Here is a 72,089-nt window from a genome sequence, read left to right on the forward strand (position 1 = left end):
AATAAATAAAAATAATATAAATCTATAAAAATTACGATTGCAAAATAAATATAAAATATAAAAAAAGAGCATAAAAAAAAATAGTAAAACATTTTGATGTTAATTATTATCATTTTTTTTCATTTATAACCTTTATAAACTATGAAAACTTTAAAATATGATAAGTTATTCACACTCTTAAATAATTAAATTAATTTTCAATGAAATTTGAAAAATAAATTAAATATACACATTATTTAAATTTTTATTATATATATATATATATATATATATGTATGTGGTTTTAAAATTTAAATAATAAAAATAATTGTGTAAATAATTAATAATTAAAAATATTAATAATTATTAAAATAAAATATATTATAAATTTTGGTTTTTATTGTATAAATAATATAAAAAAGAATATTTTTTAAAGGTTTAGTTTAACTTATAGATGAAACGACCTTTTTCATGACTCATAAGAAGAGTATTTTTTAAAGGCGTAATCTAACTTATAGGCGAGATGACCTTTTTCATGACCATTTTTTAAGGCGCAATCTAACTTATAGGCGAGATGACCTTTTTCACGACCATTTTTTAAGGCGTAATCTAACTTATAGGCGAGATGACCTTTTTCACGACCATTTTTCTGGTTAATTTTAATCAAAATCATATTTTTAAAAACTTGAGTTGAAATTGTTTAATCTACATAATTTGAGTGACCTAGGGGTTTTTCAGGGTGTTGAATCCATTTATATATTCAAAAATGTATTTTAAACAATAAAAAAATCTTGAAATTGTATTGTCAGATTTTAGTGAATTTAGGTGAAAAATGTACTTTTATATATATAAAATCAAAAAATAACTTAAAATAACTTTATTTTATTCTATATCAAATATAAAAATTAATTACATCAAATTATATTGTGATAGTTTAAATAATATACCATTAATACCATGAACATATTAAATTAATTAGTATTTTAATATTCAAAATTTTATGTGAATTGTCAAGTCTCACTAGCACAACCACTTGAGGATGGTCCTCCTTAGTAAGGTGACTCATGATCAAACCTCATGGAGGTTGTTGTGCCCTGTTGGCATTATGATGCATGTGTTGTACTTGATGGCAACCAACTCGTAGAAGATCAACTCACTTATATATATCTAGATGAATCTACGGAAGAGATATCAGATGTGACAGAATTCATAGGATGCAGGACAACTCAAAGAAATCAGATGACAGTTCTCAGGTTAGCTTTGCCATCAAGTCCAAAGGGGGAGATTGTTGGCATTATGAGACAAGTGTTGTCCTTGATGGAAAATCACACAGATGATAAATTATAGTGCAACAAAGTTATTTTCAAGTTCACGCACTTTCATGCAGAGAAAAGTTTCTTTCATATGGTGAAAAGTTCACGCACTTTCATGCAGAGAAAAGTTTCTTTCATGTAGAGAAAAGTTCACGCACTTTCATGCAGAGAAAATTTTCTTTCATATAGAGAAAAGTTCGCACACTTTCATGCAGAGAAAAGTTTCTTTCATGTAGAGAAAAGATCACGCACTTTCATGATTGGTTCATGGTATTAGTCCGACAGTTTTTGATCCTATGGTTTTGGTCCGTGGTATTGCATCCAAAAGTGTTGATCCCAAGTATTGGGTCCATGGTATTGAATTGTTATGGTTTTTGGTCCGTGGTATTGTGAAAGGCCTAAGGCTATAAAAAGGAAAGGAGATCATTTGGCTGCACACTTATACTTGTGATCGGTTGGTGAGTGATAGCTAGATCTGAATGGGTCGAGATCTCCATGGCGCATGATCAGATCTGTAGATCTGATAGTCTGGGGTATGCTTGAAGACTGAAAAACTATCTATACCCGCAGGACCGCAGGTGCGACGAAGTGCAGGTGCGGATACCCGTAGAGCAGAAGAGTGTTCAGGTGCGGATCTAGCTGCAGGAACGCAGGAGCGACACGGTGCAAGTGTGGATATCTACAGAGCAGAAGAGTGCGAAGGTGCGGATGTAGCCACAGGACCGCAGGTGCGACACGGTGCAGGTGCAGATACCCACAGAGCAGAAGAGTGCGCAGGTGTGGATACCCGCAGATAGGAAGATTGTGTAGGTGTGGATACACGCATATCAGAAAGCAGCACAGGCGCGGATGTTCGCAGATGTCTATTGGTGAAGTTGCGGACCCTGCTTGAAATTTGTTTTAACTGCCTTTGACTATTCTGCAGGGTTCTGGGTGCATAATTGATGTCTGGTTACTGGTATTGAGTTCTGATAACAACATGATTATGTTTAGCTTCAGTATTGATGGTTGAATGGATCAAGTTCTTAATGACTTATCTTTATGTGATCTGATGGACTAGATCTGGTTGCTAACTCACATATTATCCTTGTATATGTATTGATCTGGTGTTTGGGTGATTCAGAAGATTGATTGATTATGTGCTTCAATGATATTAATGGGTCCAGTATGAAAATTGGATGAAACGTGGCCTTTCAGATTATGTGTTGTGCTTCAAGAGTATCCAGTATGAAAATGTATGAAATGTGGTACCCGGAGGAGAGAAGATTGTAGGTTGGTGCCTACGTACTAGTATCCTAGCTAGTACAAGAGCTAAGGGGGTGGTAGCTCCCTTCCAGTAGCAGTTGAAAACTTTGGAGCATTGTAGCAGGTAGCAGCCTGCGTACTAGTAAATGGATTGGCTAGTACAAGAACTATGGGGGTTGTAGCTCCCCTCCAGGAGAGACTGGAAAACAAGAGAGGGTTGTAGCTCTCTGCAGGTAGAAGCCTGCGTACTGGTATAAGACTGCACCAGTACAGAAATATTGTAAAAGGATTTTCTTATTAAGAAGAAGATTGAGATGACTTGCATCAGGTGGTTTTCTCCCACATTGGGTTTCCACCTTATATCATGGTGTTCATGTGTGTGGCTTATGTGTGATGATCTGTTCTATTTTACCGCACCTGTTTACTGTTAATATGTTTGATAATGTTCTAATGCACTCATTGAAGATCAATTAACTAAATCATAAGTTCACGCACTTTCATGCAGAGAAAAGTTTCTTTCATATAGAGAAAAGTTCATGCACTTTCATGCAGAGAAAAGTTTCTTTCATGTAGAGAAAATATCACGCACTTTCATGATTGGTTCATGGTATTAGTCCGACAGTTTTTGATCCTATGGTTTTGGTTCGTGGTATTGCATCCAAAAGTGTTGATCCCAAGTATTGGGTCCATGGTATTGAATTGTTATGGTTTTTGGTCCGTGGTATTGTGAAAGGCCTAAGGCTATAAAAAGGAAAGGAGATCATTTGGCTGCACACTTATGGGTTGAATATCTTAAGGTGAGCTAGGTCTGAAATACTTGTGATTGGTTGGTGAGTGATAGCTAGATCTGAGTGATAGCTAGATCTGAATGGGTCGAGATCTCCATGGCGCATGATCAGATATGTAGATCTGATAGTCTGGGGTATGCTTGAAGACTGAAAAACTATCTATACCCGCAGGACCGCAGGTGCGATGAAGTGCAGGTGCGGATACCCGCAGAGCAGAAGAGTGTTTAGGTCCGGATCTAGCCGCAGGAACGCAGGAGCGACATGGTGCAGGTGCGGATACCGGCAAAGCAGAAGAGTGCACATGTGCGGATGTAGCCGTAGGACCGCAGGTGAGACACGGTGCAGGTGCGGATACTCGTAGAGCAGAAGATGCACAGGTGCGGATACCCGCAGATAAGAAGACTGTGCAAGTGCAGATACTCGCATATCAGAAAGCAGCACAGGCACGGATGTTCGCAGATGTCTATTGGTGAAGTTGCGGGCCCTGCTTGAAATTTGTTTTAACTGCCTTTGACTATTCTGCAGGGTTTTGAGTGCATAATTGATGTCTGGTTACTGGTATTGAGTTCTGATAACAGCATGATTATGTTTAGCTTCAGTATTGATGGTTGAATGGATCAAGTTCTTAATGACTTATCATTATGTTATCTGATGGACTAGATCGGGTTGCTAACTCACATATTATCCTTGTATATGTATTGATCTGGTGTTTGGGTGATTCAGAAGATTAAATGATTATGTGCTTCAATGATATTAATGGGTCCAATATGAAAATTGGATGAAACGTGGCCTTTCAGATTATGTGTTGTGCTTCAGGAGTATCTAGTATGAAAATGTATGAAATGTGGTACCCGGAGGAGAGAAGATTGTAGGCCGGCACCTACGTACTAGTATCCTAGCTAGTACAAGAGCTAAGGGGGTGGTAGCTCCCTTCCAGTAGCAGTTGAAAACTTTGGAGCATTGTAGCAGGTAGCAACCTGCGTACTAGTAAATAGATTGGCTAGTACAAGAACTATGGGGGTTGTAGCTCCCCTCCAGGAGAGACTGGAAAACGAGAGAGGGTTGTAGCTCTCTACAGGTAGAAGCGTGCGTACTGGTATAAGACTGCACCAGTACAGAAATATTGTAAAAGGATTTTCTTATTAAGAAGAAGATTGAGATGACTTGCAACAGGTGGTTTTCTCCCACATTGGGTTTCCACCTTATATCATGGTGTTCATGTGTGTGGCTTATGTGTGATGATCTGTTCTATTTTACCGCACCTGTTTACTGTTAATATGTTTGATAATGTTCTAATGCACTCATTGAAGATCAATTAAATAAATCATAAGTTTAACTGAAGCAGCATATATGACTCAGATTATGGAAATGAAAAAGTTATATTGATTTGATAATACTGATTCACCCCCCGCCCTCTCAGTATTATTTCCAACAATTGGTATCAGAGCAGGTCCTTTTTTAGAAGCTTGATCGCTTGAAGGAGATCCGTGGAACAATGGGAAATAAGCTTAAGAATAAAGCGCCTAAGCAGAAGAAGACATCTCAGAAGAACTATGACAGTGGGAGAATCGATTGGGGATTATGCAGAAGCACTTCAAATTCAGAATCAGATTCAGAATTTTTTCAGAATGAAGATGAACTATCAGGTATGAATTTGTTATCCTCTGATATTCCAACTATCTATCCATTTGAAGGTGATGTAAGTGATAATGAAACAACTGAATGTTCTCTTATGGGTGAGCAAGAAGGCTATCAAATAGAGGCAGAATTTAAGAGGCTGACGGACAAAATTAGAGATCAAGAAGATCTATTGAACATAAAGGATGGTGCCTTCAAAGAAGTAGCTACCAGACTAAAGGCTCAACAAGAGGAAGGAAGCAAGGTAAGGAAGTTATTCAAGGACAAATATCAAAAGTTGCAGGATGAAGTAACATCTCTAAGAAATGAAGTCAATGAAAAGAGCACAACAATCAAGAAACTCAGAGATAGATCTAGTTATTATGAAAGGCTTGAAGCTACGATCCTCTCACTAAAAGAAGATCTTGAAGAATCAAAGAAGCAGAATAAATATCTACTCCAAGCTATTGAAAAATAGGAAAACGAAGTTATCAGCTTAAAATCTCAGCTGGAATGTGCCTTCAGAATTCGTCAAATGCGGTAGGATCTGAATGAAGAACAAGAAAAGGAGATTCTCAAACTAAGGAAACAAATGGAAGAAAGAAGAAAGCCTGAAGAAATTTTGAAGAAGCAATGCTGGAAAAGGAAGAACAACTTCAGATTGAGGTAAATATCTTAAAAGAAGAAAAGGATAAACGGTTACGATTTCAAGATAGTACTGAAGTCTTGGATGATATTCTTAGTAGTCAAAGGTCTCCTGCTATCAAAACTAGTCTTGGTTTTCATGAATCTGTTGAAGGTGAATCTAGTTCACAAGGTGAGGCAAGGAACTCTAAAGAGAAATCTAAAATGATCAACAAGGAGAGGAGAGGTCAACCCCATCAACAATCAAGGAAAGAGATTCTTCAAAGAAAATCTTTTACTCCTAACTATGGAAGTAATAGTCGGCCATTTACTCAGATGAATAATATTGAATGTTATGAATGTCATAATCTTGGACATGTTGCAGCTAGATGTAGAAGAAGAATGGTTCAAGATCATCACATTCCAGGTATTTTAATGGATATTGTTTTTCTTGCAATATGTTCGGTCACAAAGCTGTTGATTGCTACAGAAGGAATATGAAACATGTAAGATGTTATGCATGCAACAAGCTTGGACATATAGCCAAGGAATGCAGGAACAAGGTACGGGCACCACACCAAAAGGAGAAAATATCATCACACTTGAAGATATGGAAGAAAAAGGAAGTACATTTAGAAAAATGTCGCACAGCACAATGTACAGGCACAACAGACTCAGAAGGAGCTGAAAGTGTGAAACTTCAGTATCCTGAATTTCATACGCAAGTTTCATAAAGGAAAGTTGCGTATATACGCGAGTTGGTCACTACATAGTCGCGTATATGATTGTTTGAGGAAAAGCAGTAGGGACAGGCTCAGGAAAGAGGGTCTGATATGATTCAGTCCATTATTTAACATGTTTGATAATGGTTACAATCTGTTAATGATGTGTGGAAATGTCTTGATCCTAACTTGATGATGATGATGTCTTGATACTTCTTGTTGATATATGCGTGATCAGATTTGACAGTAAACAGATGGCACAGGTTCACGGGGAGTAGATACTTTTAATAATGCATTGTTGGCATTATGGTTAGTGGTCCTTGGTGATGATGCTTAGGATACATCTTGCTATGATATGATTATGAGTTGTCCATGACAAAATCTCATATGATGTTTGGGGTTACATAGTTGATGATCAGATCAGATTTGTGGTTGATTCCCTGATATAGGGCTTACATGGTGATCTTTATAAGGATAAGGAAAAGTACAAAGCTTGTATACACATCTTCATTACTTGATGATGAGTCTATCATATGTTGTTGTCGTCATATGCATAAAGATCATATAATATAGTTGATGCAAGTCTCCTATAGTTCTTGCCTCTCATGTGGATGAGGATTGATGCGGCTGATGATCTTGAGCTAAAGATACATAGTACTATATACAATATGCTGGATACATGAATGATTACTCAAAATTGCATTGTTGGAGTCATGATGATGATAAACTGACAGATTGATACTTACATATGTTGATTGATATAGATGTCCCCGATTGATGATACATGGATGATATATAAGATCATGCAGATCTTGATGTTGATGAGATGGCTATGATGTCTTTCAAGAGGATGAGTTGATATCTATAGGCAGACATACCTTGCTATAAGACATTTACAGGTTGTTGATCTGAATAGTGATTAACAGATGCTGCTGATATTAGTTATTGATAACTTTCATAGTCTTGCTCTAGATATTTCGTCTCTATGTCATATATGTCTTTTGTTATCAAGGTCATGTAACGGCCTTTTTTGGTTTCCCCACTATGCCTGGGATGAATGATGTAATGTACTTGTTTATCATGAGTAAACTTCTGGTGTAAGCCCACTTGGATGGGTGGATGAGTCAATATTTGTATATCCTCACTTGGTTGAGAGATGTATGTATGTATGAGTCTTTGGTGATAGGAAGGTCATTTAAGATAGAGTCATGTTCTTCTTGTAGAACATCTTTTTGCAGATCTTGCCTACAGTCAGGGGGAGCATGAACAACACACTTCAGCAGTGCAGAGACTCAGCATGTACTCAAGGGGAGCATGGAAAAATTGGTACACCTTGGCATATACAAAGGGGGAGCTCATTCAGAAATTTCAGCAGGCACTCAGGGGGAGTATGGACAACAAAGGAAGAGAATATCTTGGTCCGCCCTTTGCCCTTGATGTCAAAGGGGGAGAGTGATTTGGTATTGTTTCCATCAAGTCCAAAGGGGGAGATTGTTGGCATTATGATGCATGTGTTGTACTTGATGGCAACTAGCTCGTAGAAGATTAACTCACTTATATATATCTAGATGAATCTACGGAAGAGATATCAGATGTGACAGAATTCATAGGATGCAGGACAACTCAAAGGAATCAGATGACAGTTCTAAGGTTAGCTTTGCCATCAAGTCCAAAGGGGGAGATTGTTGGCATTATGAGACAAGTGTTGTCCTTGATGGCAAATCACACAGATGATAAATTATAGTGCAGCAAAGTTATTTTCAAGTTCACACACTTTCATGCAGAGAAAATTTTCTTTCATATGGTGAAAAGTTCACGCACTTTCATGCAGAGAAAAGTTTCTTTCATGTAGAGAAAAGTTCACGCACTTTCATGCAGAGAAAAGTTTCTTTCATGTAGAGAAAAGTTCACGCACTTTCATGCAGAGAAAAGTTTCTTTCATATAGAGAAAAGTTCACGCACTTTCATGCAGAGAAAAGTTTCTTTCATGTAGAGAAAAGATCACGCACTTTCATGATTGGTTCATGGTATTAGTCCGACAGTTTTTTATCCTATGGTTTTGGTCTGTGGTATTGCATCCAAAAGTGTTGATCCCAAGTATTGGGTCCATGGTATTGAATTGTTATGGTTTTTGGTCCGTGGTATTGTGAAAGGCCTAAGGCTATAAAAAGGAAAGGAGATCATTTGGCTGCACACTTATGGGTTGAATATCTTAAGGTGAGCTAGATCTGAAATACTTGTGATCAGTTGGTGAGTGATAGCTAGATCTAAGTGATAGCTAGATCTGAATGGGTCGAGATCTCCATGGCGCATGATCAGATCTGTAGATCTGATAGTCTGGGGTATGCTTGAAGACTGAAAAACTATCTATACCCACAGGACCGCAGGTGCGACGAAGTGCAGGTGCAGATACCCGCAGAGCAGAAGAGTGTTCAGGTGCAGATCTAGCCGCAGGAACGCAGGAGCGACATGGTGCAGGTGCGGATACCCGCAGAGTAGAAGAGTGCACAGGTGCGGATGTAGCCGCAGGATCGCAGGTGCGACACGGTGCAGGTGCGGATACCCGCAGAGCAGAAGAGTGCGCAGGTGCGGATACCCGCAGATAAGAAGACTGTGCAGGTGCGGATACCCACATATCAAAAAGCAGCACAGGCGCGGATGTTCGCAGATGTCTATTGGTGAAGTTGCGGACCCTGCTTGAAATTTGTTTTAACTGCCTTTGACTATTCTGCAGGGTTCTGGGTGCATAATTGATGTCTGGTTACTGGTATTAAGTTCTGATAACAACATGATTATGTTTAGCTTCAGTATTGATGGTTGAATGGATCAAGTTCTTAATGACTTATCTTTATGTGATCTGATGGACTAGATCGGGTTGCTAACTCACATATTATCCTTGTATATGTATTGATCTGGTGTTTGGGTGATTCAGAAGATTGATTGATTATGTGCTTCAATGATATTAATGGGTCCAATATGAAAATTGGATGAAACGTGGCCTTTCAGATTATGTGTTGTGCTTCAGGAGTATCCAGTATGAAAATGTATGAAACGTGGTACCCGGAGGAGAGAAGATTGTAGGCTGACGCCTACGTACTAGTATCCTAGCTAGTACAAGAGCTAAGGGGGTGGTAGCTCCCTTCCAGTAGCAGTTGAAAACTTTGGAGCATTGTAGTAGGTAGCAGCTTGCGTACTAGTAAATGGATTGACTACTACAAGAACTATGGGGGTTGTAGCTCCCCTCCAAGAGAGACTGGAAAACGAGAGAGGGTTGTAGCTCTCTGCAAGTAGAAGCCTGCATACTGGTATAAGACTGCACTAGTACAGAAATATTGTAAAAGGATTTTCTTATTAAGAATAAGATTGAGATGACTTGCAGCAGGTGGTTTTCTCCCACATTGGGTTTCCACCTTATATCATGGTGTTCATGTGTGTGGCTTATGTGTGATGATCTGTTCTATTTTATCGCACATGTTTACTGTTAATATGGTTGTTAATGTTCTAATGCACTCATTGAAGATCAATTAACTAAATCATAAGTTTAACTAAAGCAACATATATGACTCAGATTATGGAAATGAAAAAGTTATATTGATTTGATAATACTGATTCACCCCCCCCTCTCAGTATTATTTCCAACATGCCCATGCTAGGGGGAGGAGGCACGCTAAAATCCAGTCAGCTTAGGGCTAGTGTGGCCCACGCCGGGTGCTATCCTCAGGTGATTTCAACAGGTTAGATGTGTCGGTGCTAAGGGGAGGAGACACGCTAAAATCCAGTTAGTTTAGGGCTATTGTGGTCCATGCTGGGTGCGATTCTCGAGTGATTTTGATGTATTAGATACGCCTGTGCTAAGGGGAGGAGATACATTAAAATCTAGTGAGCTTAGAGCTGGTGTGCCCAGATCGGTGCGATCCCTAGATGATTTTGAGGGCTTAAATTACCTCCTAAATCACGATTTCTCAAGCCACAAATCAAGTTTCGATAAATACAAATCACTTCAAAACATTTACATATTTTTTATAATTTTTATATGAATTAGAATTTAATTATTTATTTTATAATAGAAACATAAACTAAATCAATTTTGAAAAATATATAAAATCTATTAAAAACAAATACTTAAACATTAACCGACACAACTTTTAAAAACTATATTAACCATGTTAAATGCAAATTTAAAAATACCTTTTAAATTGCGATGTGGAATCATTTCTCATATTTAATGTCTTATCCGAAAATGCGACAATGGTGAATAAAAAGCTTTGAAAAACAGATTGATTCTATCATTTCTTATCATATGCATTTTGAAAATCGTATTCAATTTTTCCTATATTTTATAAATAAGAATAAATAGGGTAAATTTTTAACTGCATATGAAAATCGTATTCAATTTTTCCTATATTTTATAAATAAGAATAAATAGGGTAAATTTTAAAATAATTAAAAATTTAACTGATAAGAGATTATAGGTATTTATTTTCTAATAAATAATTTTATTATTTTTAATTTAAAAAAAATATAAGTACAAATATAAATAATTATAAAACAATGAAATTTAAATGGAAATAAGTGATCAAACCCCATATATATATATATATATATATATATATATATATTTTTTTTTTTTTCCGTAATTTTTTTTAACTGATAAGAGATTATAGGTATCTATTTTCTAATAAATAATTTTATTATTTTTAATTTAAAAATATATATATATATATATAAATACAAATATAAATAATTATAAAACAATGAAATTTAAATGGAAATAAATGATCAAACCATATTTATTTTCTTTTTTTATTTTTTTTTTTTTTTTTTCTTTTTTTTTTTTTTATATCGTGTTGTGCTCAAATTCTCAAACAGGGAAAAATTTGCAGAATTGACGGGGTGACTGTACATTTTGGGCCAGTGGCAGGTTGCCACTTGGTCTCTCTAGATTGGTCCAAAATTTATTAATTTGATTGATTAAGTGTTTTTTTAAATATTTGTGGGTTTGAATTTTTTAATTAATATGTAGCGCTGACTGTGTATTTGAAGGGCCAATGTGGGAGGCCACGTGGACCAATTGGAGGTTGCCACATGGCCTCCAAGGACAAGTGTAAAATTTTGTGTGAGGGGCCAAGCAACAAAAACCATCCACCAACACGCCATCACACATGAGTCTTAACCATGGTGTTTGTGGCCTTTACTTAAGGGTGAAGTGGCGCACATATGGGGACAGTCCTGACACCACACATATAACCACAAAAAAGTGACCGTGTCAAAGTTGGAATGGGGGGCAGCCCCTAGTGGACTAGCCTGAGGCCAAATGCGACCCCAAGTGACCACCGACAGAGGAGCAGAGGGGGCCAACCCAAGCCACATGGCGCACTATATGACCAAGTCTGTCCGAGAATGAGCGCGCCAGGGATTAAAGCCCTTAGCCTAGAATTTAAGCACCAAAACCTGGGTTTTGTGGTGCGCATATACCCAAGCACCAGGTGTTGGGGGCCCGATCGACAGGGGCGGGCGGTTAGACCCAGCCCATGGACACGTGGCTCCCATACGACTGCATTTTTAAAAAAATTGGCGTTAGTGGACAAGTTAATTGTCTAACAATTTTGCCTGTTGGGCAGGATTGTAGGCCAAGTTTGCGCGCTGGTTCCAGGTTTGGGGCGCTCAAGCTAGGTTTGGGCCGAATTGGAGAATGGTTAGCTACGTAAATTGGGAAAAATTGGTAACAGGCATAACTTTCTCAGTTTTTGGCCAAATGAGGTGCATAAAGAAGATAAATGGGGGTTTAAGACAGTTCTGGATCCATTGGAGACATTTGTTTTTCATTTTGAGCATTGTAAAGCCATGAAAAAACAAATTTGAGCACTTAAAGAAAGAGGCCCTACATTAGAAGTTGGACCAAGAGATGTAGCCCAGAAGGGGTGAACTCCTTTATCTTGTTTGCTGTTATGTGTTCCTGATATGGTATTTTGTCTTTGTTTTGGTTGTTAACTAAGTTTAATTATCATTTGTTTGTGTGTTTTGTAACTTGATCCATTACCCAAAATACATAAAATTTTACTTTTAATTTGTATATCACCTTCAAGTTTCATAAACAGATCACTAATGGTGGTTTAGATCACTGCCCTATCAACCTACATATTTATACTAAAGCTTGCTCTAAGGATTGTGACCCTTATCAACTTGAAAAGTGTTGGTTTATGCACCCACTATTCGAGGAGAAAATAAAAGAGTAGTGGCATGAAATAGATGTTCTTGAAGGATTTTCTATGTACTGCCTTCAATAAAAACTCAAACATATCAAAGGTCAGCTAAAAATTGAAATAAATAATATTTTGGGAACATTCACCAAGAAAAGAAAGAGTTGGTAAACAAAATGATAGCAGTACAACTTGAAGCTATCCAGTAAGGTCATTCTTAAGACCCTCATTCAAGAAGAATCCCAACTTATAACTCAAGTGGAAGAACAAAGGAAATAGGAAGAGATACTATGGCTAATAAAATAAAAATTAGATGGTTGAAAGAAGGAGAAAAAATAAACGTTCTTCTTCCATAATTCAATGCTCCAACATCAACATCACAATTGAATAACATCTATCAAGAACCAAGAGGAGATCAAATTGTATGACCAAAATGATATGGAAGAGAAACTTATCCACTTATATAATAACCCATTGACATACCCAAAGCCACATAGGGAGGAAGAGATCGAATGGATAAAGCAACACATCCCCCCCCCCAAGCTTCAAAGAATAAAATTGAGGCATTACCAAGACAAATTTCCATGGAAGAAGTGGAAGCAATGGTCAAATATATGCCCAAAAACAAAGCCACTGGTACAGATGGATTCATGACAGACTTCTTCCAAGATTGTTGGTCCACTATAGGCTAGGAAATTTTGGAGATAATTGAGGAATATAGAAGCTCTCTCTCCATTCTTTCCACTTTCAAAACCACCTTCCTTACCCTAACCCTAAAAATGATAAAGTGTATGATCCCAATGGATTCTTACCCTTTTCCATTTGCAACTTAGTTTATAAAGAGATCACTAAATTCATTGCAAATTTCCTCAGACTGATTCTTCCTCATTCTATGCCCCCAAAACAGGTAAGTTATTTACAAGGATGTTAGATTCTAGATGGTATCATGGTAACTCATGATGTGACCCACTCCCTAAAAGTAAAATAGGTATGTTACTCAAGATTGATCTATCCAAAGCCTTTGAAAATCTCAATTGGTTCTACCTTTCCCATATTCTCACAACATTTCGCTTCACCAAGGACTAGATAGATTGGATTAAATCCCTTCTCTCTTCCTCCTTCTACTTTATTCTCCTCAATGGTTCCCCATCTAAACCTTTTTCTCCCTCTCAAGATATGCATTAAGGTGGCCATATTTCCCTCTTACTCTTCATTTTAGATACAAAAGAGCCTAAAAGAACAATTAAGGTTGTGGTATCCCAACATTTAGTTAAAGGTATCAAGCTCTTAGGTGAATACCTTCCTATTTCCAATTAGTAGTTCATGGATGACATAATGGGTATGGGAGTAGTTAGTTTTTGGGGAGCTAGGGATTTCCTAAGTATCCTTGACAACTTCTCCATGGCGTAAAGTATGGAAATTAATAAATTGAAGTATTGACATAGAGGAATGTGTATCCAGTTTTGAGAAATTGAAGCAGTTGTTGAAAAAAACTCCAGTTCTTAATATTGTAGATCTAAATAAAGAGTTCGTGATGTATATAGATGCCTGCAAGAGAGGACTTGGTGGAGTCTTGATGTAGGAGGGATAGGTGGTGTGCTACGAGTCTAGGAAACTGAGTGAGCACGAGCAGACCTATGTGACTCATGATCTTGAGTTGACAAATATTATTAATGCCTTGAAGATGTGGAGGCATTATCTTCTTCGAAGGAAGTTTGTATTAATGAGCGATCACAGTGGGCTGAGGTACCTATTTGACCAACCAAATCTAAATTCCAGGCAGGATAGGTGGTTGGCCACATTCAACAAATTTGACGTTGAGATCAGATACATTAAGGGTAAAGAGAACAGGGTTGTAGATGCTCTCAGCAGGAGAGTGCAGATGAACAATGTTGCAATGGTGAGCTCATATGGGACAAATTTATAGGATTTTATCTTACAGGAAGGATAACAGGATGACTTGTATAGGGATCTTAAGCATAGGTTACGACAACAAGGTACAGGTGACCAAGATGTGAACTATCATCTCATGGAAGATGTCTTGGTGAGATTCAGGGACAGGATCTATGTGCCGGATTATAATGGGCTCAAAAAGATTATCTTGAGGGAGTTTCATGTCAATCCATATTCAGGTCACCCAGGGTATCAGAAGACATTGACAAGAGTGAATAATTTCTACTATTGGATGAATTTGAAGAAGGAAGTGGTAGAGGTTGTGGCTAGATGTTCAGAATGTTGGCAGGTGGAAGCAAAGTATAAGAATCAAGGTGGATTTATTCAGCTTATTCCGATTCCAAAATGGAAATGGGAGGTTATTTCCATGGATTTCATTATAAATCTTTCGAGGATATCAAGGAAACATGATTCTATCATGGTTGTGGTCGAATATTGAGCAAGGTAGCTCACTTCATTCCAATGAAGGCTACTTATTCAACTAGTGAGGTGGCACAGGTTTTCATCAGGGAGATAGTGAGGTTACATGGTGTTCTGAAGAAGATTGTGTTGGACAGGGATGCTAAGTTCACTTCCAAGTTTTGGAAGGATTTGTTTTCATGTTTGCAGACAGAGTTGGACTTTAGTACAACTTATCATTCGCAGAAAGATGGAAAGAAAAAGAGGGTCAACAAGATTCTGGAGGATATGCTTATGATGTACGTCGTGCATTAGCAGAGGAGATGGGAGGATTACCTTCCATTGGTTGAGTTTGCTTACAACAATAGTTATCAGGAGTCACCGAGGACGAGTTTGTATGAGGCACTGTATGTGCAGAGTAGTAATACTCCCATTAGCTTGAGTGATCCTATGAACATGGTATTGATTGGACCAGACATTTACACTATATGCAATTTGGTTGTTAATCTCTTTCAAAACATAAGAAAAGAAAATGGGAGAGTGGTAAAAAAATCTATTTTGTAATACACAAGAATAAACTAAACTCTTTTTCTCATGAAGAAAACATAATTGACTTTATTTATATGTATATTATTTTAAAATAATAATTTTTCATTTTTATTTTATTTATTATTTAAATAGATTTAAATGAAATTTTTATAGTAAAAAAATTATGCATATAACAAGTACATTTTACTAAATAATTTTTATAATATTGTATTTTTAAATAAGTAAATAAGTGAGGTCTGTTTGGATAGTTCAATTGACAATAATCCTAGCAATGAAGTCTCCCCAAACCAGAAGTCTTGGGTTCAAATCTTGTGCTATTCTCCAATGAAGATAAATTGGACATGATGAAGAAGATGTAGTTCTACCAAACTTATAAAAAACCAAATAAATAAGAAGAATATAAATCTATAAAAATTATGATTACAAAATAAATATAAAATATAAAAAAAGAGTATAAAAAAAGAAAATAGTAAAATATTTTAATGTTAATTATTATCATTTTTTTTCCATTTATAACCTTTATTAACTATGAAAACTTTAAAATATAATAAGTTATTCACACTCTTAAATAATTAAATTAATTTTCAATGAAATTTGAAAAATAAATTAAATATACACGTTATTTAAATATTTATTTTATATATATGATTTTAAAATTTAAATAATAAAAATAATTTTGTAAATAATTAAAAATTAAATTATTAATAATTATTAAAATAAAATATATTATAAATTTTGGCTTTTATTGTATAAACAATATCAGAAGAGTATTTGTTAAAGGTTTAGTTTAACTTATAAACGAAATGATCTTTTTCATGACTAATAAGAAGAGTATTTTTTAAAGGCGTAATCTAACTTATAGACAAAATGACCTTTTTCACGACCATTTTTATGGTTAATTTTAATCAAAATCAGATTTTTAAAAACTTGAGTTGAAATTGTTTAATTTGCATAATTTGAATGCCCTAGGGGTTTTTCAGGGTATTGAATCCATTTATACATTTAAAAATATATTTTAAACAATAAAAGATCTTGAAATTGTATTGCCAGATTTTAGTGAATTTAGGTGAAAAAAGTGCATATATATATATATATATATATATATATATATATAATAATAATAATAATAATAAAATAACTTAAAATAACTTAATTTTATTTTATATCAAATATAAAAATAAATTACATCAGATTATATTGTGATAGTTTAAATAATATACCATTAATACCATGAACATATTAAATTAATTAGTATTCTAATATTCAAAATTTTATGTGAATTGTCAAGTCTCACTAGCACAACCAGTTGAGGATGATCCTCTTTAGTATGGTGACCCAGAATCAAACCTCATGGAGGTTGTTGTGCCCATGCTAGGGGGAGGAGGCATGCTAAAATCCAGTCAGCTTAGCACTGGTGTGGCCCACGCCGGGTGCGATCCTCGGGTGATTTTCACAGGTTAGATGTGCTTGTGCTAGGGGGAGGAGACACACTAAAATCCAGTTTGTTTAGGGCTCGTGTGGTCTAGGCCGAGTGCGATGCCCGAGTGATTTTGACAACTTAGATACACCCATACTAAGGGGAGGAGATACGTTAAAATCCAGTGAGTTTAGAACTGGTGTGCGCAGGACGTGTGCAATCCCTAGATAATTTTGAAGGCTTAAATTACCTCTAAATCACGATTTCTCAAGCCACAAGCCAAGCTTCACTAAATACAAATCACTTGAAAATATATACCTATTTTTTTATATAAATTAGAATTTAATTATTTATTTTGTAATACGAACCTAAACTAAATCAATTTTGAAAAATATATAAAACCTGTTAAAAACAAACACTTAAACATTAAACCGACACAACTTTTAAAAACTAAATTAACCATCTTAAATGCAAATTTAAAAATACCTTTCAAATTGCGATGTGGAATCATTTCTCATATTTAATGTCTTATCCGAAACTGCGACAATGGTGAATAAAAAGCTTTGAAAAACAGATTGATTCTATCATTTCTTATCATATGCATTTTGAAAATCGTATTCAATTTTTTCTATATTTTAGAAATAAGAATAAATAGGGTAAATTTTAAAAAAATTAAAAATTTAACTGATAAAAGATTATAGGTATTTATTTTCTAATAAATAAATTTACTATTTAATTTAATAAAAAAATATAAATATAAATATAAATAATTATAAAAAAATGAAATTTAAATTGAAATAAGTGATGCCCCTGAGGGATAGCTCAAATGGTCGAGTTCCCGTTGATAGTACTCTCCCGGTTTGAGAGGTCACGGGGTCAAATCTCCTCGACGCCCTCGGGGGTAGGCCTGATGGCCGTGCCTGTCTACGTGGACGTAGCGGCCCACCTCTGGTGCCCCGTGAACCACATCGAAAAAAAAAAATTGAAATAAGTGATGAAACCATATATAAATATAAATATAAATAATTATAAAAAAATGAAATTTAAATTGAAATAAGTGATGAAACCATATATTTTTTTTTTCTCAGTAATTTTTTTTATATCGTGTTGTGATCAAATTCTCAAATAGGTAAAAATTTGCAGAATTGACAGGGTGACTGTACATTTTGGGCTAGTGGCAGGCTACCACTTGGTCTCTTTAGATTATTCCAAAATTTATTAATTTGATTGATTTAGTATTTTTTAAAATATTTGTGGGTTCAATTTTTTTTATTAATATGTGGCACTGACTGTGTATTTGAAGGGCCAATGTGGGAGGCCACGTGGACCAATTGGAGGCTGCCACATGGCCTCCAAGGACAAGTGTAAAATTTTGTGTGAGGGGCCAAGCAACAACAACCATCCACCAACACGCCATCACACATGAGTCTTAACCATGGTGTTCGCGACCTTTACCTAAGGATGAAGTGGTGCACATATGGGGATAGTCCCGACACCACTCATAACCACAAAAAATTGACTGTGCCAGAGTTGGAATGGGGGCCAACCCCTAGTGGACTAGCCCGAGGCCATATGCGACCCCAAAGCGACCACCGAAGGAGGAGCAGAGGGGGCCAACCCAGGCCACATGGCGCATTATATGACCAAGTCTATCGGAGAATGGAGCGCGCCAGGGATTAAAGCCCTCACCTTAGAATTTAAGCACCAAACCCCGGGTTTTATGGTGCGCATATGCCCAAGCACCAAGTGTTGGGGGCCCGACCGACGGGGGCGGGTGGTTAGACCCAGCACATGGACACGTGGCCCCCATTCGACTGCATTTTTCGGAAAATGGGCATTAGTGGATAAGTTAATTGTCTAACAATTTTGCCCGTTGGGCGAGATTGTAGGCCAGGTTTGCGCGCTGGTTCCAGGTTTGGGGCGTTCAAGCTAGGTTTGGGCCGAATTGGAGAATGGTTAGCTACAAAAATTAGGAAAAATTGGTAACATGTATAACTTTCTCAGTTTTTGGCCAAACGAGGTGCATAAAGAAGATAGATGGGGGTTTATGACAGTTTTGGATCCATTTGAGACATTTGTTTTTCATTTTGAGCATTGTAAAGCCATGAAAACACAAATTTGAGCACTTAAAGAAAGAGGCACTGCATTGGAAGTTGGACCAAGAGATGTAGCCCAGGAGGGGTGAACTCATTTATCTTGTTTGTTGTGATGTGTTTTTGATATGGTATTTTGTCTTTGTTTTGGCTGTTAACTAAGTTTAAAAATAATTTGTTTATGTGTTTTGTAACTTGATCCATTACCCAAAATATATAAAATTTTACCTGTAATTTGAATGTCACCTTCAAGTTTCATAAACATATCACCAATGGTGGTTTAGATCACTGCCCTATCAACCTACATATTTATATTAAAGCTTGCTCCAAGGATTGTCCTTATCAACTTGAAAAATGTTGGTTTATACACCCACTATTCGAGGAGAAAATAAAAGAGTAGTGACATGAAATAGATGTTCTTGAAGGATTTTCTATGTACCGCCTTCAATAGAAACTCAAACATATCAAAGGTCAGCTAAAAATTGAAATAAATAACATTTTGGGAACATTCACCAAGAAAAGAAAGAGTTGGTAAACAAAATGATAGCAGTACAACTTGAAGCTATCTAGTAAGGTCATTCTAAGATCCTCATTCAAGAAGAATCCCAACTTATAACTCAAGTGGAAGAACAAAGGAAATAGGAAGAGATACTATGGCTAATAAAATAAAAAATTAGATGGTTGAAAGAAGGATAAAAAATAAACTTTCTCCTTCCATAATTCAATGCTCCAACATCAACATCACAATTGAATAACATCTATCAAGAACCAAGAGGAGATCAAATTGTATGACCACAATGATATGGAAGAGAAACTTATCCACTTATATAATAACCCATTGACATATCCAAAGTCTCATAGAGGAAGAGATCGAATGGATAATGCAACACATCCCCCCACCCCCAAGCTTCAAAGAATAAAAATGAGGCATTACCAAGACAAACCTCCATGGAAGAAGTGGAAGCAATGGTCAAATATATGCCCAAAAACAAAGCCCCTGGTCCAGATGGATTCATGACAGATTTCTTCCAAGATTGTTGGTCCACTATAGCCGAGGAAATTTTGAAGATAATTGAGGAATCTAGAAGCTCTCTCTCCATTCTTTCCACTTTCAAAACCACCTTCCTTACCCTAACCCTAAAAATGAAAAAGTGGATGATCCCGATGGATTTTGACCCATTTCCATTTGCAACCTAGTTTATAAAGAGATCACTAAATTCATTGCAAATTTCCTTAGACTGATTCTTCCGCATTCTATCCCCCCAAAACAGGTAAGTTATTTACAAGGATGTTAGATTCTAGATGGTATCATGGTAGCTCATGAGGTGATCCACTCCCTAAAAGTAAAACTAGGTATGTTACTCAAAATTGATCTATCCAAAGCCTTTGAAAATCTCAATTGGTTCTACCTTTCCCATATTCTCACAACATTTCGCTTCACCAAGGAATAGATAGATTGGACTAAATCCCTTCTCTCTTCCTCCTTCTACTTTATTCTCCTCAATGGTTCCCCATCTAAACCTTTTTCTCCCTCTCAAGATATGCATTAAGGTGGCCATATTTTCCTCTTCTTCTTCATTCTAGATACAAAAGAGCCTAGAAGAACAATTAAGGTTGTTTTATCCCAATATTTAGTTAAAGGTATCAAGCTCTTAGGTGAATACTTTCCTATTTCCAATTAGTAGTTCATGGATGACATAATTTGTATGGGAGTACTTACTTTTTGGGGAGCTGGGGATTTCCTAAATATCCTTGAAAACCTCTCCATGGCCTAAAGTATGGAAATTAATAAATTGAAGTATTGATATAGAGGAATGTGTATCCAGTTTTGAGAAATTGAAGAAGTCGTTGAAAAATGCTCCAATTCTTAAGATTGTAGATCTGAATAAAGAGTTTGTTGTGTATACAAATGCCTGCAAGAGAGGACTTGGTGGAGTCTTGATGTAGGAGGGATAGGTGGTGTGCTATGAGTCCAGGAAACTGAATGAGCATGAGCAGAACTATGTGACTCATGATCTTGAGTTGACAGATATTATTAATGCCTTGAAGATGTGGAGGCATTATCTTCTTCAAAGGAAGTTTTTATTAATGAGAGATCACAGTGGGCTGAGGTACCTATTTGACCAACCAAATCTAAATTCCAGGTAGGCTAGGTGGTTGGCCACATTCAACAAATTTGACGTTGAGATCAGATACATTAAGGGTAAAGAGAACAGGGTTGCTGATGCTCTCAATAGGAGAGTGCAGATGAGCCATGTTGCAATGGTGAGCTCATATGGGAAAAAATTATAGGATTTGATCTTACAGGAAGGATAACAGGATGACAGGTACAGGGAGCTTAGGCACAAGTTACAACAACAAGGTACAGGTGATCAGGATGTGAAATATCATCTTATGGAAGATGGCTTGGTGAGATTCAGGGACAGGATCTATGTGTTGGATTATAATGGGCTCAATAAGATTATCTTGAGGGAGTTTCATGTCAATCCATATTTAGGTCACCCAGGGTATCAGAAGACATTGACAAGAGTGAATAATTTCTACTATTGGTTGAATTTGAAGAAGGAAGTGGCAGAGGTTATGGCTAGATGTTCAGACTGTCGGTGGGTGAAAGCAGAGTGTAAGAATCAAGGTGGATTGATTCATCTTATTTTGATTCCAAAATGGAAATGGGAGGTTATTTCCATGGATTTCATTATAAATCTTTCAAGGACATCGAGGAAACATGATTCTATCATGGTTGTGGTCAAAAGATTGAGCAAGGTAGATCACTTCACTCCAATGAAGAATACTTATTCAACTAGTGAGGTGGCACATGTTTACATCAGGGATATAGTGAGGTTACATGGTGTTTTGAAGAAGATTGTGTTGGATAGGGATGCTAAGTTCACTTCCAAGTTTTGGAAGGATTTGTTTTCAGGTTTGGGGACAGATTTTGACTTTAGTACAAATTATCATCCGCAGAAAGATGGAAAGAAAAAGAGGGTCAACAAGATTATGGAGGATATGCTTAGGATGTACGTCATGCTCTAGCAGAGGAGATGGGAGGATTACCTTCCATTGGTTGAGTTTGCTTACAACAATGGTTATCAAGAGTCTCTGAGGACGAGTTTGTATGAGGCACTGTATGTGCAGAGTTGTAATACTCCCATTAGCTTGAGTGAGGCTGTGAACATGGTATTGATTGGATCATACATGTTCACAGAGATGGAACAACAAATGCATGTTATAAAGAAGAATCTAAAGGCAACACAAGACAAGTAGAAGAGTTATGCAAACTAGCACAGGGCAGTTAAGGAGTTTAAGGTTGGGGAGCATGTGTATTTATGCATCAATCCCAAGAAGAGCTCCTTGAGGATTGGATCATGTGCGAAGTTGGCACCACGGTATTGTGAGCCTTTATAGATCCTTGAGAGGATTGGACTAGTAGCGTACATAATTGCACTACCTCTAACAATGAAAGTCCATGATTTTTTCCATGTTTCATTACTTAAAAGATATGTAAAGGATGTTGATCATGTTATTGATTGGTTTGTATTGCTGGCGGAGTTAGAGCGGAAATAGCTCATGCTTCGGAATAGAGAAATCAAGTAAGTTAAAGTGCAGTGGAAGCACTTTGGGCATGATGAAGCTACACGGGAGATTATTGATAAGATGTGGGCTATGTATCTTTCATTGTTTGTTGGTCGAGGCAAACGAATTTTTGGTATTTGTGCATATTTATGTAATGTTTGTTATTGTAAGTACCACAATGAGCTGTGTTATAAATCTCCAATAAGCGATATGTTTGTCATGTTTTTCATGATGTTTTTTCTTTTGAGCAGGTTGATCACTGTAAATAATGAAAAGAGCTAAGTTAAAAATCTCTATGGGCAGTATGTTTTTCTTTTCAATGATTTTGCTGGTTGTAAGTGTCATAGAACACCGAGGATGGTGTTCTCCTAAGGGGGAAGGGTTTGCAATAACCCCAGGTTAAAAGTTCATGTAATAAAGTCAATAAAGGAAAAATAAGACCAAGGTCATGGGACAAGTATTCCAAGTTGAATGTTGGGAAAAATATCCTAGTGGGCATCACTTGTTGTGTACTATGTCTAAGGGGAAATTGGCAAAGGCAATGGAAAAGGATTTGAAAAGAAAAAAAGGCATTTTGACATTTTATTTATGAAAGTAAAGGAAAATAGGAGAAAAGGGAGGTGAAAGGCCACATGTTTCATGTGAGGAGGAAATTGAAGGAAAATGAAGGGAAATGAAGAAATTAGAGGCATCAAGAATAAAAAGACATCAGAGCATCAGTTTGGAGCCTTTTTTCAATTTTGTTTTGGAATTAGTCTCAAGAGAAGAAGATCACCAAGAGGAGAAGGAAGGACAAGGAAAGAAAAGTAAGGACAAGGAAAGCAAAGGAAGAAATGATCAAACAAGGAAAGGTTAAAAAAACTCGCTTTAGTAGGAATACTTGCAGGTAACAGGATTCATGTATGATTTCCTAGCTGGTTTTGGCATGCATGGTATATGCATGTGTATGACTGATTTATTTGTTGTCGGTGGCATGGATTTTGCCCGGTTTTGATAGTGGGTTTAGCCTTGCCTTGCCATTTCTAGATAGCCATGATGTGATGTGGTTCATTATTGGCTAAGATTTGGATTGCCAGAAGGTTTAGGATCTAGGTGAGGTGGTCTCAAGAAAATCCCAAGGGTTGGGGGTGGAGATGGTCTTCTCTGGAAAGCCCTCAACAAGCGGGTGGAGACGGGAAAATTCCTAAAGGGATGGTGAAGGAATTCTAAGGCATCCAAACTCGGTTTGGTTTGTTATCTCGATATTGGTTTAGGTGAGATCATGGTATGGTGAGGGTGGAGGTGGTTTAACCTCTGAATTCGCTTGGTAGTTTATGGATCGACTTATCCCTTGAGATCCCACATTCATTCTTGGAATATGCCACGATGGTGATTAGCTGAATGAAAGATTTGGTTCCACCCAATCTATGGTTGGGTGGTACGTGGAAGTCCCTGACTTGGTTGGATTTTTCATGTGGCTAATAAGAGCTAAGTTTCTCTTGTCTTTGATGAGTAATTATGCTTGTTATTATGTGGATTTAATGGTTGTTCTATCATTATTATCTGTCTCATTATATGCTGGTTATAAGGATGGTTATATGACAGATCTAAGTATGACTCTTATCACATTTTAATTAATGAATGTTTGATTAATGGATGCATGACCGAATTAGTGTTATGCCAACTATTGTGAGAAGGCATTAGTCCTTCTTGTTAAACCTTAGATAAGTTTCATATCCCTATGTTTAGATATGCATTCATAACTTGTAGGTTGCATGTTTACCATGTGTTTGATGGAATTCCAGTCCTGGTTGGGAGGGGTCAGGTCAAATCCTGGTTCAGGTTTTGGTTTGGAAGCTTTGGTTCTATGTTATTAATATTTTCTAGAAGTTTCACTGAGTTATGGGCAAAGGCCTGAGTCCTAACCCTAAAAAAGTGGCTCATAATTCGGGTCGCTAGCATAGAATTGATTGGAAAAGTCCACAGCTGCTGGGAAGCAGGCCTATGGGAGCATGCTTACAATCACTTGCAGGCCTTGGCAAGGGAGCGACTGAGGCTCTAGGTCAATGAAAAAAAAAAGTTAGCTTAGGGGTTGGACACCTAGAGGGGTTGGGTAACTCTTGTAGGTCCTGTAGCACATGAGGGAAGTCAGTAAAGTTTTAAGTTATCGAATCCATTTCCTTAAAGTCATATAGGAGTTGAGTCTTATCATACTGACCCTCATCTCATTTTTATCCTAAGCAAATCAGTGAAAGTGAGTAAATGTAAAAAGAAACAGTTACGTTTAGAAATAATTCCTAAATACGAAACTTATATTAAAAAAATGTACCTCAGGAATCAAATCCTTTTAAATAAAATTGAATTCAACTTCCCAAAAATAAATGTTACAATATACCACCCAAAAAAAACAAAATTTAAAACTCAACTTCAATTTCATTTAAAAACCATAAAAACCTAAATAAAAAATATACCTAGATAATGAAGCTTCAAGGATTTCAAACATCTTACCGTAAATTTAAGGTTGCAAAAAAAATGATCTTAATGAAAACATTTGTACTCAAATACCTTTGATGGCATCTACACTCTATATGATTGGGTTGCTAATCTCTTTCAAAACCTATGAAAAGGAGGGAGTGGTAAAAAGATTCACTTTGTAATGCACAAGAATAAACTACACTCTTTTTCTCCTTAAGAAAACACAATTGATTTTAATTCATGCATTTAATTTATTTATATGATTTATTTCTACCTACAATGTTATATATTATTTTAAAAGAATAATTTTGTTTTTTTTATTTAATTTATCTAATTTATCGTTTAAATAAATTTAAACAAGCTTTATTAAAAATAATTATACATACAACAATTACACTTTACTAAATAAATTTCATAATATTACATTTTAAATAAGTAAATAATTGAAAAAAATATATATCTATGATTGAAAAATAAATATACTATATATATATAATGATAGTGGTGGTTAACATCCATTGAGACCAAACTTTGGTCTATCGAGCTTAAGAAACGAATTATTTAGTTTGATTTAAGATTTTATTCCTATGCTCAAAAAGATTGGAGAGAAGCCTCCCGATCTCACTATAATTTTGACATTGTAAAAAGGCTAGGAAGGTCAGTATTGCAACAAATATTATAAAACTGAGATCTAATGTGGTTGTACACGGGGCACTCTAAGAGGAAGTGATTTTCATCCTCGATGTTCATATTCTCACAGAGATGGTAGATCCTTTCCATCCATGGTGTTTTAGGAACTGCCCAACGACCCGTTTCACTATGGAGCTCATGAGAGTTCATTCTAATCTTGGATATATTGATTTTCTTCTTTGAGCTAGTTAAAACAAAGAGATACTTTTGATCTTCTAGGGTGGGGTTGATGACCTCCTTATAATATCTTAATTTTCTTTTAGCTGCTAAATCTTTCTCACACCACATTTTTTCTTTGAACTTAGAAGTAACGATATTTTTAATGTTATTAATGTTTTGCAATGCAACATTCTCGTCGATCTCCCAATGGTTTAACCAGGCACTAGTGTCTTTATACCAACCTTGTTTGAGCCTTAGGTGGTTATGACTGGAATTTAAAGCTAGCTTAGGAAGTCTATGGTCTCCTATGTTATTAAGTTTGCGCTTGTACAACAGAAGCTTAGTCATAGCTAGGTTCTCGATAGGGGGAAGACCCACTTCTACAATGAGAATAGGATAAGATGTATTACTTTTAATTTTGAGGTTGTACGTTATAAAACACTTCTAGATTTGTTCAATCTTTCTCCAAGATTCTCTAGAGATGCTACAACCCCAAACCTCACATCCATATAAGATAACAGGGGTGACTAAAGTTTCAAAGAGGAACTTCTTTCTATCCTACATTACGAGGTTTGCCGTTTTATAATTATTTTCAAGACCAAAATAAGCTTTCCACCCCCCATTAATCCTTTTCTCAATACTATAGTTCCAGTTGAGCTTATGATGAATATCAATTCCTAGGTATTTGTAAAAAGACACTTCCTCCAAGTTATTATTGTCATACATAAAATTAGCATAAGTATCCTTCTTGGATTTGATAATCATAACTTTTGTTTTGTTAGTATTAACAGTCATACCTATGGTAGAGCAAAAATCCTTAAGTCTAAGTTGCTTATCAAGATCAGATGGACACCTTGCTAAGTTATTCACGCTCTTAAATAATTAAATTAATTTTCAATAAAATTTGAAAAATAAATTAAACATGAAAGTTAAAATTAATTATATAATAACAATAATTTTATAAATATTTAAAAATTAAAATTATTAATTACTATCAAAATTTTAAAATAAATAGAATAAGTTATAAATTTTATTCTTTATCGTATTAATTTTTAATAAATAATATAAGAAGAGTACTTTTTAAATGTTATACTCGTTGAAAATCACTTTTTAAATTTTATATTTGTTTATATATTATTTAAAAATTAAGTCAAAATAAGTGAATTTTATTTTATATAGAATATAAATTACATCAAATTAGATAATTGTGATAGTTTAAATAATATACCAAGAACACATTAAATTAATTAATATTTTAATATTCAAAAATTTGTGTGAATTAGAATTTAAATAGAAAATATAAATTGCATCAAATTAAATGATTGTGATAGTTTAAATAATATACCTTGGGCATATTAAATTAATTAATATTTTAATATTTAAAATTTTATGTGCATTAGAATTTAAATAGTTATTTTGTAATAGGGACATAAACTAAATCAATTTTGAAAAATATATAAAATCTATTAAAAACAAATACTTAAACGTTAAACCGACACAACTTTTAAAAACTAAATTAACCGTGTTAAATGCAAATTAAAAAAAAACTTTTAAATTGCGATGCTGAATCATTTCACATATTTAATGTCTTATCCGAACATGCGATAAGAATGGTGAACAAAAAGCTTTGAAAACAGATTGATTCTATCATTTCCTATCATATGCATTTTTAAAATCGTATTCAATTTTTCCTATATTCCGATGTTTATAAACAAGTGCTGCATGCAGCTGGTAGTCCCTGTCTATATAACCGAAAAATTAGCAAGTTATCTGAAAAGAAATTCTCGTGTGGTTACAATTGTTGCAAGTGTGTGACAATTGTTGCCGTTGGCAAGCACTAACTGGAACGAATTGTCCAAAACGAATTGTCCACTCCATTACTGGCCGATGCCAACGCTGTTGCAAGTGTGTGACAATTGTTGCCGTTGGCAAGCACTATTTGGAACGAATTGTCCACTCCATTACTCGCCGATGCCAATTCCCCATTTCATTTCTTCTGTTACCAGACAGGGGCATATGGCGGCCTTGCACTTTGGACGAATAAACTGCTTTCTAAAATTTATATTATTAAATTTATTTTATAAGTATGAAAAAAACAATTATGAAGAAATGTATTTAACAATAATATATATATATAAAAAAAAATTATGTAAATTTTTATTGTGTATGATTAAAAAAATTTAAAATGAATATAAATTTAATAAAATTAATGTAAATTGTTCACGTGGTTTTTGATAGATGATTATTGCGTGTGTTAAGGTACTCTTTGATGTGAAGTTATTGGTTCAATTCCCCTTGGATGTGATGATATGTTGGATATTATGAAGATATAGTCCTGCGAAACCTGAAAAAAAAAATTAATATAAATTAAAATAAAATAATTGTGTTTCAAATTAGTGAAAATTAAAATAGAATAATTATGTCTTTTAGCCTACTTCAATCGGTCATTGCGATTCAAATTTCTCTATTTAGGATTTCACTTCAATTCCCCCTCAATCTAAGTGATATATTGAACTATTGGAATCCTATTGAATACTCAAGAAAAAAAAAATTATAATATAATTAAAATTACTTAAACCCACATTAATGTTCATATTAAATATTTTTATAATATAATTATATGAATGATTTGTCGATATAATTTTTTTTATCATGATAATATAAGTTTAACTAGTGATATAAATCTTTTAACAATAAATTAATTAATTCGAAATCAGCACCCCAAAAAACAATATAGCAGAAAGCATTTAAACCTTATAATATAAACAATTGAAATTAATGAAGATTGAACTTCATACAATGATCTACATAAAAGTGTATTTAAATTTGTTCTTAGAGAGTAACACATGTTTATATCGTTAACTTTAGCGATTACAACCAATCCATAAACTATACTAGACCTACTAGACCTTCTGTATTACAAATGGAAATAAATAAATAAATAGGTATTTTAAGACTCCAAGAAAGAAAAATTGAACAGATAAGTATAATATTAAAAACAGAACAGCACGACACCCAATTATTCCATTGCAGAAACATTTCTTATTAACCGTGACCAACACCAAAACTAGATCCAAATAACAAGATCCAGATAACAGCAGTCTAGTTGCCCTGATTTATAACGGAAACCATTTCAGCCTTATAATATAAACAAGGAAAATGAATGAAAATTGTACTTCATGCAAGGATCCATATAAAATTGTACTTCATACAATGATCTATATAAATGTATGTATTTAAAATTATTTGAAGTGTAATGTATAGGTCATATGGATTGTTATACTACACAGGTTTATATACTATATAAATCGTTGGTTTAAAGCGAATTATAACCAGTCCATAAAGTATACCAATCTTTCTCTGTGTTTGTATTTTAGGAAACTTATTTAGATTCTTTAGAAACAATTACCATATTATGAAATAAAAGGCAGCGATGATGACGGGAAGCCATAAATAACTATTTAAAACTCAAAGAAAGAAAAGCGGGAAAGCCATGCAAGTATAATATTAAAAACAGTATGACGCCCGATTATTACATTGCAGAAAGTTTCTTATTGACCCTGACCAAGAAAGAAGATTGACAGTGAATTTATATAAATATTTATAATTCAGTAACATGGATGCACAAAAGAATGTTATTCTAGCCCTTTTTTCTGTAAAATTACAGCTTCTGTAATTTTATACACTTAAAAAAATTATAATATTCTATTTTTATAGACTTAAATCTATTTTAATAAATTAAAAATTAAAACACAACTAAATGAATCAATGGCAATGGCACTGTAATTTCAATCTAAATTAAAAATAATATACATTTTAATTTAAATTAACGGTACTAAACCAACAATGCGGTAAATGCCTCCAACAACCACACATAAAATAAGTAAACACATACGAAAATCAATCTAGTAAAACTCGTTAAAAATCACACATTAACATCATACCACAATAAATTGGTTAAAACTGGTTTTATTTTCATTTTCACTGGAGTCCTCAATACACAATAAAAACCCGACACTCATAAGTGAATCTTACTGAGCAGAAAAATGGAACATACAAATATTTTATAAAAAGGGTTTTCTCAGCTACCTTTTCAACTACTGGGAATCAACCATGAAAATCTCTTAATATTACTCAGGGAAATCTCAATAAGAATTTGGAGCATGAACGAGCGCCACCGCCAAATATTTAAAGGGGTTTACTCCTCTCTGCAATGCGAGTCAACAACAAAAACCCTGTCAATATAAACCTGACAAATTCTAATTGCATGTTAAAATTTTTGACAGACTTATGATTTGAAAAGAATCAAACGAAAATAAAACAATACCTCCATTGTTGGTTATGTAGGACATCTCACTGAATAACATCACCTGGGATTATAACCTGCATGCTTATAGCTGAAGATGGGAAGCTCAAATGAAAGGAGTCTCTATTTCTGCCACTCCTCCATTGCTGCATCAAACTATTTTACAACAAACTGTAACAAACCAAAAAACTAAAGGTTATACCCTTATGGCCAAAAATAAAAGCACATAACCAGCATTGTATATCATGTGAAATTAATTAATATTTTTAAAAGGTACATCATTAATTAATACTGTATTATAACAATTTATATTAATGAGATTCATAACCAGCAATTGAGGATGTCAAACTAAGATAATACAATTTATATTAATGAGATTCATAACCAGCAATTGAGGATGTCAAACTAAGAAAATGGGCATATATTTCTGCAATTCCTTTTTTCTACTGAAACTTTATCCCAAAGCTTTTTTTAGCCTAACCTAATTTGGAATCTAATTTTAATAACTGAAAAAACTAGCAGCAGATATATGGAACCTGGAAACTAATACATCTGAAACTAATATGGCACTAATAGTAGTAAACAACAGGGAAAATAAGCGGTAACAGCAATAAGTTCAGTAATAACAGCAGTAATTGAAACAATATTTCAGCACTGGCACTGATAGCAGATATCAGTGAACAGATCCAGCTTTATTTTTCAAATTGTCACCAACTCAGGATCGTACTTGGCCAACAATAGTTTCTTACAGACTACCTATAATAACTCATTCCCAAAATGACTACTCTAATACCTAAAAGCCTGTTTATAGGTAATGGTCCCCCTTTGGCTTCTGTCTTTTGCGTGTGGGATAACTAGGACTTTACGTAAATATCCATTAACTAACATAAAAGCACAACTGACTGACATAAACTTGATCTTAATATAAAGTCTGTCAACTAACAGAAAATTATAAATGAGTAATAAACTTCTAGTCACCCATAAATAACACCAATAACCAATGCTGAAGCGAGTTACCTTTAGACATTGTAAGAGTAAATAGGTGACAAAATCCTTACCAAATCAAAAAAAAATCTATCAATTGAGGATGTAAACTTGGAAAATGAGGAAATATTTTCGTTTCTTTTACAAAGATTTCTCTCCCAAAGCATGTGGTAGGAATTTCGGTTTGGCGTAAGCCTTCAAAAGGTTTAGCAAGGAGAACAAAATAGTATGGAAATTTAAGTTTGTCGACATTCACGTTTGTCTAAGATTAGAGTGAGGCAAGTTTTAGTCAGAATGCATTTTACATGTTAAATAATCACCTCCAGAAAGAGTACGTCCCACTTTTGGAATGCCTTTTGTAAATATATGGCTCTTAAAGATTTCAGGATAACTGTTGAAATTCCAACAGTCCAAACCTTAGAATTTTAACTCTCGGATTCCAAAATGGACCTCTGTATATTCAAGTTTCGTACCACTCAGGGAAATATGAATGAATTATGAAATTTGATTTCTCTTGAATAACAATGTTTCTCCATTGCATTTCATCGACACATGAAATATGAGTCTTAAACACACAAGAATGGATTTGGAAGGTATAAATTTGATTTCTCTTGAATAACACTGCTGCTCTGTTTCATTTCATTCACCCAGATAATATGGAAATCTTACCAACAAGAGAATCGATTTAGAAGGTGGTTCGTTTACAGATACAAAGTTTCCAAGGTTCTAGAAATTGTATGTAATATGTAGCTCTTTGGAGCTAAAATTCTTATAGTAATCATGTAGCTATTTTCATGGGTCACCGTTAATTGATCTAAATAGTGACTAGAGATCTCTACTAGCTGTTTTTTTTGCAGCTTGTGGCACAGACAGTTTTTCAACAATTGATGAACACAAAATTAGACTCTCAAATTTAGAAAATGTATGCTTTGATTGAGGGAATACTCTTAATCATCATGCGCAGATTGCAAAAACTCAAAAAAACAGTAGGTACTCTTGATCATCATGCGCAGATTGCAAAAACTCAAAAAAACAGTAGGTACCTGCAAGTATTGCAGGATTGTGTCCAAAAACAAAGCTGTTATCTAGAAAACATGAGGGAAGATTACATACCTGCATTTACTCCAAAGAATGTATTGTGAACTGAATTTGACCCCCACTGACACCACACCAGTGAGACTGCCATGTTTTTTCAATCACAATTTCTAAAGTAAATGTTCACGCTTAATCAGCATACAGATTGCAAAAACACTCACAGTAGGTGCACCTACAAATAGTTGCAGGACTACCTCAATTTATCAAGAAAACATACAAGGGCATATTACAAATCTGCGTGATTGAGCACCATTGACAAAGCAGCAATAATAATGCCATACAATTTGCGGGGAAAATAAAGGAAAAGAACATTTCTGCACCTCTAGAAAGATCAATCAGAAATTGGGAACAAACCATGATTAAAAAAACAGCCACAATCCAACTCTAGCAATTGCGAGAAAACACAGAACACAGTCTTGGCCTCATGGTCAAAACCCTGGTCCAGAACCTAGAGATTATATGTCATATTATCGAAGTACCTTGCTTATAAAAGAAACCAGAAGGGCGCGGCCTACATGAGAACAATGACTCATAATGAGAAATCAACTTGCTCACCTACAGATAGCACCAGAGCTGCCGCATGCAGAAAGCCCACTAGAGCTTCAGCATGCAGATAGCCATGTGGCAAAGTTCGTGTCAGTGAATTATATGTAGTTTGGATATAAAAATTTTCAGTGAATTATATTTAGTTTGGATATAAAAATCTTTTGCACCAGAATATTTAGTTTGGATATAAAAATCTTTTGCATGAGAAAACCTTGGATAGCAGAAAAGTTGAATATCTTTTGCACCTGAAAACTTTGGATATCAGAAAAGTTTGCCGCAAGGACATGCAGAAGAGCTACCAAAACTTAGGATATCTTACTTTTACCCGTCTTGAAACCTGCGAAGCCCGCAATAAGACCCTCAATTTTGTTGGCCAATCAACAATTACATAATAAATTTCATATTATTTTTTAACATGAAAACTTTGGTTAAAATTGTGATACACATCAATATTTTTGGTCAAACAAAAAATTAATACGCCGTCAACGCTGAATCGATCGCTATTAGTCCCAGGCAGGGACTAATAAGAATAAATAAGGTATATTTTAAAATAATTAAAAATTTAATTGATAAAAGATTATAGCTATTTATTTTCTAATAAATAATTTTATTATTTTTAATTTAATAAAAAAAATTATCAATATAAATAATTATGTAAGGCGTTTTTCTCTGAAATCAACTTTTCTATTAGGTTATGTGTACATTTCTGAGCCTTTGATTTAAGTGTTAGACGATTAAAATAATTTTAGCCATCTGATTGATTCGACTGGTACAGTACGGTATTAAATTAGTTAGAAATTTAATTACAAATGATAAGAATGTGACCCAGCAGATCTCGCCCTTGCCCTTTCCCTCGCTCGGCTTTACAGGTGCTTCTTGGAGTGGAGACCTCGCCCTTGCTCTCTCTAGGCTTTACATGTGATTCTCGGAGTGGAGTCCTCGCCCTTGCCCTAACTCGGCGCTATGTCAACAAGCTCGAACCCGGGTCCCCTGTCCCCGTCTTTCGTGGTGTCAAGCCTCTGCAAGGCAGGCACCCGTTCATCGAGAGTCTCCAGGATTTGATCGTCATTCATCAGAATGAAAAACAGGTGGTGGTTTTGAATTCAGGGCCTAAATCGATCGAGAAGGGCTTGCAGAGGCGCAGCATGTGGGAGTCTGAGATAGCTGCCAAGAAGTTGTTGATTCTATCCTGGTCGTCGTTGTGCTGTGATGTTGTCAGTTCGAGCAAGGATTATTTGAGGTCTTTGTTGTTGTCCAGAGTAGGCAGGGGCTTTTGAGTTAGGTCTTCTATCAACAGGCTCTTTAGAGCGAATTCGAAGGTTTTGAGAAATAACAATGGTGAAGATGTTAAGGGTTGGGAAATATCTAATATTTCGCAATCTGCTGCTGTAGGTATTTCGTCTATCTCGTTTATAATGGGTTTTTGGGAATTATTGAAGTGGGCGTAACGTTTTATATTTGGTATTGCAGGAAAATAATTCTACAATTCATGTGAGGCCATGCCTTGGATCTAATGAGAGATCAGGATGGAAAAATGATGTTTCTGATCATAATGGAAACATGGCTGGGGAGGGTTTCAACACAATTTTGCTGGAGAAGCTAGCAGCCCTGGGAAAGGTATGTGATTTTTTCTTTTAGGGTTGAGAGAATTTTAATATTTGACATGTTAGTAAGGATACTCGGGACCCTTAACCGGGTTTTGGATTTACGGTTAAGCGGAGGGGATAATATTCCTCATCGAGGTTTAAATTTTTTATAGACATATTTTACTTTGTATGACTTGTCTCAGCTGTGCAAGCTGTGAGTGAGAGTCTTAGAAGGAGTGTTCCTCGTAAGAAAGCTTCCAAAAATCGAAAAAGGGCCTCCGCAGCAATACAGGGCAAAATTAGTTTAGTCTTGAATTTGCTCTCCAAAGGCATGTTTCACCTTTCATGGGTCGTGTCACCTGTGCGAGTTGTGAATGTTGTAAGGAGACCTGCATTATCTTTATAGGGGAGGATTCTTAGACAAAAAATAAATAAATTTGTGCAGTAATACAGGGGCAAATTATTTTAGTGTTGCGTTTATCAGAGATGTCATTTGAGGATTTATTTTGAAGAAAAATATTTTATTATGGGGTTTGTCGCTGATATCATTTGAGGATGTTTTTCCGACAAAAACTATTTTAGTTTTGGGGTTTATTTGATATCAATTCAAGGGTTTCGTTGGAAAAAAGAAATTAATCACAGGATTTATCGATGATGTCGTTCGAGGATTTATTTATAATTTTTTTTCTTGGGGTTTGTTTGAGGTTTCATTTGATGTTTTATCTGCTATAAAATTTACTTTCGTCTAGGCTTTGTTGGAGGTCTCATTTAAGGGTTGATTTGGCAAAAAAAATATATTTTCATCATGGGGATTGTTGGAGGTGTCATTTGAGGGATTATTTGGTAACAGAGAAAGTTATATTGAGTGTGTAATTCCCTTTATGAATGAATGGTGTGCTCAGCAAATCTTGTTGGGTACAATGAGGTTTTGTCAAACATTGATATCAGTTGTGAGGTTTGTTGGAGGTATGCTTATAGGGTCTATTGGTAACAGAGAAAGTTCTACTGGATATCTTAAGTCCTTTTATGGATGATTAGTCTTGTCACAAATTCTTGTTTGGTGCAACGAGGGCTTGCAAAGCCGTTATGTATGAGTGAAAGGTGCTCATCACCAATTCTTGTTGGATACCATAAGGTTTCCTTGATATTGGTTGTGGGTTTTGTTGGACGTATGTTATAGAGGGTGCATTTAGTCACAGAAAGTTTTACTGCATGCCTTAAGTCCTTTCATACATGATTAGTTTGCTCATGAATTTTTGTTGGATGCACAGAGGGTTTGAGAAACCTTGATGACTAATAAATGAAAAATGCACAGGAAGCTTTGCAGAGGTGGGACGAAGCTTACCTAGATGCATTGGAAGCATTGCAGATAGCCTCTATGACGGAAACAATGGCTCAGATTGTGAGGTCAGTATATTGATAGTGAAAAGATATGTTGTTTTTAAATTTTCTGTGTAGATTAATGAAACAGGTTCTTTTAAATGGTCTTTTTCAGTGCTGTAGCTTAGAGCGTTGGAGAATTTCGCCGAGATTCCTAAATTATTTTGTTATTTAATTTAATTCATATAGATTATGCTTATCCTGAAAAGATTGAACGAAGTCGGTTAGATTTTGACTATAAGGTCATACCAGGTCGGTCCTGGAAGGAGGTAAGGTTCTGACTACAAGGTATTACTGGGTTTGTCCGTCAGAGTTCAGATAGGATCTTTTTTCTATCTTTTAGTTTGCAAGGAGCAATGATATATTGTAATTTTCTGATCCTTTAATTGTTATGTCATCTGGGTTTTGTTTGGGATACTTGGATCTTGTATTACTCATGTCATTTTTACGAGTGTTGTAAACTTCATTTTATCGTTGTAAAGATGTTTTGCACAGAGGTTCACTAAAAGTTCTTTGTCCCGGATTCAGGAACCTTGCTGAACTCTGTTCTTCAGCAAAACCCGAAGCTCCTGAAACTTCTATAGAAAGTTTCATGGATTTACATGGGCGGGTATCTAAGTTCGTTGTTGATATGAAATCGTGGACTAAAAGTATGCCTATTGATAGAGGCGAGGCTTCAGATGTCAAAGAAAAATGTCAGACTACTCAGGGATGTGGGCTTCTGCTGCGGCATGGATAGAAACAACCTTGTCAAGTGATATGAAGAATTGCCCTGTTAACCCTGAGTTAAAACACCATACAGCTGTGGAAGAATCAACATTGAGAAGGGTGAAAAGCTGTCTGGGTAGGGCATCTGAAGATGCTAACAAAGGCTCATTAGGAGGTCTTTTCACTTGAGGTTAATTCCTTCTATATTTGCTAAAAGACCATTAGGTCAATAAAATTTATCAAGGACATTGACAGAATGTAACGAAAATGATGACAACCTAATATTAGAAAATAATCACAATCTAAATTTGGGTTCAAATAAATTGAGATCGACATAAATCTCAGACCAAAGGTTTCACGGGAAACCACCAGTCCCCACAGAACGACAACCTGTTAATGTGCCTGACTCAAAGAGAAAGAACAACTGTTCCACATAATAGCACTTGCAAAGCAGGTTAAAATCGAAGCTGAAAACTGGTTTACAGGGTTCTTGGAGAAGGCCTTTGACAAAGGTTTGAGAATAGTCAGGTCCTCGGAAGATTCTGGGAAAAGTCAAGGAGATTCCCATAGGGTTCATAAATGGCTTTTTAGGAGACGTGTACTACTGAACAAAATTACCCAATGGGTGGGGCAGTCAAATAGCAACAATAGATGGTTAAATCTAGATGCTGTAGAGACAGTGAAAAATCCTGAATTCAGAATGTGTCATGATATTTTTTCTTATTAAGGACTTTATGTTATATATAGATATATTTTGTTTCTATTTTTCCTATATGGCTCTAATCCTGGAAAACACTCTTAAACATACATGCATACAACATCTATAAGATGATTATAACTGACACATGTATTTTAATGTTGTTGTACATTCACATTAATTACAATTTGTTGCACAGATCCCAAGACTCTACAGACTTGGAGGGTGCAGGTTCCACGAATCTGCTGAGACGAAGTAATTCTCAAGGAGAAATAATTTCAGAAATGTAAAATCTACCATCACTTTTACGCCATGCTGATTCTAATTTTGACTACACCTTTTACCCATCTGCACACAGGCTAAGGCTGCTGCTGGGTATGCTTCTTTGTTTAGGGGATATTGCAGTGTATTGTTGTGTTGTTGAAGGATGAACACGTTTAGAGTAACATAGGTAAAATTCTAACACCCACTCTTTGTGAGGAAAGTGTTATCCAAGGTACTATCTATTAAGTACCTCAATAGATTTGAATATAAAATCACACACAAGATACAACGAATCAAGATACAAAGAATCAGATAGGAAACCTCTACCTTTGTTTGACTATAACAAAATACCCTTAAGGTGGGCATCACCTTACAATTGATCTTTTTTATGGAAGGAATATTTGAAATCGAGTCTATGTAGTTCCATTTAGGCATTACTTATAGGGAGCATTCCATGTATTCAATGATGGGTGATTGGCTTTGCTCCATATCACTACATATCGAAATCTGCAACCTGTATAATTTCAAGATTATCTTATGTAAATTACAAATAGTGCATCTTAATTACTTCAATGATATGATATCTTCGTGCATCTTTATTTTAATTACATATCATTAAATTACTTCAATGATATGGTATTTTTTTTATCTGGATTGCAATTTTCAAGAGATTTAAGAGCTACCAGTAATGCTAATTATATTAATATTAGTTGGATGTTGAAATCTACTCAGAATTAATGATTTGAAACTTACACTGCTTTTGTTCTCTGCTAATGCCAATAATGAGATCTGCAGTGTCTTAGTGATCCATCCCTACATGACCCTGTTGTATTAATTAATCAATTTTCATGATCCCACCTGGCTATACCCACAGTAAAAAGATGGCATTGTTTCTTTTATTTGTAATTCAACATCATGGTACTGGAAACATCCTCAACACAATTCCTCCATGTTTTGTTAGTCTTTAAACTTGGTTTTTCCTTATTCTCCATCTATTAAATATCAACCATAAGTAAGAGTGATTAGAATATTACATTCTCCATCTATTAAATATCAATCAGAAGTCCAATGGATTAGAATGATAGCAATAAAGTGTCTTAGTGATCCATCCCTTATTTCCCTGCTTTGAATAAGTCAACCTTTCTTACCATTCATTCGGACTTGCAATTGTGACAAAAATCCACCAGTTTGCTGGGTGTGGAGCCTGATTATCTTCTTTATTCAGAGGTATCACCACATTGGACCCCAGTTCGTAATGTGGAGGCAATGTCGCCCGTAATATTTGCGCTTCAAGGGGGGTCCAGGGGGGCAGCTGTGATCTTTGGGAGCCCCCCCCTGGCGAGGGATCGGGGGCAGTGCCCCCGAAGTTAAAAATAGATGTAAAATTGCCTTGTAAAATGTTGTAATTTCGTAGTCAATCTGGGCCGTTCATTAGGCGGAGATCTGATGGTAGAAGTTATGTTTAATTTAGGGTTTTTTTCCTTAGAAGGCAACCCCTCGCTATATACGAGGCAATTGTATTGCGTCTATGTAGATCTATATTTTGAGTGAGAAAGAGAGAGGATATTGTGTGAGAGCGAAGAGGGAATCACAACAGATTTGCTGTAGGTTGTGTCTCTTCAGTTTGTTGGATAATATAAAAGGAAAGACTGGTTGTTTCTCCATGGATGTAGCCCAAATTGGGTGAACCACGTATATATGTGTCTCCCTTATTTTATGCATTTTCTATGTTTATATTTCTGCAATATATTTTATGTGTTCCATTGCTCTGTAATATATAATTTTCTAACACACTTGTATTCTGCACTTCAAGTATTATCAAAATTCAGATAAATTCACACTCTTATCATCTTATAAGAATGTACTCTTAAAAATTTGTAGCCCTCTCTTTTCCGTTCTATGAAATAAGAATGTACTCTTAAAAATTTGTAGCCCTCAACCTTTCTTACCATTCATTCGGACTTCCAATCGTGACAAAAATCCACCAGTTGTATTCTGCAGTTCAAGTATAATCAAAATTTAGATAAGTTCCCACTCTTATCATCTTATAAGAATGTACTCTTCAAAATTTGTAGCCCTCTCTTTTCCATTCTATGAAATATTATACGTTTTGCTTTGAAATGTTGTATATTTTTTGTTTCACATTTTTTTGCTTTGAAGAAGTAAAGTAAATGATTATATATATAATGTTTTATATATTTCATTTTAGGAAATACGTGCAAGAAAAGTGAATATATATATATATATATATATATATATATATATATATATATATATATATATATATATATATATATCGAGAGGGGGAGAGATTTGTATGTTTCATTTTAAGAGATATGTGCAATTCCTTTGGTACTTAATATGGAGATGATGAGTAACACTTCAAAAAATATTATTAACAAAAAATACTTCAATTTCTATCATAAATAAATAAATAAATAAAAATTCCAATAAGCAAAATTTTGATTGACAATTACTTGTTGGAGTTCTTTGATTTTGTTATTGATTGGGACTTGAGTGTTTTAAATAGTTTGTATCCTAACTTGTCACCATCGACCTTGCGTATGTCTTCAAGAAAACCTTTGGAAATCATAAACCCTTATTTAAGCAGAGTAACTCCTCAATTCAAAATCTCTTCGCCTCATAAACATATATTTCTAATGAGAGATTGCTTTATTCTCAAGCAACATTGTTATTAACGAGGATTTTTGCATAACCATACCCAAAGTCTATCCTTGGTGGGTTTTGTAGAAATTCCCATTGTAGATCAACAGATTATGCAATATACTAAAGCAAAATACAAGATCTACTTCTACAACAAACTTTGCGGAAGCTTAATCGAATATGAGCAAGATCAATAAGAACACATGTAATTGAGAATGAGAAAACAATCACACATGAACACAGAAGAATACTCTGGAGAAAGCCTCGGTTAAAAACCCCAATCTCTGTAATATCATACAAGTGGAAATATGTCTGGATTACACAAAGCCTTAGCTCAGAAGCTATCCAGCTCTCAGTACAATCCCTCTGCTGCTCATAGATAGTCAAAGGCTTCTCACAAACCTTCTCCTCTGCCCTCCAAGCCTCCTATTTCCTTGCGCAGTTTTTTCTAGGGTCCAGTGCTTTCACTTGTGTGAATTTCCACCTCACACTGCTCACTTGGCTCAGAAATAATTGCAAAAACTTGAAGGAGATAATTCCTTTTGCATGGATGAGTTTCCTATATAGGAAAATTCCTCCAACTGATAGTACACTGTCCCTTCCTTTGATCTCAATTGGGTCTCTGACTGAACTGACATGCATGAGTTATTTATGAGAGAATATTCAGTTATCTGAAGTGCAGCAGTTACATGCATGTAAGCATTAACTAACTGAACTCACAATTAATTCTACAAACTGTTAGAACTAATCTAACTGGGCTTAACTTAGTTAACTGAGCTAAATAATTACAACTCAAAGTACGACTCATCCTGATCTCCTTAATCAAGGGATAAATTCCTCAATCAATGGAGAAACTGTTCCATGTCTTCACATAGACTTCATGTTTGAATTCCTAAACTAATTAACTCAAGATGAATTAATTAATTATTTTTCAAATAACTACTGAGACCAAATTTGAATTTTAATTCTCAATTTTAATTCAGTGACTAATTAAAATTGGAATCTATCTTGAAATGCTATTTATAGCAATGTTATTTTTAGCATTTCTATTTTTTGCTATTTCCAACAGAGTTGGAGTATATCCTGAAATGTTATTTATATAAATGCTATTTTTAGCATTTTTTGTGGCCATTTTCAACACTCCCTCTCAACAAGAAAGGCATTCAACTCAAACTTGATCGTGAACCTTTGGAATGTTCTGCATGCAACACTTCTCCCAAGTGTTGTTGCTCCAGCAACTCTAGGAACACAAAAAATATCCAACCTGAATCAGATTGATGCCTTTGTCATCGAAGTCTCTGACTGCTATTGCCTATGTCAACTGAAAACTCTGCACCTCTGTGCTCTTCAGTGTCTAACTGCTCTAGCCTCTATCACGTTGATCTCTGACTGCATCAATCACATTGATTCCTCCTGCTGCATCCATGCTGCTGCTGGTCCTATCTCCCAGCACTGCATCTGCACTGAACCTCATCTCATCATGTTGCATCATGCTGTCCACTGTTGCACTGCAACTTAGTTACTGAGAAGTAAGTAACTGATCTCCCAACTGACCTCCTAGTTGGGCTAGAAACACCCTTTGATGCTGAAGCTCCATCTGCCGCTGACAAGTGCTCCCTCTTTGACCTCTGAGCTGCTGCAACACTCCATGCATCTCGCACCGTTGCACACCTCTCTGTGCCATCCTGCACTGGTGCAACACTCATGTGCCTCTCCCATTGCAGCTTGCTAGCTCTGCACAGTCTTGGGACTCCTGCACTGTAGCTCTCTCTGCCGCTCCATTCACATCTGTGTCTACCCACTCAGCCAGTCCTGCTACTCTTCATTAGGGCTCCCATAGAAAGGTATAATCAAAGAGGTTGGGTACCTCGATGATCCTGCCCCTATTCCAGCCTTCTTGGGACGATCACTCCACATCACCCCACCTCCTACCTGGAAGTATGGATGCATGTGATCCCTTTGCCCACTTGGCTCGAAATTTCCCCCTACTGGAGGTCTCTGCATGAGTAGATGTCTCTACTCGATCTCCTCTCGACTTCTCTAGTTGTGGCTACTCCACAACCTCCTGAAGGTGCTTCACCAATTGTTGCTCCTCCACAATTGTTTGAGATTTCTTCTGGTGCTCCATGTTGAGAGGTAGTGTACTCTCCCTCTCAACTACCAAGTCTCCAACAGTTGCCTTGCTCCTCAAGGCTTTGCATGCATCTTGAACCTCAAGATCATACAAGTTCTTGGTTAGCACACCAATCTGTTTCATCTTTCCCGTCGTCACGAAATTTTCTGGAAAAAGAGCTGATTTTAAATCAGCGATATCTCCCTCATATAAACTCCGATTCAACTGATTTTTTTTTTGAATTTGGGTATTTTTTCGCAAAGAATCTAGATCTGCTATTTGATTTTGAAAATTTTGCACAAATTTTTTTAAATCCGCTCTGCAAACTCGCGACCCAATTTGTTTTTTACTTCGATTTCTCTTCTTTGTATATCATTCATAGCACTGATCTCCTTTGCTCTGATACCATGTAGAACTTTTTCTACAAAACCTCATTCCAATACCATGTAGAAATTCCCACTGTAGATCAACAGATTATGCAATATACTAAAGCAAAATACAAGATCTACTTCTACAACAAACTTTGTGGAAGCTTAATCGAATATGAGAAAGATCAATAAGAACACATATAACTGAGAATGAGAAGGCAATCACACATGAACACAGAAGAATACTTTGGGGAAAGCCTCAGCTAAAAACCCCAATCTCTGTAATATCATACAAGTGGAAATATGTTCAGATTACACAAAGCCTTAGCTCAGAAGCTATCCATATCTCAGTACAATCCCTCTGCTACTCATAGACAGTCAAAGGCTTCTGACAAACCTTTTCCTCTGCCCTCCAAGCCTCCTATTTCCTTGTGCAATTTTTTTTGGGGTCCAGTGCTTCCACTTGTGTGAATTCCCACCTCACACTGCTCACTTGGCTCAAAAAACTGCACAAACCTGAAGGAGATAATTCCTTCTGCATGGATGAGTTTCCTATATAGGAAAATTCCTCCAACTGATAGTACACTGTCCCTTCCTATAATCTCAACTGGTTCTCTAACTGAACTGACACGTATGAGTTATTTATGAGAGAATATTTAGTTATCTGAAGTGCAACAGTTACATGCATGCAAGCATTAACTAATTGAACTCACAATTAATTCTACAAACTATTAGAACTAATCTAACTGGGCTTAACTCAGTTAACTGAGCTAACTAATTACAACTCAAAGTACAACTCATCTTGATCTCCTTAATCAAGGGACAAATTCCTCAATCAATGGAGAAACTGTTGCATGTCTTCACATAGACTTCATGTTTGATTTCCTACAACTAATTAACTCAAGATGAATTAATTAATTATTTTTCAAACAACTACTGAGACCAAATTCAAATTTTAATTTTCAATTTTAATTCAGGGACTAATTAAAATTGGAATCTATCTTGAAATGCTATTTATAGCAATGATATTTTTAGCATTTCTATTTTTTGTTATTTCCAACAGAGTTGGAGTATATCCTGAAATGCTATTTATAGCAATTCTATTTTTAGCATTTCTTGTTGCCATTTTCAACAGGTTTTGAATTGTTGTATAGATCATCGCTGTAGGACTTGTTGATAAAGGGGAGTTTGTGGATTTTTTCACGAAAATCGTTGGTAGAGTAAGTCTTCAATTCAAAATTTCTTCACCTTAGAAACATATATTTCTAATGATAGATTGTTTTATTCTCGAACAACGATTTTATTAACGAGGCTTGTTGCATACCCAAGTTCTATCCTTGGTGGGTTTTGAATTGTTGTACAGATCATCGTTGTAGGACTCGCTGATAATGGGGAGTTTGTGGATTTTTTGCTGATAATGGGGAGTTTGTGGATTTTTTTGGGAAAATTGACAGAGTTTTCTTTCTCTTATACGAGTATTCTTGGAGCTCTATTTGCCCACTTTCACTTGTTTTTATTTTTATTTCTACATTTAGTTATGCCACTTCAAAACATGTACACACACCACTTCAAAATTGCAATTGGAATTGAAATAATTTTCCGTCCTTTATATGTTCTCATCCCTTATGCTTGCGCAGTATCATCTAATATTCAACAATGGAAAAAATACAACACAACCTAGTTCAAGTTGGAGAGATTAATTTACACGTTATAGAGATTGGATTAGTACTAATTCTCATCCCAAACAAACTGTTATCTTAAGTATTTTCCTTTGTACCACTGAAAAATCCAGTTGCTTTACATATATAATCATAGAGGGAAGATGTTTGTCACAAGTGTGGATCTCCCTGGAATGGTATTTCAATACCTGTATTTTTCAAGTGGGATAGATTCATAACAATATGCCTAGGGTTTAACTTGTATTTTTAATCTTTGTATATATGTTTTTAGTTAGATAGTTAAACTAATTAAACTAATATTTAAAATTGATTGAAAAAAACTAACATAATGGGTTTTGTAATTTTATTCTATTATGAATAACAAAATTAAACCAATTTTATTGTCAAGTTGATCTACAGGTCCCACTGTGTTACTATTGCATGGATTTCCAGAGACACATGGCTTATGTTTGTACCTGCATGATGGGGCTAAATCTCAAAATGTTTTCAGTCTGGAACCTAGTGCATATGCTATCTTCTGGAAGGAAAATATGAACTTAATGGCCACATGACCAATTTTGTATCATATTGCACTAATGAATATGTTTATGCCTTTTCTCCAAGTCAACTGGGGCCTCCTTTGTTGGTAAAGAGAGAGATGACATTATTGTCCCCACCAAGGTGGTGATCCAGGTGGATATTAGTGGCCACCTGCCAAGTCCACTTGGACCCCCACCATTGTTTCTTTCAGCTTTTCAGTTTCCTTAATTGTAGCACAGTTTACTATTTTTAGCAGTTTTTCAGGTCGTGAACTTCCAGAGCCGTTTTGAGGCCCTAAACGACATTTTTTGGGAAAATTGGGAGCAACATGGGTTCATATATTGATGTTGCTCTTCCCAAAGTTGTAGTTCTCGGATAGATCTTTCTAACGAGATAGTGTGCACGTCAAACATAGATCGTATGCCAAAGTTACAACCCCGGGAAGTTGATGTACCAATTTACCCAAACGGGGCCTACAATTTGGCGTTTCATCTTCTAGGGTTAGGTTTTTGGACGTTTAGGGTTTTCCATTGTTTCTCAACAATAAATAGGCCTTCGAGCCTCATTGTAACACAATTGAGAGGCATGTAGCCGCCACATCTATTCTCAGAGATAAGCTACCATCGCTCTCGCTGGTTTATTTCCATTTCTGCTTTATAAGAATATTTCAGTATTTTACATTAATGAAATGAAGTATATTTCCATTGCATCTCTGTGTTTATGGTTATCTCTGTAATTTATTTCATTCCTATTTAAATCCGGATTAGTGGCATCAGAGCGGTTTGCTTTTTCTTTTTTTTTCTTTGCATGTCCCCAACGAGGTCGGGATATAAGGAGTTAGGGCTTGAACTGGTTGAACCTTTGCAAGACCAGCCTTGCAAATCCTGACTGCCTCCCATGGCGGATGAAAAGAAAGATGAGGGGGCAGGAGATCCTATCAAAATATTGCTCGAAGAAGCCCTCGAGTGACAAAGGAACGCGATGATGGACAACTTTTCCCAGATCCTTCAGCGGCTACCCAGGGGCGATGCATCGTCTTCCAACAGCTACTATGGAAACGCCGTGCACCGTTTAAGGTACAAGTTAATTTTGAAATCCCCATATTCGAGGGTCAGATAGACGCAAATGTCATCGATAAATGGTTAAATCTGCTAGAGGGTTATTTTTCTATTCATGATTTTTCCAGTCGGGAAAAGATTATTTTCGCTCTTCTCAAAGCAGCCCCCCACGTCAAGGACTGGCGGGAAACTTACTATGAGCAGAAGCATGAAAGTACAAGCTCACTATTTTTAGCCACACCCACTTGGAATTCATTCCGGGATGCCATCAAGGAGCAGTGCTACCCTGTCAGAAGCTATGAGGATCAATACATAAAGTGGACCACGCTACGGCAGGGAAGGGACCAAGACATGTTAGAGTTTACCAATATTTTCCATACCCTTTGCACAAAGTTGGGTATCAAGGATTCGGAGCAGCATTTGATACTCAAATACTACGTTTGCTTGCACAAGTACATCCAGGAAGAAATATAATTCTTGAACATCTCCTTCGGCATGGCATACCAACATTCCATCAAAGTTGAGCAAAAGTTTAAACAGAAGAAGTGAGACTTTGGATTTGTGAATCCGAAGCAAGGGAAAGGTGCCCCCAAACTGCAGAACAAAAGACAAATCCAAGGTGGGGCGGCCCAAGACAACCCGCCAAAGCTGCAAGCAAAGAACAACACTGCGAAGCCAAAAAAGGACACGGGAAAGTGATGTGAGTTCCATAAGAGCTCCACTCACAACACAAGCGAGTGTCGGGCCAAGTAGTCACTGGTGGCCGAGTTAAAGGTTTTAGAATTGGATGTATGTTTCGACTTTGAGTTAGAACCCGACAAGGGAAATGACAAAGGGAAGTAGATTATCGATGAGGAGCCCAATGCCACCGTTGCCACCAGGAATATCCAGAAGGAGGAACCCGAAGATCCAGAGGAGGAGGAGCGTCTCTTCCACTCCCAGATGTGGGTAAAGGGCTCCTCGCTACAGTTCATTGTCAATAGCAGGAGCCAAAAGAACCTCATTTTGGCAGAGGTCGTGAAGCGACTGGGCTTACTGACCACAACACATCCACAACCGTACACCATCGGGTGGCTTCACCAAGGACGTGATCTTCGCGTGAGCCAGAAGTGTTGCCTTCCATACAACATCAAGCTCTTCACGGATGAGGTATCGTGTGACATTTCTCCCCTTGAAGTCTGTGATGTATTATTAGGACAACCATACTTATGGAAGCGACATGCTATGTATGAATCAAGGCCCTGTGCTGTTATTGTTACTTTGGGAAATAAGTTGTACAAGATATCGGAGGCAGCACCGCCTACCACCATCTCTTTGGTTACTGCAAAAAAATGTAGTAAGCTCATTTCCAAAATCGGGAAATTTGTTTTCCTGATGATACGCCCTCAAGGAAAGAAGAAGACAGTGGCCACGACCTTGAGACAGGGCCCCTCCGCACGACAACTACAGATGGACAAGGTCGTTGAGGAGTACGAGGACATCTTCACCTCCCCTGCAGGGTTCCTCTGCACTGTCAGATCAAGCACTCCATCGATGTAACCCCAGGTGCATTATTGTCCAATGGACCAATCTATTGACGCTCTGTTGTAGAGAATGATGAAATCAAGAGGCAGATTCAGGAGCTGTTGTAGAAAGGTCACATCCGTCCGAGTTCATCACCCTGTGGGATCCCGAACATGTTGTACAGAAGAAGGATGGGACTTAGAGACTCTGTATTGACTATCGGGCACTAAACAAGATCACTGTCCATAATAGGTACCTAATCCCACGGATTGATGACCTCCTGGACCAACTGAAGGGTGAAAAATATTTCAGCAAGATTGATTTGAAGTCAGGATATCACCAGGTACCAATCAAAACCTCCGATGTGTGGAAGATTGCCTTCAAAGCCAAGAAGGGCCTTTTCGAGTGGTTGGTTATGCCTTTCGGATTGACAAATGCTCCTACAACCTTCATGAGGCTAATGGATGACATCCTAATCTTCAGCCAAAATTGGGAAGAGCACCTCCACCACATCTGACAGGTTCTCCAAACACTGCGACAACACAAGTTATGTGCCAATTTGGAGAAATTTACTTTTGGCATGACCTAGGTTCAGTATCTAGGATACATTATTGATGAACAGGGGGTGCATGTGGATCCAGCCAAGATCCAAGTCATTCGGGATTGGCCATCTCCAACCACTCTGATAGAGCTCTGCAGCTTTCTAGGTCTTGCCAACTTCTATTGCAGGTTCGTGTTGGGATTTTCTCATATCACTTGGCCCTTGAGTCAAGTCACCAAGGGAGGAGTGAAAGCAAAATTATTTTGGTCCGAATCTCAACAGAAGGCATTCACAGAGTTGAAAGATCACTTCTGCTCGACACTAGTGCTCGCATTACCAGACTTGCAACAACCATTTGAGGTCGAGACAAATGCCTCTGACTATGCTATTGGGGTAGTCCTTACTCAACACGGACATCTAGTGGCATATCACGGTGAGACACTTTCAGACACAGTCCGGAAGTATCCCACTTATGACAAAGAGATGTATTCTATTGTGCAGGCCTGCTGACAATGGAAGCATTACATTTTGGGGAAGGAAATGGTCATCCACACAGACCATCGACCCCTGCAGTTCATACAGACCCAAGGGAAATTGCAGAATGATCGCCATCAAAAGTGGTCCACATACCTGCAACAGTTCCATTTGAATATCAAGTATAAGAAGGGTAGCACCAATAATGTTGCATATTGCCTCAGTTGACCACCGATCATGGCGTTAACCACCGTGCTCAACTCTTGTGGGCACGAGACTTCTGAATGGCCACTTCTCTACAAAAGCGACCTAGAATTTGGCCACACATACCAAACACTCTTGGAGGGTCAGCATGTTCCAGATTTTCACCTCCAGGATGCCTTGTTATGCCACTTGGGTCACCTTTGTGTTCCTTCAAGCGAGCGTGCCAAGATGATTTGGGAAGCACACTACAGTCAGGCTGCTGGGCATTTCGGGGTTGAGAAAATGGTGGCAGTACTGCAGAAGTATTTCTATTGGCCGAATCTTCGACAGGATGTCAGGAAGTACATCAGATCATGCACTGCCTGCACCATTGCCAAACCGACCATCAAGAAGCAAGGCCTCTATACCCAACTACGTACCCCTAGTCGACCCTGGGAATCCATATCCATGGATTACATGTCAGGCCTTCCTTATACTAAGCATGGAAACCACTGTGTTTTTGTGGTCGTCGACAGGGTCTTGAAGATGGCCATTATGGGAGCCTGTAAGAAGAATATCACAACAGAAGCCACTACTAAACTCTTCTTTGAACGAGTATGGGTACGCTTTGGGATCCCACAATCTATCATCTCAGATCGGGACAACAGGTTCCTCAGTACATTTTGGTCTAGTCTTTGATCGATGCTAGACACGAAACTCACTAAGTCCACAACCTTCCATCCTCAAACTGATGGCTAGACAGAGGTTGTCAACAGGATGATCGTACACATTATACGCATGTACAACTCAAAGCATCCACACACATGGGATGAAAGCCCCCCCTATGTTCAGCACAGCTACAACTGGGCTCTCCATAGCTCAACTGGCCACAACCCTTTTCAAGTGGGCTTGGGATTCCAGCCACTATGTCCCATTGATGTGGCCATGCCATTTGTAGCTACTCACGTAGATACGGCTCATGTCCATTCCGAAACAGATAAGGCAAACAACCTCATTGAGCACATCCAACATATTCACCAATAGCTCCATGACATTTTGGAGAAATCAAATGCCAAGTACAAGCAGCGACATGATCAACAGCGGGTGCCACACAAGTTTCAGGTGGGCGATAAAGTTTGGTTGCATTTTCAAAAGGAACGCCTTACTAGAGCCTATCGGAAACTCAGACCACTTCGATATGGTCCTTACACCATTACCAAGGCTATGGGAGACAATGCATTTGAGCTTAGCATTCCCCCATTCCTTGGCTTGCACCCAGTGTTCAGTGTGAACTGCCTTCGACCATACTTTCCACCATTACTAGACACATTCGACATTGTAGAACAGCGCACACCCACAGAGTTAAATCCAGATTGCATGGAAAAAGCTGCAATTGATCGGATCATGGACACACAGATCAAGCACACTCGCCAGCAGAATATCCAACTGTATCGAGTTGTCAAAGCAGGCCAACTCCTTCACCAGGGAAAGTGGCTCACTAGGGACCAAGTTCAACAGAAGTTTCCTCATCTCATGGAGGAACTCAACGCAATGGGGACCATTGCTTCCTAAAGGGGAGGAATGATCCAGGTGGATATTGGTGGCCACCCACCAAGTTCACTTGGACCCCCACCATTGTTTCTTTCAGCTTTTCTGTTATCTTAATTGTAGCACAGTTTACTATTTTTAGCGGTTTTTCGGGTCCTAAACTTTCGGAGCCGTTTTGAGGCCCTAAACGATGTTTTCTGGGGAAAATGGGAGCAACATGGGTCCGTGGACTGATGTTGCTCTTCCCATATTTGTAGTTCTTAGATAGATCTTTCTGAAGAGATACTTTGCACGTCAAACGAAGATTGTATGCCAAAGTTACGACCTCAGGAAGTTGATGTACCAATTAGCCAAACAAGGCCCACAGATTGGCGTTTCATCTTCTAGGGTTAGGTTTTTGGATGTTTATGGGTTTCCATTTTTTCTCAACAATAAATAGGCCTTCGAGCCTCATTGTAACACAATTGAGAGGCATGTAGCCGCCACATCTCTTCTCAGAGATAAGCTACCATCGCCCTAGCTGGTTTATTTCCATTTCTGTTTGTAAGCATATTTCAATATTTTACATTAATGAAATGAAGTATTATTTCCGTTGCATCTCTATGTTTATGGTTATCTTTGTAATTTGTTGCGTTCCTGTTTAAATCCGGATCCACTTGGATTAGGTGGGCATTGCCACATGAACAATTTTGTACGATATTTCACTCAATAATATGTTCGTGCCTTTTCTCAAAGTCAATAGGGGCTTGCCTGGTTGGGATTCGAGAAAGAGGGGTTGATGTTATTTGCGCCATGGTTTGATTCCCCAAGGGGTATGCTTAATTCCCATGGGCCATCTAGCCAACACAAGGGGGCATGGGGATCACTTAGGACCTTGGAAACACTGGGAAAACTCAGAAACAACAAATATCTCCAATCACATTTTCTCACAGCATCCACCCCCAGTAAAGATTTAAAAAATTACCTGCATAACTGTGAGATTTTATGATACTAGGAGTGGCCTTTGCCAATTTTATATTACGTGTCCCTCAAAGGCACCCTACAATTGATAATAGGCCTTAGAAAGCTGTTATGGTTCAAACTTGTGCAAAATCCAAACACATATGCAAGTGTCATTAGAAATACTTACGGTGTTTCCTTCGCAGCATCTGGTGCAAATGAGCTATAAAAAAATGAAATTTAAATTGAAATAAGTGATCAAATCACATTTTCTTTCTACTACATGGTATAAAATATTTTTTGAAGTTTGAACTTTGTGCTATCGTCTTCCCATTTTATGCTTTCCCCCACTCCTTTGTGCTTTCGTCCCCTCGATCAGCTGGCTCATAAATTAATGCACATAAATTTGACAACTTTTCTATCCCTTTTGGAAATCTATTTAGCAATCAATTATCTTTAACACACGGAATTGAGGTAGTGTTCTTTCATCCCACACTTCCCCACTCTTTGATGCTCCATCTAGACACTCTAAGTTGTACAAACCTTTGAGAACCAATTTTTGTAAGCTTACATATCCACATGGACTCCCCATACCCAACTCTCTCAAACCATAACACTATTACGATCTTGAGGAACTGTAACCCAAATCTTCATATCGAAGACATGATTGACCTCATGTTTGTAGAGAATTTTGAGGGGACACGTTTTCCCAACGTCGGGTGTGCCATAAACACCAATCATGTGAATTTGGCCACCTTCGTTAAGCCACCTTTCCACCTGGGCTTGAGAATCTTTGATTCTAGAGCCTACAAACTCAGAGGCAACTATAGGACCTTGAAGAAATGCCTCTTCTTTATGCAATAGTTTTGCTAAAACAAATTGCAGAAATTTTAGGATAGAGAACAATTGAAGCTGACAAATGATAAGGGTGAGGAACGGGCCGAAGAGTTATGAAGCGAGAGATGGAATCCAACTTTTACTTAGTTTTCAGCCATCATCCCTATTGAGGTTCTTGGCATGCCTTTCAATCTCAATCGCTTCCTTGAGTTTCATGTGGTGTAAGTGATCAATTTTAGGAATGACTTTGGATTCTTCAATGCAGACATGGTGTTTTGATTTCTCAGCATGTTCTGTAAGGGTTGAGGTGTGGGAGCGATTGTGTCTAATGTCAGCAGCATGCTCACTGATCCTATGCTTAATAGATCTTCCATCAATTGTTCTCTATCCTAAAATTGCTTGCTTTCATCTTGCTGTTGGTATTACCTTTATCACTTTCTTTTCTTTCCTCCTATCCTCTTTCCTTTGATGGTCTCATTTGATGTTTAATTCCGTTAAATTGACCTTATAGAGGTGTTGGTAATTTTAATAAAATACTCTTAAATAAAGCATAATAATATTTATTTTTGAATTTTTCCTAACAATGTATTTTCAACCTAATAGAATCTTGAATAATTATTTTAGGTCATAATATTATTTATTACATAACAACTAATTTTCAAATATTGGTATTTAAATTAATTATTTTTAATTATATTATTAACCTATTCATCATATCATGATAACAACGAGTTTTCCACCTAATTCACATTAGGTCAACCCTATATATAAATAAATTTTCATAAATAATATTATTATTTGAATTGGTAAATAAATTATTTTTAATATTATTAACTAATTCATTACATAAAAACTAATTTTCAACTTGACATTATTATATAAATTAATTATTTTTAATAATATTATTAATTAATTTATTTTAACCGCTAGTTTTCCACGTTATTCACCTTCAATAGGTCTTCCCTAACTTAAATTTTGCTTAGATAATTGTTAGCTCTGCTATGTTCTTCAGCAGTTGATGGATAAAAACAGGTTGGGCAGTGCTGATTTTGGTTGCAAAGGAGCTCGCAACAGTCTGTTTGATCCTCCCTCCTTCATTTACATTATGCCCTTATAGCTTTCCCCACCTCTGTTTCCACCTCCTCTTCCATTTTCCTTATTTCCCCTAGGTCCCATTATTTCCATCTTCCTCTTCTTTATCCTTTGTAAACCCCGCCTAAACCTTGCTTTTACTGACTCCCGGGCATTTTTTGATTAAAAACTAAAAACCCTGATAACCTGTTTAAACCCCACTTTAGCCCTTTTTCGGGCTCCCGGGCATGTTTTTGTTTTAATACTATAAAACCCCGCATTAACCTATTTTTCATTTTAACCCTGGTTCTAAAGTCTTAATCCTTTATAGCACCGCGCATATAATAAAAATTTATAACTCGCCGGGCCCTCACCTGTCACATCATCCAACAAATATGTGCGTTAATCCTAAGCCGTCCGATCTTCCGCCTTGTGATCTGACAGTGATTGCTTCCCTCGCTCCGCGAACCTACACGTCCGATAGCCCATGGAGAAGCGGTTTTTCGCCAGCCATGTGTCTCACCCTGATTGCATCGCACTGTTCCATATGGAAACTGCCCAACGCCGAAAGCGGTGCGGGGAAACCGCCCGCTCGTAAAACCGCCCATCTCCCGCTCGTTAACAGTCGATCACCTTCGCCACCCGATAGCCGTCGGATCTGCCCGATAGCGATCCGACGACCCACGTTATTCCGATCATTTTGTCTCCCGATAACACCTGCAAAGCGATCCCCGCCGTTGATTCACGCGATTCAATGGCTGAGCTTTGTCCCCACCATAGCCATGCTGCCCATGTCCACAACTTGTACTGTGTACCCGAAGGAGGAAGGAGGTCAGAATCCTGTACCCAACACAATTAAATCCTCAGCAACCTCATTTAAAAGACAAAATGGCTAGAGAAGGAAAGGAGCACTCTCGAGCAGTTAAAAGCATTGAAAGGTTATGGGTTTCATTTATATTTTTCTGCATCTGCCCAAGAAGGACCACAAAACGCTAGAGAATGTCTAAATCATCCATTAAAGCAGGCAGAGTGTACCAGAGGCCCATTCCAAATAGTTAATATGGTTGTTGGCCCATTATTATCCTTCCTCATATAGCATAGCAGAGACTTTTTGTAAACAAGCTCCATATATATCCAGAAGACAGAATGTAAGAGGTTGATGAATGTTATTTTGTTGTAAGCTTCAACTTCTGGAGACTATAACTACTGTGATACCTGCAGCGTCTGGTCTTCATTTTCAGCTAATGCAAGCTTCTTTTTCTATTAATTGCTCACTTTCCACTTTTTTTTCTTTGTTCCAGGATGTGCCTGTTATGCATTTATTCATGTGCTGCTGATGTTTAGCATTAGAGGGGCTGTCATCCCACCTCTGTGTTAGAATCTAGTTAGTTTCATTGAATTTGTATGCAGGTTTCTGTTATTTTAATGCCAGAGTGCTGTCATCCTGTCTATGCATTAGAAAATAGATTTACAGACCTTTAAACTGGCTGTAGTCGGCCATCACAGGGTCCTGTGCATCTGCTGGTGTGGTCAATCTTCTCCATCATCACATTTTCCTTAAACTGTGAGTAATTGGTGGTCTAAAGCCTTGTAGTCTGGGGGTGTTCACCCATGTCTGGGGTTAAGCATAGTAGAAGTGGTTATCTGGCTTGAATATGCAACATTTCTTTCATTCATCTACCATTTTTCCAACATTTTTGTTGAGTTTGTAATGTTCCCGAGCATCTCTAATATACAACCTAGGAGAGTTTCTTGGGGTGATAGCAACAATATTATTATTTCACTTGATAAATATATTAACTATTTATTATATCATGATAACGGTTGATCTTCTACCTAATTCACCTTGAATAGGTCAACCCTAACTAATAATATCATATAAATAAGTTATTCTTAGATTATGTTATTATTTAAATTGATAAATTATTTACAAATTCGATATTAAATTATTAATCATTACATAACAACTATATTCTAAATTAATTTTAGTTAATTTAATAAACATCTTTTCTTCACATATTCCTAAAATATTCTATCTCACCAACGACTAATTTTGAATGGCTTACCCTGAACTATGATGCATTCCTGCTATTTATTCTCTAAGAGCGATTGGTTTCTCACCTTGTCCTGAGGATGAACCATATTAGTTGGTTCGATAAGTCGACCCAATCCTTACAATGTGATTAATCCGAAAGATTGTTCTCTATTGTAGGAATATCTTTAGAAAAGAAAAAATCTCTTATATTATTACATCTAATAATAAATTGATTTATCTCTATATCTATCTATCTATATATATATATAAAAGAATAAGTAATTAAAAAATACAAATAAAATTGTCTAAATTATATTCAATGAATAAATTTGAAAGATTATGAAACAAATTATGATTGAAAAATTATAAATATATTTAAAATGGATAAATAAAAAATGATTAAGAATGCTTTTAGAAAAAAAAAAATCTTTCATATTATTACATCTAATAATAAATTGATTCGAAGAAAATAATTATGGCTGGTTCAAAACGCGTGGACATAATATCTCTTATGTGGTTTTTACTGAAAGATGTTGTTATAATTATTATGGATCACAAAAGTCTAAATTAAAAAAAAATATGAACTAGTTAAAAGTAAAAATATATATTTTAAAGAATAAGTAATTAAAAAAATATAAATAAAATAAGAATATATATAGAGAAAATGTTAAAAAGGTATAAGTGTACATCCACACTTGTATAATATAGAGCTTAACATAGAAATAATTAACTATTTGGGGAAGAGATTAATGGAAAGTTTTTAGTTTTATGTGTAGGATTAAGGTAAAATTCTACTTGAAGATACATGACCCATTTTGTTTGTCCTTAATGAGCTTATGGGATAGTGTCTTGTTTGTATTAATTATCTAGGTTGAAATTGCTTTTGTTTTTTGGAATAAGACCTTAAAGTGTTTATGATTCATTAAGAGCTCAACTTCCTTATAATTAAGGAAATAGGTTAAAATTCCAAGACACTTTTCTTGGTAGGAATCCAAGTTTTCCCCCATATGGACCAGTAAAACCTTTTATTTAGTAGAAGTGGGACTTTGGATAGTTATAGACCACCAACAAATTATTTTAGATGGTGTGGTTTTATTTGAATAAAAATTATGTTTAATAATAAGATTGGCCCAAAAACTTTGGCCCCTACTCTCTTTGTAATACACAGAGGATTTGTAGATGGTCGAAGTTGTGGGAGGGAGCAAAGCTCCTTCGTAACATTATTTTAGGTGATGCTCATTCTAGACATCAAGCAAATCCCTCTTATGCCCCATGCATTTTAGGTGCTTCCTTCAATGGCTTTAGCTGATAATAGGCAATTGACCACAAATTAAGCTAAAACTTAGGCATTGTGTTGCCCCCAAAGAGTTGCCTCCCTAAGGTAGCAGTAGACCCCAATTTTGTAGTAAAGTCCAATAAAATTAGGGAATACATATGATATATAAAATAACACACTCTTATTGGGAAATTCCTGAGGATTTGGTTCATAGAGGAATCCCTATCCCATTGGATATATAAAAAATGGAAGCTTTAAGGACAAATCAAGATTGAACTGGGAGCCAAGGGCTTCTTTACCATTACTTTTGCTATCTAAAAGATTGAATGTGCATATTTAAAAATGGTCAATACTATTTTATTTCCTTTGGGTTATATCTAAGGTTATGGATGGATCATTTTTCATCGAACAAGGAGGACTTCATAGTTGCTCTAGTCTCGATTTAGATGTATTCTCTACCTCGAGAATTTTGGGAGGAAGAAACCGTTACGGGCATTGGTAATGCTCTAGGAGATTTTATTAAACTCTTCAAGGGGAAAAAACAAGCTAGGTATATATCTTATGCACATATTTGTGTTTATGTGAGAAAAGATGAACCCTTTCCTAAATCCATAAACATTTACTATCATGATGATGTCTAGAAGAAAACCCTTGACTATGAGCACATCCCCTTAAAATGCTATTAATATCGTGAATATGGCCACCTCTATAAGAATTTCACTCTCATAGCCCTTGTCTCATCCTAATATTTAATTGAGAATAAGTATCCTAAGGTATTTTCCAAACCCTCCTTTTGTCACAGAATTCCCCAGCCTTCTCCACCTCCACACCTTAGCAAGATCCCTAAAATCAGTTATAGCTTTGATCCCCTGATCAACCTATAGTAGACTCCTTCCCAACCCTCTCAATCCTCAAACGTCCCACCACATCTAGATCAAAACATGCATGACCTTGAAAACCCTTGGGATCCAACTATTGATGAAACATCCACACCCTATAAGCCCAAAGGAGTTTTGGAACTTATTGTCAAATAAATACTTATGAATGATCAGGAAGAAACCCAAAACATGGAAAGTTGAAGATATGGATCTTGATGCCCTGGATCTCCCAAGTATTGCAAAGGCATGGTGAGGTAAGGATCTAAGCACCATCCCATAACATTAAGTCAAAACCCTTAGTAAAGTCTACCTTAAGTTGTTTTTACATGCATAGAAAGAAGTTCTAGGAATGACTAGTTCTACACCCATAGGAGTTCAAGCTCACCGTTTCATAAAATCCTCTAAATCCCTTAAGGAGGAAAAGAAAAAAAATACCTAAAGAGCTAAGTGACATGCTAGTTAACTCTGGTAGGAAAAAGTTGATACCAGAGGTTTTCTCCTCCACTAACCCTTCTCCTTAATGAATATCATCTTTTGGAATATTAGGGGCCTTAATTGCAAAGGGAAATAGATGCTCCTTGCAACTAAATGGAAAACTAATCAACCCATATTTTTGATTATTTAAGAACAAAGAATATCCAATGAAGCAGCAAAAAAATAGCCTCCAAATTAGGAAGCGGTTTTCAATCTATTGTTAATGATGCTCAGGGTTACACTGGTAGAATGGTCGTATTTTAGAACTCTTAGAAAGTCTCAAAATTGGATATGTTCGCTACCTATATGGTTTTAACTTTTCAATTTCAACTTTCTGGGACAAATAAAATATGTTTCCTTTCTAATGTAAACATTCTCTAAGTGCCTATGGACAAACCTAACTTCCTCAAATCCATTCACCAACTTTAACCCCTAATTGTTGACTTTCCATGGATTCTTGGAGGTGACTTCAACCCTAATAAGTCTTTGTCAAAGAAAAAAGGAGACATCAGAATATTGGACATGGATGCAAGCCATTTTGAGGACTTTATGTGGCCAACAACCTCTTAGAAATTGACGCCACAAATGGTCGATGCACTTGGAACAATTAGAGAAGTGGATCCTAATTGATCGCCTCCCGATTGGATATATTTTCAATTTTAGAGAACATTATAACCAAATAAATTTAACTGGAGGCATCCATTCTACCCAATGGTGGTTTATATCATGGACCCATTAGCCTATATATTTATATTAAAGCTTTCCCTAAGAATTATCCTTATCAACTTGAAAAATGTTGGTTTATACACCCACTCTTTTGGGAGAAAATAAAAGAGTGTTGGCATGAAATGGATGATCTTGAAGGATTTTATATGTACCTCCTTCAATAGAAACTAAAACATATCAAAGTTCAACTAAAAAAATGGAACAAATAATATTCTGGGAACATTCACCAAGAAATGAAAGAGTTGGTAAACAAAATGATAGTAGTACAACTTGAAGTTATCCAGTAAATTCATTCTAAGACCTTCATTCAAGAAGAATCCAAAATTCTAACTCAACTGGAAGAATAAAGGAAATAAGAAGAGATACTATGGCTAAAAAAAATAAAAAATTAGAATGTTGAATGAAGGAGAACAAAAAAACGTCCTTCTTCCATAATGCAATGCTCAAACATCAACATCACAAGTGAATTACATCTATCAAGAACCAAAAGGAGATAAAATTATACGACCATAGTGATATGGAAGACAAATGTATCCACTTCTATAATGGCCTATTGACATATTCAAAGCCACATATGGAGGAATAGATCCAATGGATAATGCAGAACATCCCCCCCGCCTTAGCTTCAGAGAATAAAAATGAGGCATTACTAACTCCTTTTCTATGAAAAATCATATAGCCATATTTCTTGGCTTATAAAAGAGAAAGATTTCTTCTAAATACTTGGATGCCCCTTTTATAAAAGTTCACTCAAATCCATTATATGGACTAATTTATTAAGTAATTACAAAATCAAATTAGCAAGCCATACATTTTTTTTCTCTTTATATAGCAAGTTAGCTAGTCCTCTTGAAATGTGTCCTTAAAACACTGCCGCTTTACCTTCTATCTTCAATGATGGCTCCTTATATAGTTCTGAGATCTATTTATGGTATCCAATGCTCATTTCTCTGTGGGTGGTGGGGGGGGGGAAGGGTTGGGTGAAGGGAATGAAAATGGGCCCTAGTGGCATAAGATAAGTTATGCAAGCCCAAACTAAGAGTGGGTATAGGACCAAGGGATCCCACCATTCTATCCATTATTATGGGTACTAAGCTCTTGAGGAACTAGATTCAAGGGGGATAATACTCATGGAAACATATTTGGATTCAAATGTACAACAACAACACATCATTGAGACATCTACAAAGGGTTGCTAGAAATCAGGCAGGATCCTCGATTTGGAACTTAGCTAAGAAAGGTAGCATATCATCCCCAAAATTTGGTTCTTGGAAGTCCATGATGGTTAAAATCCCTTATTCTAGGAAGACTCATGGAAGCAACTTCGAAAATTCTCTGGGAGGAAGAACTTAGAAGATCTCAAATTACATATGTCAGCAAATGATCTCCTCAAAGTCGCTAATTATTGGATAAATTGGAATTCTCAAGCTCAATGGATGTAATGGATATTATAGGAAGATTTTAATCCCATGATAATTCATATTTTTGAAGGAATGAAATGAAATACAAAATTAAAAAAAATCACAATATACAGTAATACTAAACTTCAATTAATAAATAATGAATGTTGAAAATTGTTTACAAGCAAAATGAAAATACACAAGCATGAGCGATGGTAGCTTATCTCTGAAAAGAGATATGATGACTACATGCATTTTAAATTGTGTTACAATGAAGCTAGGAGGCCTTTTTATCATAAAGAAGAAGTGTGAAATGCTAACCCTAGGAGATGAAGCGGTAATGGTTTTGGGCGCTATTGGGGTAAGTTGGACCGCCAACTTCTCGGAATCGTAGCTTTGGCATACGATATCCATTTTGCTATCATAATACAATGTTTCGAAGATCTCCATGAGGAAGTGAAAATAGAATCTATCAAACATATTTTGGCACTTTTCTAGTCTCTTTATTTTCCCAAAAAAATGTCTTTTATGACCTCAAAACGGCTTCAGAAGTTCAAGACCCGAAAACTTCCAAAAATGGAAAGTTGCTATAAAATTAAGGAAACTTAAAGGAAACAGTATTGTGGATCCCAGTGAAATAGGAAGATGGCCACAAATATCCACCTGGATCAGTCCTCCCCCTTAGGATTCAATGGTCCCCATTACATTGAGTGCCTCCATGAGATGGGGAAATTTCTGCAAAATTTGGTCCTTGGTGAGCCACTTTCCTTCGTGTAGGAGCTAGCTAGCTTTTACAACTTGATATAGTTGGACCCTTTATTGGAGAGTGTGCTTAATCTGTGTGTCCATGATCCGATCAGTTGTGGCATGTTCAATGCAGTTGGGGTTAAGCTCTATTGGTGTCATCTGCTCAACAATGTCTGATGTGTCCAACAAAGATGGAAAGTATGGCTAAAGGTGGTCCACATTGAACACTGGGTGCAAGCCAAAGAACAGGGAATGCTGAAATTGAAAGCATTGTCACCCACAACCCCTGTGATGGTGTAAGGCCCATATCAGAGTAGTTGAAGCTTCTGATGGGCTACAGTAAGGAATTCCTTCAACAAATGTAACCAAACTTTGTCAACCACTTGAAAATTATGTGGCACTCGATGTTTATCATGACGTCGTTTATACTTGGCATTGGATTTATCCAAGATATCATGGACCTGCTGATAGATGTGTTGGATGCATTCAATAAACCTAGTGGCTTTATCGACTTTGGACTGAACATGTGCAAATTTTGGTTTTGTAGTTGCAAGAGGCATTGTGATGTCAATTTGACACAATGGTTAGAATCCCATGCCCACTTGAAAGGGGTTGTGTCCAGTCGAGATATGGAGAGCTCTATTATAGCTGTGTTGTACATAGGGAAGACTCTCATCCCATTTTCATGGATGATTGGAGTTTTACATGTGTAGTATGTGCACTATCATCCTGTTGACAACCTCTATATGGCCATTAGTTTGAGGATGGAATGAAATTGAGTTGGTGAGATTAGTGTCCAATAATGACTAGAGGCTTGACCAGAATGTAGTCAAGAACCTGTTATACTGATATGATATAATGGTCTATGGAATCCCAAAATGTAACCACACTTATTTGAAGAAGAGTTTGGTAGTGTGTTCTTCTATGATACTCTTCTTGCAGGCCATCAATATAGTCATCTTGGAAAATCTATTGCCACAAATAAATAGTCATTACCATGCTTGGTAGAGGGAAGTCCAGAAATATAGTCTATGGAGATGGATTCTCAAGGTTGGCTAAGAGTAGGCATAAGAGTGTACATGATTTTCTTCTTAATGGTTAGCTTGGTGCTGGCATGGGAAGTGTAAGATCTGATATATTTTCCAACACCCTGTCAGAGTTTTGGCCAATAAAAATATTTTTGAAATATTGTCACTGTCTTCTCAACACCAAAGTGTCATGTGAGCTTGTTGTAATGTGCATCCAAAATCATCTTAGCGTGCTTGCTTAGAGGAACACAAAGATGTCCTAGATAGCACAATAGTCCATCTTGAAGGTGGAAATCTGGAATTGGATTTCCATCCATAAACATATTGTAGGTGGCAATGAAATATGAGTCACTTTCATGTAGTTGTGGCCATCTAGAGGTCTTGTGCCTGTAAGAGTTGGGAATTGTGCTCAATGCCACAATTAATGGTCGACTAAGGAAGTCTGCAATGTGATTGGTGCTTCCCATCTTGTAATTTATGGTAAAATGGAATTGTTGTAGGTATGTGGACCATTTTTTATGACGGTCATTTTGCAACTCCCTCTGTGTCTGCATAAATTTAAGAGGTTGGTGATCTGAGTGGATGATCGTATCCTTCCCAAAAATATAAAGTTTCCACTACTGGTATGCTTGCACGATATAATACATCTCCTAATCATAGGCGGGGTACCTACAAAGGGTTTCAGAGAGTGTCTCACCGTGATATGCCACTAGATGCCCTTGTTGAGAGAGGACTGCACCAATAGCATAATATGAGGCAATTGTATCAATCTAAAATGGTTGTTGCAGGTTTGGTAAGGTGAGGAATGGTGCAAAGAAAAGGTGGTTCTTTAGTTCAACGAATGCCTTTTGTTGTGCCTCAAACCAAAAAAAAAATCACTTTTGCTTCGCCTTTTGTAGCTTGACTCAAGGGCCATGTAATATGAGAGAAACCCAAGATGAATATATGGTATAAATTAGCAAGGCCCAAGAAGCTATGAAGCTCTTTCATAGTCGTCAAGGCTAGCCAATCCTGAATTCCTTAGATCTTATCCAGATCCACATGCACACCTTTTTCGTCAAGTATGTAGCCCAAATATTGGACTTGGTCCATGCTAAAGGAACACTTCTCTAGGTTGGCACATAGTGTGTGCCACTGCAGGATTTAAAGGACCTATCGAATATGTTGCAAGTGCTCTGCCAAATTTTAGTGAAGATGAGGATGTCATCCAATATGCAACCACGAACGAGTTGGTGAAAGGCTTCAAGATGTCATCCATCAACCTTATAAAAGTTGCAGTGGAGTTTGTCAACTCGAATGGCATGACCAACCACTCAAAAAGGCTCTCCTTGGATTTGAAGGTAGTCTTCCATACATCTGTGGGCTTTATTAGAATTTGGTGAGAGTCAGAATTCAAATCAATCTTGCTAAAGTACTTGTTCCCCTTGAGCTGGTCAAGAAGATCATCAATCAATGGGATATGGTACCTATTTCTGATAGTGATCTTATTTAGTGCCCAATAACCAATGTAGAGTCTCTAGGTCACATCCTTCTTCTGTACGAGTACAATAGGCTCCCAAAAGGTGAGGAACTTGGTCGGATGTGCCCTTTGTGTAGGAGCTCCTGGATATGCCACTTGATTCCCTCATTTTCCAAAAGAGAGCAGTGATATATTGTCTCATTGTGTTATAGACATTTTTGTGCCTTACCACTCCAAGCATGAAATGTCCATAAACCAAGGGCTCCTAAGTCCCTAAAAGTGTTGTTCTAACCCCTAAAGGAACAAGGTCAACAGATTACAGCTTCTCCCAGAATTTCTCCACCAGAAACTGCTCAGAATAAGTCAAAACAGGATCATTTCAGCTGCTCCACTGGCTAGGTGCATTGCATTGCACCTAAATACACTGTGAGGGTGCGTTGCATTTCAAAAGTCCCTTCTGTGGGGTGCGATGGGCGAGAAATGACAAATGGCAGTGTCATTCCGCGAGGTGGAGAGACAATGGAAGCTTCCATAATCTTCTCCTGTGACACTTGCCTCACTGAATTCGACCAAGGATGAGTAAGAGGCCTTCAGTCTCCAAGTGGAAGCAAGAAATGACAGAGAGAAGACACTAATCAAATCACAAGCTGACTCATCCTCCTTACACATATCTATATATGGATCCCTCATCTCAGAGATCCAGAGGCTGGAATTTTGCATATTGTAAGGAATTGCTGTTGGTTTTGAGACAAACATCATAGTATTGGGTGATCTATGCTTTGTTTGAGGTGAAGAGGGGCTTCTTTGCTGGGAGATTGATGCTGGGTCAGGAACCACCGGTTGTAACTCCTCCTGGATCTTTTCTTGTTTATCAATAAAAACTATTTGAGTTTTTCCTCCATGCTTTTGTATCATTGATGCTTGTTACATTTGTATGGTTAACTTAAAACTGATCCTAAGTTGTTTATGAATATAGATCCATGTCTTTGTATAGTGTTCTTCTTCTGTGATCTTACAGGTACTTTGTGAAGCTGGGCAAGTAAGGGAGCAGGTAGCTGGAGACTGTCAAAGAAGAGAGGGATTGGATCAAAGGATTAGCGCAAGATATAGGTTGGTTCTTTCTATTCCTCTCTATCTATAGTTCATAAAGGAAATTCAAAAGTAGTTTTTCTCTGTTTTTTTCTAAGGCAGCTGTCACACCTTAGTGGGATAGAGCAGTTCTAAATAGACACTTTTCCCTGTAACAAAATGGCGACTTCGCTGGGGAGTGTCTAACTAGTTTGTTTGTGTATCTCTTTGTTGTTTGTTTCATAAACTTATAAGTAGCATTCGAACTGCATTTGCCATAACAAATGCAAAGTAGACATCTGCTGCTTCAATCCATTCACTGGATCTGTTTATGATTTGAACAGCTGATTCACAAACTATCTGATTGCCCTTGTGATAGCTCTTAGATCCTCCTTAGATCTACCCCTGATTGTGCATTACTGATTGCTTTTACTCGGCCAAAAACCAAAGACTAAACTGTAAACTGTGACCCGGAACCCGGACAGATTCTCGTTTCTGGCCTAGCGCAGGTACTGTTAAGAGATCCTAAATTTCAGCGCACTTCCCGAAAGGGCAACCTGCGCTGCATTTCAGTTTCTCTGTGTTACAGGTGCGCTGATCAGACTAGCCCTGTGCAGCTGTGGTTCTTGTGCTTCATTCTTTCCAGTTCTGTCTCTGAATTTTGCTGCCTGTGATTAGTATATGTCTGTTTAAAACCCCTTTTCCTTGCTGTTATTCTGCCTCCTTTGTACAAAAGAACTGTAGATGTTTTTGTGTGTTTGTTGAGTCGTTTACAGTTTTCCATTGCAAAAGTAGAATAGTCGTACTATCGTCCTTTGATTTGGATCTGTCGCAAGTGTCGATTTCGATCATAGGAGAAAGTTTGATTGCTGTTGATGGTCGATTATACTGTTACTATTTCTTTGGTTTGAATTTGTGATTTTCTAGTGTCAAGAACAAGTGTTCATTTCAAAATCGCAAGGTGTCGTAATCATCTCTGTTTTTTATTTCGAAAAAGAGCTTGTTTATATTTGTCGCTTGAAAAAAAAATTCAGATTTGTACATCAACTTTCTTTTTAGCATCAATACTAAGAAATTTGAAAACAAATACATGCATGTGCATTTTCATATTGACAGTCTGTTTGGCTTGATTTAGGAAAGTGCATTTACAGTGTGCTCTTTGCTCTTTGTGAAAAGATTGTGTCTTTCTTTTCCTCTAGTAGCTAGGATTTTCATTGCACAAAAGAGATAAAAGTTTGTTTATCATCTTTAGATTGCATTTTAGGAATTACATCTACATCTTGTGGTGAACCCAAAAGGCAAACTTCATAAGCAAGATCAACTTAAAATAAATTCAATGAATCTAACAATGCTTTGGAACTTAACGCACAACATTTAGAGGTCTAGGCTAGAGACGTATTCCGGTGTTGTAAAACCTGGTAACTGTTGTTCTCACTGATGGTTGGGTGATTCCTCCTCTTTGAGACGATAAGTGCCAGTACGGACTTGTGCTCCCACGTACCGTCGAGTATATTTTGGGAGACCCCTATAGGCTTAAATCCTTTATCCATAGGAAGCCGTGTCTGCCGCCCTATCGATCGCAATGCACTGAACACACCATTCGGGAAGATTGACTGCCGTACCGTAAAAAGTATTCTGCAGTTTTGCGATTGGTTTGGTACTCCCTCTACCTAGATCTCCAGAGCAGTCCCTTTCGTTCCTTTTCAGACTCCTTAACAGAAAAGGTCCATCTGAGCACTTGTCACTTCAGGCTCATTAAAAATCGAAGGCGACTAGAGTCATCTTTTGTTTTTTCTCGACTCTTAAAAACTAAAAAAACAAGTTGTGTCAAAGTGTCTAAAATTTATTTTAAACGGAATATTCTACCCTTTCCTACGTTGATCTTGGGCTGAGAAAATGGAGTCAACCAACCAAGGAATTCCCCTTGGAGGAAATCCTAGTCCCTTCTCCTCTTGGGGAGATGTTGGCGCACCCCATATGGCCACATTGTCGCTTCCAGGACTGACAATTGGTTTTCCTGTATGGCTCTTCTCGATCTCTGTCGTTCAGAACACCACTATTCCTGAACAATCGAATCAGCAATTAGACGAATCCAGAGTAGCCCACCAACCTTCTACTTCCCCTAGTTCTTCCTCTCCTCCTTCCTCTTCGCTTGATGGGGCTGGTAAAGCCAAAAGTCAAGTTCCTAAGGAGAAGAAAGAGAAGAAGAAGAAAGAGAAGAAGAAGAAGGAGTCAAAAGCGAATGGGGGCAAACGAGTGTCGTCTAACGAAAATCCACACACTGCACCGACTAGGCCTAAATCGCCATGCGTCATTTGCAAAGGAGACCACTTTCACAGAGATTGTCATTGCATCCCTCGGATCTTAAGGGACTGGTCTCCTCGTTTGCACAACCCGGTGTCGTCAACCTCTGATGATCATGTTGAAAGCACACCGTCGACTAGTGAAAGTGAAGCCCCAGGACAAAAAGGGAAATATAGATTTCCTTGTAAACTTTGTGAAGGCGATCATGCCATTCACCGTTGTCCCTTCTTAGACGAAGCTAAAAGACTTTTGGATGATCGTCCGGTTTCACCGTTATGACTTCCTCCTGGATATAAAAAACACTTTCCGAGTCCGTCACTAGTCAAAAATCCGGCTGACTCGCTCAGGTGGTCGGCTGAAGCATATATCATTGAAGATGAACCATTTGAATCCATACCAGACAAAAGTCAAAAGGTCGAGGTGGCAGTTGACCCGGTCTTGCCTTCAGAGGTTCCATCTTCAGATGATACAATCACTGAAGAGAACAAGGATGACATCGTCCAAATTCTTTTCATAAGCACAAACTCCAACGAACATGGGGGCAATTTACCCGTTCCTTTACCGTAGGAAGGAAGTTCGTCAGAGTCGTACCCGGCCGTCTATTCGGTCCCACCTCCAAGCAACCTGGTTGTCTCCTTCGACTGGAATCAACTAGGCAGACCCCGTTTACCAGCTAGTGTACCATTTCGAATTATTGTTCAAATATATAGAATGGTTATGGCTGGTACCATCATAGATGAAGGGGCTTCTGTGAGTATCCTTTCCTCAACTGCTTCGAAAGCGCTTGGTTCGCCATCGCTTTTGCCTGAGATGAGAAATCTGACAGGCTTTGATAAAGGAACCAGTCGACCGTTAGGGATCCTTCCCAATGTGCCCATAACATTGAGAGGGAAAACCGTTCACATGAACGTGATGGTAGTTCAAGGACCCCTGGATTACAATCTACTCCTTGGACGAGACTATATTTATTGCATGGGAGCAATTGTCTCCTCACTCTTTAGAGTAATGTGTTTTCCGCACGAAGGAAGAGTGGTCAAGCTCGTGGACCAGCTTTCATTCCCCGGATCATACAGAGCAAATAGTCATATACCATCCCTGAATGGTCTTTTCACGCAAGAAATGTCTCAATCTCCAGTCCGTCCTCCCGATGAGCGCGAGTAATTCAGAGGGATATGACTGAAACCCAGGGGCATGCACCCTGGTCTGCTTCGGCAAGAAAACTTCGGGTATGGGGTAGGTTTCCGCGGGAGAATATGACCTCCGTACTCCCGTCCGTGATTGGAAGGGGGAGTTGGACTGGAACAAGATTCTCTTGTCAAAGTTATGTGAGGTGGCGAGCACCGCCGCTCACCTTTGTTTATCTCGGTAGACATCGCCAGAGAAGTGTTTTGTTTGCACTGTGAATAGAGCAATCTTTGGGTAGCCTGAAAGAGGTATACCCTTCCTGATAAAAAAAATGTTTTGTCAGCTCGAATAAAGGGTGACCTTGAAACTCTGTTTTATACCTGGGGGCATGCAAACCTTTTGGAATGAAAGAAAAGAGCGATAATTTATCTGTTTTTTGGATTGGTCGTTTCCTAACTTACACAAAGAAAGGATGTGGGGCAAAACTCTAAAAGTTGTCGTTTTTATGTGAGACATTCTTATAATACGACTGGATTAATCGAGCAGTTTTAGCACATAGTTCAAGCTCGTTAAAAAATAAACATAAGACATGAGCAAATGTTTCCACCCGCGTTTAAGCTCTTTAAAAAATGAACTATTCCCCGGTAAATAACCACCGTGAATGTAGTACTTCAGCCATTAAAGCCTTGGTCGTGTTTGCACCGTCACCTCCACTTTTTCATTGGCCGATCATTCACCTCCATTTGATTGTTTACCCATTTTGAGGAACAGCTGCGAAGAGTGATTTCACTAGCCATCCTTGTGACACTGCCGTGATTGGAAAATTCCAAACCTTACCTGGAATCAGTTGCTACCCGATTTATCACTCGTTCCTCAAAATACGAGTCTCCTTTAAGCTCTTTTCAACTGATTCGTAAAATATGAAAAGATTGCCGAGTCCTTGGCCTTCCATCTCGTTAAAGGGACAGGAAGTGCTATCCCTCCTCTAGATTTTAATCTTTTTGGACCTAAGGGATTATTGCACAAAAAGATCGAGCGCTTGTTTTGTTCGGCTCGTTAAAACTATCGAAAATTCATCCCTTCTGTATTGTTTTATATTTTTTCGGACTTAAGGGATTGGATGACGAAAAAGGAATTTTGGAGTTACCTTTACGTTCCTTTTCAGACTCTCTAAAATTGAAAAGGACCGAGTTATCTTTGTTGTTAAACTCGTTAAAAAGATTAATAACGACAAACTTGTCTTTAGACGAGAACGAGTTTCACTATTGCTAGGCTCGTTAAAACATAGTGATGGGTTTGCCCGAAGGGCAAATTATAGAACAAGCATATGTTATCCTCCTCAAGATTGACAAAAATAAAGAGGTACTGGTCAGCAATGACTGGGGAAAATTGGGAAGAAAACTCAAAGAATCTTTATTGGTAGCAAGTCGCTCTTGAACATGACACTTCCACTCCGTGTCCGAGTCGGGTTGGGTTGTTTCATTCACCGGTCACATCGCCATGGTCACGCCATACCATCCACATTTGGGGTTAATGCTACCAATCCATCACATCAGTGTCGCCGATATGTTCAAGAGAAGTCATCCAGAGAAGTCACCTGTGTCCCACCCACTACCATACATTATACTCCATTCTTTCATGACCGCCACCCTGAACATTATATCATCAGATCGTTTTCACCTCCATCAAAATCATTTGCTCCATTTCGTGTCATTGATGTGGGATTGATTAAGGCCCTCCTGTGACGGATCACTTCTTGTCGACATCAGCTCATTATCCAAGAAGTTGATCTAGGAACACCCCATTCAGTACTTTGAAGCTTGCATGCCTCAATGGCAAGTTTCTCACTTTTGGCGACAGGTTTACATCAATGACCTTCGACCGAAAGAATTTGCGTGGTGTTCGATGCCAAGTCCTTTATTCACACCACGTGGATTGTACTAAAGTACCTTGAGGATCATTATCATTATCGGTGATTCCTATCGCACTTGTTAACAGTTTACATCATTGACTGGTAATCAAGCGATGTCTTTCCATATTCGACTTCAAAACATTTCTCACATGGATCGACTTGTACTTCGAGTAAAGATCGGACGAGATTGAAGACCCCAGATCTAGTTTCATCCATCCGGGATGTGATATATATTCAGGGAAATAAAGACATCAAATGTACAGCATTGTGGCACAGATAATCATCCTACCAAAAGGATGATGGCTCTCTTAGAATCATCAGTCTACCCTCAGACGATTGTCTGTCCTATGTACATGAAAATGAATTTATAAAGCTGAGCATGGGAATGCCCGCCTCAGCTAGATCATGAAAACAGTATGAAGATAATGTATTGTATTGTATCTTATTACAGGTCTCCTCCCAGCATTGAAAGAACTTCAGATCCTCATAATAAAGCATTTCACCCGACACCAAAAGGTTAACGGCCTCATACTTTAGGGGGAAACTGTTATAGACATTTTTGTGCCTTACCACTCCAAGCATGAAATGTCCATAAACCAAGGGCTACTAAGTCCCTAAAAGTGTTGTTCTAACCCCTAAAGGAACAAGGTCAACAGATTACAGCTTCTCCCAGAAGTTCTCCACCAGAAACTGCTCAGAATAAGTCAAAACAGGATCATTTTAGCTGCTCCACTGGCTAGGTGCGTTGCATTGCACCTAAATACACTGTGAGGGTGCGTTTCATTTCAAAAGTCCCTTCTGTGGGGTGCGATGGGCGAGAAATGACAAATGGCAGTGTCATTCCGCGAGGTGGAGGGACAATGGAAGCTTCCAGAATCTTCTCCTGTGACACTTGCCTCACTGAATTCGACCAAGGATGAGTAAGAGGCCTTCAGTCTCCAAGTGGAAGCAAGAAATGACAGAGAGAAGACACTAATCAAATCACAAGCTGACTCATCCTCCTTACACATATCTATATATGGATCCCTCATCTCAGAGATCCAGAGGCTGGAATTTTGCATATTGTAAGGAATTGTTGTTGGTTTTGAGACAAACATCAGAGTATTGGGTGATCTATGCTTTGTTTGAGGTGAAGAGGGGCTTCTTTGCTGGGAGGTTGATGCTGGGTCAGGAACCACCGGTTGTAACTCCTCCAGGATCTTTTCTTGTTTATCAATAAAAACTATTTGAGTTTTTCCTCCATGCTTTTGTATCATTGATGCTTGTTACATTTGTATGGTTAACTTAAAACTGATCCTAAGTTGTTTATGAATATAGATCCATGTCTTTGTATAGTGTTCTTCTTCTGTGATCTTACAGGTACTTTGTGAAGCTGGGCAAGTAAGGGAGCAGGTAGCTGGAGATTGTCAAAGAAGAGAGGGATTGGATCAAAGGATTAGCGCAAGATACAGGTTGGTTCTTTCTATTCCTCTCTATCTATAGTTCATAAAGGAAATTCAAAAGTAGTTTTTCTCTGTTTGTTTCTAAGGCAGCTGTCACACCTTAGTGGCATAGAGCAGTTCTAAATAGACACTTTTCCCTGTAACACATTGGGTAAAACATTCTTGGGAGTCAGAACGATCGAGTGTTTGACCTGATAATGAAAGGGTACTCCTGTGGGTGAGGAGAAGATGTCCTTGTATTCTTCCATAACCTTATCAAATTGATTTTGCTATTTGGAGGGACCCTTTCCAGGGGCCATGAATGTGGCCTTGATCTTCCCTTTATTTTGACAACAAATCAGAAAGAAAATAAATCTCCTAGTCTGGGAAATGATCATACTGCATTGCTTAGGAGAGATGAAAGAGATGGTGGTAGGCAAGGCTACCTCTGGTATTGTAGGTTTTAACCTAGTACAAAAATTAATTGCATGCGAATTCTAAAAACATAAAATAAACATTGGCGAGAGCATAAAACATAAAACATATATACACAAAGATTTTCCCTTGGATCCCAAAACCGGGACTACCAGATTGATTTTTCATTATGTTCCTTTCAATGTTACAATACATATATATACACATCAAAGCGTCCATAAACCCCAATCCATTAACCCTGGATTAGAACATAATCATAGTTCCCTTGAATAGATCTACAAAATACCATGGGCAAAAAACCATAATGCCCAAAACCATGTGGGAAAACCATGCACAAAACCATAGGTAAGTTTGCCCACCTAATATAGGGTCCAAATTTTTTTCCCCTGAGGCACTTCCCCAAATCCCATAGAGGGGGGCTATTGCCCCCCTCAAACCTCCAGATAGGGGGGGCTACCACCCCCACTGTGACCTCCCCGTTGCACCCGGCCCAATGAAGGGGAATCTTGCCGCCCCCCCTCTAACCCCCCAGTTACGCTACTGGCGCTAGTCGTGGAAATAATATAACACACACCCAACATTCTCCCACTTGTTGTTTTCTTTCCACGGGGGGCCACAAGAGAGCTTAGTCATTGGTCCATCTCTGCAACGCCCATTATTTCACTATACCAAGATAACTTCTTAGTGCTCATAAACTTTGTCAATGCATCTGTAATATTCTTCAAAGTGTCCACCTTTACAAGCAACACCTTTTTGTCCTCAACCATATCCCTCACAAAGTGATACTTAACATCGACGTGCTTTGTATTTGAATGATAAGTAGGGTTCTTTGCCAAGAAAATTCACTTTGGCTGTAAGAGTCTATCCTTATAGCTTGTTGTACTAACCCCATACTTGAACACAATGTCTGCAACCAAACTACTTCCTTTCTTGCATGAGTGGCTGTGATTATTCTGCCTCTAT

At 37.2% G+C, this 72,089-nt stretch overlaps 2 long non-coding RNA genes across 2 annotated transcripts; one reads left to right on the top strand and one right to left on the bottom strand.

Moving 5' to 3' along the window:
* Positions 1-29,791: 29,791 nt before the first annotated feature.
* On the bottom strand, positions 29,792-32,315 carry LOC149224592 (uncharacterized). The gene is made up of 3 exons (XR_016249086.1): positions 32,179-32,315; positions 30,103-30,252; positions 29,792-29,983 (listed from the first exon to the last, which is right to left on the bottom strand). It is a non-coding gene; the product is annotated as an uncharacterized LOC149224592 (long non-coding RNA).
* A 1,248-nt stretch (positions 32,316-33,563) lies between these two features.
* LOC149224593 (uncharacterized) lies at positions 33,564-37,024 on the top strand. The gene is made up of 3 exons (XR_016249087.1): positions 33,564-34,094; positions 34,177-34,323; positions 35,608-37,024. It is a non-coding gene; the product is annotated as an uncharacterized LOC149224593 (long non-coding RNA).
* Positions 37,025-72,089: the final 35,065 nt, after the last annotated feature.

The sequence above is a fragment of the Pinus tabuliformis genome, chromosome Q (genome assembly GCF_031772625.1).
Source record: "Pinus tabuliformis cultivar Carrire ecotype Pingquan chromosome Q, CPIR1, whole genome shotgun sequence".
Classification (NCBI taxonomy): Eukaryota; Viridiplantae; Streptophyta; class Pinopsida; order Pinales; family Pinaceae; genus Pinus; species Pinus tabuliformis.